The sequence below is a fragment of the Rhinoderma darwinii genome, chromosome 1, assembly GCF_050947455.1.
Source record: "Rhinoderma darwinii isolate aRhiDar2 chromosome 1, aRhiDar2.hap1, whole genome shotgun sequence".
Classification (NCBI taxonomy): Eukaryota; Metazoa; Chordata; class Amphibia; order Anura; family Rhinodermatidae; genus Rhinoderma; species Rhinoderma darwinii.
This window is the reverse complement of record NC_134687.1, coordinates 158280165-158352253: the sequence shown is the minus strand read 5'-3', so window position 1 is coordinate 158352253 and position 72089 is coordinate 158280165. Positions and strand designations below refer to the sequence as shown.

Here is a 72089-nt window from a genome sequence, read left to right as displayed (position 1 = left end):
CTGTAGATAGTGCCCCCTTAGAACCCCCTGCAGATAGTGCCCCTCATAGAGCCCCTGTAGACAGTGCCCCACATAGAGCCCCCTGTAGACATGGGTGAACCTAGCCCCTCTGCTGCCTGAGGCAAACTATAAAAAGATGCCCCCCAATCTATCAGAGTTTTCTCATTACTAGCTATACACAACAAACACGCAATATATAAAAAAAATTAAATAGGAAAACATTTGTTGTTTATTTGTAAAGTGCTGTTTGAGGTGTAGAATGTAAGATGTAAAGAATTCTACTTACTGTATTACTGTAATGACGGGGTAGGAAGACAGACAGTTGGGCGGGAGCTAGCTCCGTCTGGCCAGGCTGTGATAGCTTCTCCCACTCCTCAGCCTCCCAGCCTGAGTGGTAGGAGATCGAGTCACTCTAACAGATCTAGGCACAGATGCAGGCTGATTAACCACGGGCGTCGACAAAGAAGCTGTGTCAAGCAAATCCATTACAGTACCCCCCCCCCCTTTATGAGGGGCCACTGGACCCGTCCTAGGTCAACCTGGCTTGTTGGGGAACCGAAGATGGAACTTCCTGAGCAATAACCCGGCGTGAACGTCCCGGGCGGGTACGAAAGTCCTCTCCTCAGGCCCGTAACCTCTCCAATGGACCAGGTACTGGAGGGAGTCCTGGAGCATCCCGCTGTCCACAATCTTGGCCACCTCGAATTCTACCCCTTTAGGAGTGAGAACAGGGACCGGAGGTTTCCTCGAGGTAGCCAAGGACGGAGAGCATCTTTTCAGGAGGGAGGCACGGAACACGTTGTGTATCTGAAAAGACGGGGGTAACTCCATCCGGAAGGATACAGGGTTAAGGACCTCAATGATCTTGTACGGCCCTATATACCTGGGAGCACATTTTTTGGACGGGACTTTAAGGCGCAAATTTTTGGAGGACAGCCACACCAGATCCCCGACCACAAACAAGGGGTTAGTAGAACGTCTCTTATCTGCCTGAGCCTTTTGGATGCTCTGGGACGCCTCAAGGTTCTTCTGAACCTGGGCCCAGACTGTGCACAGTTCCCGATGAACGACATCTACCTCGGGATTGTTGGAACCACCGGGTGAAGCGGAGGAGAACCGTGGATTAAACCCAAAATTACAGAAAAAGGGGGAGAACCCGATGAGTTACTGACCCGGTTATTAAGGGAAAATTCAGCGAGGGGAATGAAGGAGACCCAATCATCTTGACAGTCAGAGATAAAACACCTTAAATATTGTTCTAGAGACTGATTAGACCTCTCAGTTTGGCCATTAGTTTCAGGATGGAAGGCCGAGGAGAAGGACAGATCAATCTCCAACTTCTTAGTTGACAGTCGTTCACTTGATGCTTGTCATCCTCACAGTAGAAGCAGAGACCACTCTTCCTGCGGAACGCTCTACGTTGTTGGGGAGACACGGAGGCCCCGAGTTGCATAGGTTCATCCGAGTTTTCCGTGGAAGAACGAAGCAACGGAACCTCTGGAGCCATCATAGGGGAGACAGAGGAAAAGGCACAAAAACGTTCGAGTCGTCGTTCATGAGACGTCGGTCAAGACGTACCGCTAAAGCCATAACCTGATCTAGAGAGTCCGAAGAGGGATAACTAACTAACAGGTCTTTCAGGGCGTTCGACAGACCCAATCTAAACAGACACCTCAGGGCAGGGTCATTCCACCGAGAAGCTACACACCACTTCCTAAAGTCAGAACAGTACTCCTCAATGGGTCTCTTACCCTGACGTAAGGTCACCAGCTGACTCTCGGCAAAGACAGTCTTGTCAGTCTCGTCATAGATGAGCCCGAGAGCGGAAAAAAATAAAACAGACGAAAGTTCAGGGGTGTCAGGAGCCAAGGAGAAGGCCCATTCCTGGGGGCCGTCCTGGAGCCGGGACATAATTATACCCACTCGCTGGTTCTCAGAACCTGAGGAGTGGGGCCTTAAACGGAAATAGAGCCTACAACTCTCCCGGAAGGAGAAAAAAGTCTTCCGGTCCCCTGAGAACCGATCAGGCAACTTGAGGTGGGGTTCTAGAGGTGAGGTGGGGGGCACTACCAGGGTAGCATCACGCTGGTTGCACCTCTGAGCCAGGTCTTGGACCTGTAGGGAGAGACCCTGCATTTGCTGAGCCAGGGCCTCAAGGGGGTCCATAGTGTGTCAGGGACCAGGGTAGAAAAGGTATTTGGGCCTGTGATTATGTAATGACGGGGTAGGAAGACAGACAGTTGAGCCCTAATCTACCCGCCACTCAGTGCCTGCCTACTTGCACGGCCCATCCTAGGCAACGGCATACAACTGGGCGACGTCCCCTCCGCTCAATAAGTGCACGACAGACCAACAGACAAGGGTACACAGAAGCTAAGGGAAAAGGGGCAGGTGCCCAAGGCAACACCGTGAGCAACAAGAGTAGTGAACGAGTCGAGTCAAACCAGGAGTGTATGAGGTACCAAACGCAGAGCAGGAGAGTAGTCAGTAAAGCCAGGGTCAATTTGAAGCAGAGGACAATAGTACAAGCAGGAGCAGCAGAGACAGGAAACAAACAGAATCACAGGCAAAGGAGGAGCAGGAAATGAGGGTATAAATAGACAGAGGGCGGGAGCTAGCTCCGTCTGGCCAGGCTGTGATAGGTTCTCCCACTCCTCAGCCTCCCAGCCTGAGTGGTAGCAGATCGAGTCACTCTAACAGATCTAGGCACAGATGCAGGCTGATTAACCACGGGCGTCGACAAAGAAGCTGTGTCAGGCAAATCCATCACAATTACTTCAGTATCATAGATCAACAACGCAGCATTATCATTGAAAATGGTTTAACGCATCTTCTACGCCCCCTTTTTCTTACCTAATTGACTTATGATTTTTAACTGCGTTCAGTGGCCCGGCGTGGACGGCATAATGCAGTGACGTCATTGTGCCGGGCAGTTGACGTCATCAGTGTGCTCCCAATCTCTTCTAGGCCTCAGGCCTAAACTAGGCTGTGGCCTACAAGAGCAAACGGAGGAGCAGGGGGTTTCTATTGTGGCAAATGTAATTTTTTTTTACATTTTATACTGCTAACTTTTTTTGGCAGGTTCCGCTGGACCGTTTGGACTACTTCGTAGATTCATTGGACTACTTCAATTATCTACTTTTAAAAAAATATATAAAAATTGTGAAAGAGGGTTGCATGGCCGGAGTTTTGATTTCAATAAAAAAAAATTCTCATGTCTGTTTTTTTTAATACTTTATTATGGCCTTAGTAATGGCTGCTGTCTGATTGACAGCGTTCAATTACTAAGGCTGGGGCTTAGCATTAGCCAGTAACAAGCCCATCACTAATCCCTATTATTACCCCGATTCCCACTGCCGCCAGGGATACCGGGAAGAGTCGAGTACGATTCAGTACCTGGCCATCTGAAACGACGGTTAGGCCGCAGGCTGGTATTATCAGGCTGGGAAGGGCCAAAAAACGTGGCCCTTCCCACCCTGGTGATGCTAGGCTGCAGCTGCTTTATTGTATCTGGCTAGTTATGAAAAATAGGGGGAACCCCACGTCATTTTTTAAAAATAAATTGAAAAAATAATTATGTGAGATCCCCTCCATTTTTCATAACCAGCCAGATACAATAAAGCAGCAGCCTAGCATCACCAGGGTGGGAAGGGCCATGGTTTTTGGCCCTTCCTAGCCTGATCGTACCAGCCTGCGGCCACCCCAGTAGCCGTCACTTGACTCTTCCCGGTACTCCTGGTGGTGGTGGTGGTGGGTAGCGGGGTAATAATAGGGGGTTAGTGCTAGCCTTTTTACTGGCTAACACTAAGCCCCTTCTTAGTAATGGACGCTCTCAATCAGCTGCCATTACTAAGGCGCTAATGAAGTATTCAAAAACAGAGACATAAAAAAAAAAAAAGTTTTATTGAAATAACTCTTCCACGCAATCCACTTTAACCATTTTATTGAAAAAAAAGCTTAAAAGTGTAGCTAAACGTTGGACAAACTTTTGATTGGTGGGGGTCCGAGCACGGAGACCCCCACCAATCGCTAGAACGAAGCAGCTGCAGCCCTCGTATGAGCGCTCAGCCGCTTCGTGTTTGTTTTGCTTTTTCCGGAAAGAAATTTAGCTGTTTACGGGCTCATAGACTTTGTATTGAGTCCGTACACCGCTACATTTATTTCCGGAAATAGCAGATCAGACACGAATCAGCTGAGCACTTCAGCTGCTTTGTTTTAGCGATCAGTGGGGGTCTCAGTGCTCGGTCCCCCACCAATGAAAACTTCTGACATGTCAGTATTCAACTTATTTTTTAATAAATATATATATATATATATATATATATATATATATATCTCCCCCTGTATAGTGCTCTACATCCCCACATATAGCTCCCCCTGTATAGTGCTCCACATCCCCACATATAGCTCCCCCTGTATAGTGCTCCACATCCCCACATATAGACCCCCCTGTATATAGTGGCCCACATCCACACATATATACCCCCTGTGCATAGTGCACCACATCCCCATATAGACCCCCCCTGTATATAGTGGCCCAGATCCCCATATAGACTCCCCTGTATATAGTGGCCCACATATAGACCCGACCCCCGCCCATGTAGATAGAGCCCCCACTATAGATAATGCCACTCACAGTTTTAGTAGAAAAAAAAAAATACAACTTTACATACGCACATGATCCCGTCCGGTTGCAATGCAGACCTGCTGTCTTCTGAGGCCAGCAGACCTGCTGTCTTGAACGCGTCGTTCAAATGCGCTGATTGGCGGTGCAGAATGACTTGCCCCATCAATCAGAGCCTTTTAAGCACGGAAGCGGCGCGATGACGTCATCGCGACGCTAGCGTTATTGAAAGGCGCTGATTGGCGGGACAAGTCATTGTGCCCCGCCAATCAGCGTCATTGTAAGGCGTTGAATGGTCGGGCATGCCCGGCCATTCAGCACTAATGCATGTATTTGTACCTGCGTGCTATAGACGCAAGCACAATTACTGCAAGACGGGGTGACTTTATCGCTAGCACCGGGGCCCCTTCCGGTGATAGCGACGCCCCCGGGCATGAGCAGGCCCGTGTTGCCCGGCCCATAAATGTTAGAGGCTCGGCGGTGCGGGCCCCGTATTAGCGTTGCTACAGTAGTAGCAGCCATAACTGCTGCTAGCGGAGCCACCGGGCATATGGGGGGGGTGTCAGCTAGCGGCACGGGCCCCCTCAAGCCACGGGCCCCATTGCAGCTGCTACGGCTGCTACCGCGGTAGTTACGCCACTGCCGCCCCCCATTTTCAGCTAGGTGGCGCCGCCTGAGGCTGTCGGCTCACGTCGCCTCATGGCAGGTGCGGCACTGCTTGTAGACAGTGCCCCCATACATAGTGCCCCCTATAGAGCATCAAGCAGATAGTGCCGCAAAGAGCCTCCTGTAGACACTGCTCCTCATAGATACCCTCTAGGTAGTGCCCCCCATAGATAGTGCCCCCTGGAGAAAGTGCCCTACATAGATCACCCTGTAAATAGTAGCCCCCATAGATCCCCTTGTAGATAGTGGCCCCCATAGATCCCTTGTAGATAGTGCCACCTGTATATAGAGCTCCCCTGTAGATAGAGTCACAGTGTTATCTGAAAAAAATAAAATAATAAATTTACAAACTCACTTGATCCCATTCCTGCGCCGTCCTCTAGACGGCCTGGTCCCTTCTGACTAAGGGTATGTTCACACGCAGTGTTTTCAGGCATATTTCAGGGCAATTACACCTCGAAAAACACCTGAAAAAACGTAAGCTGAACATTTACAAACATCTGCCCATTGAAATGGTAAAAACAGCATTTAGTTCATACGGAGCGTCTCTTTACGCTCCTGTTTTAAAAAACGGAGCGTAAAAATACGCTCCGTAAAAAGAAGTGCATGTCACTTTTTAGGGCGTTTTTTGGAGCAGATTTTCCATTGAACACTATGTAAAACGCCTCAAAAGAATCCTGAAAAGGAGCCTGAAAAGAAGCTCCATTTTCAGCTTCAAAAACGCCTGAAAATCAGAGGCTGTTTTCACTGAAAACCGCTCTGTATTTTCAGACGTTTTTTGTTAAGCGTGTGAACATACCCCAAGTCTACTGGAGCTGAACAACCCAAGCTGCACAATGTCATCATCGCACGCTTGCGTCATTGAAAGGCGCCGAATGGCAGGGCAAGGCACATCCTTACCCCACCATTCAGTGCTATTCAATGACGCAAGCAGCACGTTGACGTTATCTTTGCGCTGCCAGCGCTAGTTATTCATGTAATTGTATCTGTATCTTATAGACACAGATACAATTGTAGTGCAAGAGGGGGTGGCGCCGGTTAGTTTCAGTGCCGCCGCTGCCCCATCAACGAGGCACCGACTGAGGCGACATGCTCACCTCGCCTCATGGATGGTGCAGCCCTGCATAGGACTGCAGGTAACATCTACTACATTATACGTATTTAAAGAGTAATCAGTGTGTTTTATCTGTAGTGTTACATATGATTGCAGGTAACATCTACTGCATTATCTGCCCTGGGTCTATATGTGCCTGTGTGGGTATATATGGGTCTGTATGTGAATGTGTTTTTGTGCTTGTATATATGTCTATATATGTGCCTTTTATGTATTTGTTCCCGTTTGTGTATGTGTGTACATGTAGATGTTTGCCTTTGTCGAAATATCTTCCTATATGTATGTGCAGTATATATGTTCCAGTATGTGCGTGTCATATATATATATATATATATATATATGTATGTATATGGTTAATTCTTTGGTTCGTGGAGGGCAGGAAGCGTCCCGCAAATGGCGCCATCCAACTTTAGGCCGGCCCTGGTTCCAGGTTTGTGCGTCGCTTACCTGGGGTAGAGATTGCACCGGAATGCACTATGGGAAGAAGGCAAGCCAGCAGAGGCAGTGTGATACTCTGGGCAATGTTCTGCTGGAAAACCTTGGATGATGGCATTCATGTTGTTGTTACTTTGATACGTTCCACCAACCTAAACATTGATGCAAACCAAGAACATCCCATCATGTAAGCGTTATTGCCTAATGCCAGCAGCCTTTTTTTCCAGCAGGATAATGTGCACGGACACACTGCAAAAATTGTTCAGGAATGATTTGAGGAACATGACAAAGTTCAAGATATTGACTAAGCCTCCAAATCCCCAAGTCTCAATCAGATTGAGCATCTGTGGGATATCATGCTGGAGAAACAAGTCCGATCGATAGAGGCCCCCACCTCGCAAGTTATAGGACTTCCAGGATTTATTTGTAACATCTTGGTGCAAGATATCACAGGGCACTTTAAGAGATCTTGTGGAGTCCATGCTTTGACAGGTCAGAACTGTTTCGGTGAGGGGTACCTACACAATATTAGGCAGGTGGTTTAAATGTTATGGCTGATTGGTGTATGCGCATGAGTGGGTGTACAAAAGAACTAATGTAACTGTGCATATATATGTGCATGTAATTAATGAGGGTACATGTATGTGCATGCAAGAATGAAGTGTCCCTGCCTGTATGAACCCAGTGTGTGTATGTATGTGCCTGTATGTAATGAGAGGGCCTCTATGTATTGATTTGGCTACGTTCAAATCTGCAGTAGGAATTCTGTTTTGGCAGAATCTGCACCTCAAAAGCAGATGTGAACATAGCCTTTGTGTGCACATATGTACTCAGTATGATGTATGTAATGTCTGTGACAAAACCTACTTAGCAGAACTAAGTTACGGTTTTCTCAATTCGGTCTTCATTTTATATTTACACGGTTGTATTGTCGGCGGGTATGAGCATTATATATACACACACCTCTGAATATTGAAACTGCACCACCAAGAAGGAATAGTTTTGGAATTGTGGAAATCACGGGATCGAGACATGTTAATAATATGCAAATTATAAAAAAAAAAAAAAAAATGGAAACAAAATATTCTAAACATCTTCATTTATTTAATAATCGAGTGAGGAAGCATCACAGGCAAAAATACATGCACTTACACGCCTTGGCATGACATCAATGAGGTTATAAATAAAATGTAGGAATTCTCCAGCTCACCAGTTTGTATGTCCAGGTTCAGACAGCGCACGGATCCACGTGGCGGCACACCGTATAAATCGGAATAAGTATAAAGGATGCAAACCAGCGCTGTTATGTTTTAAAAGGAAATAGTATTCCAACTTAATTTCAGATAATAAAATCCAATACATATGGGGTTGGTTGCCTCAGCAATAAGCCTACGCGTTTCAGACAGATCACCTGTACTTAGTCGTGACACAATATGATCAGAAGGCTAGGCGATCGGTCTAAATCGCACACATATCAGCGCTGAATTGCATCCTTTCTACTTGTTCCTGTTATAAATGGTTGTCTGAGAAATGTTGTGCCACGCTGAAAGCACTTGGGCATGCAAACCATTAAGATTGGCTGCTGGCAGCTCCCTTTGCAATCCCAGATGTGCTCGATAGGAGACCAGTCCGGAGCTGCTGCAGGCCACGGGAGCACGTTGAGGCCACGCAGGCTGCTTACAGTAGCACGAGCAACATGCAGCCTGCCCTGTCCTATTAAAAAATGGTTTCTGGGACACTTTGGAGAAATGGCCATACCACTGGTTCCACGACCAAATCAATGTAACACCGAGCTGTTAGTGTACCTAAAATGAAGACTAGAGGGGCACGGCTACTGTATATTATGCCACCCCACACCATAATCCCAGGAGTAGGAACGGTTTGACGATCCCTTGTAAAAAGCCTCTTCTTGGTATTGCCCACATGGTCTCCAGAGCAATCTCCGGCTATCATTGCATCCGAGACAAAAACGGGACTCATCACTGAAGAGGATAGACCTCCATTCTAGCCTCCATTATCATCTTGCTGTGCACCATGATAGCCTTTGAGAGCTTTCGCATGTGGTCAATGGAACACTGTAGATGTAGGTCTGGCTCATATGCCCAATGTCTTCCAAACCCCTTCTGATGGTTTGTGTTGACATTGGTTGCTGCCCTAGGCTTGGGATGGGACATCCAATTTCACTTGCAGTACAGAATGGATCTACGCGCCATTCTTCCAATAGGATGATCCGTCCGTGCAGAGGTTCGCCTCCGCACACCTCTTCCTCTTATTCCTGTTAGCCATTCTCCCAGCCTCTGATACACGCAACGTTTAACAGTGCAGACATCTTGGCCTAGGTGTGTAACAATCTGCACGTGATAAACCAAGGTCTCTCAGTTCAAGGATTCTCACCCGCCGAGTTTGCAACAAGTGGTAATAACTGCCACGTTGATGAACAGGAGGCATCGCACAATCATTCCACAGAACTTGCACCGATTTTTGAGGTTTCATGTAGCTAAAAAAAAACCTTTGCTTTCAATCTTGTTCTTGTGCCCCCTCACACATGCCACAAATTGGTGCTCGGTGCTTGAAAATGTGATCATTTGCGACACCTGCTACTTCCTCGCTTTGCATAACCTTACGACGGTCCTCCTTGGTATTGCAATTTCAACACGGAGGAGTGTAACATCTATCCAGATTGTTACAAGAGCTCAGGAGGTATGTGCAATGCTAACATATGAATGAGCATAAGAAAGACCATTATATTATTTATCACATAAAAGGACAGTAATGTATTTGGTCATTTCCTCCAAAAATACATGTCCTCTTATTCTTGTGCCCTTGAGTTTGGGTCACGTACATTTAAACCTTTTCAGAACATTTAATGCCCAATGTTCCTCTTTTTAATAAAGTTTAAAAGCATTACAAGAATTTCACATCACTACGCAGAACATTTCTCTAAAAAAGCTGTTCCATATTTTTCTGAGTATGCAACTAAAATAGAATCTGAAGATGTCATCAGGATGTGATCTTTTGTGTGTTGAGAGTTACAATCTGGAGGAGGTTAATTCACTGAACTTGATGCACATGAAAAACAAATGTGCTTTAGTATATACATACCTCCCAAACGTCCCAGATTAAGCAGGACCATCCCGAATTCTGGCCAATATCCCGCTGGTATGTCCCAGTTTCAACTATGTGTCCCCACAGTACGCAGGTGAAGTTGAATCCAATGCTGAAGCAGGGAGCTGTGAGCTCCTGGCTTCAGCATTTAACTATGGCATCCTGGGGCAGAGCAGCGCCAGCTCTCTGGCTGGGTGTGCCAGTCTTGGAAAAGCCAAAGCCCTCAACGTCCATATGTGGACAGTGACATCTGGGGCTCCCACTGGAGCGGTATCCCCAGCCACAGCATGGCAGACACACTGGCTGAGCATTCTGCTCCTAGAGGGAGCCCCAATGGACCCATCAACAGGGAGAGGGGGGGGGGGTTTAGCACTATTTTAAAAGTGGGGTGTGGCACCATCTACATGGACACACTGGCACTTTATATGTGGGCACTATGGAACATTCTACCATATGAGGCCATTATATTGTATGGGAACAGCCGTTTGGGCTATATACAGTGTGGGGGTCCTACAGGGCCACCATACAGTGGGGAGGCACAATGTGAGCCTGATGCTGTGTAGGCTGAATCGGGTGTGTACCGGCATGGTCACCGGCATGGTCACCGGCATGGCTTAAAAGGCGCAAAAAAAAATTTGACACGCTATGTGCCCCGCATCGGTTATCCCTCTTTGCGATACTTGCAAGATGGGAGGTATGGTATATTAGGGAGGCATGATCCTCTTGACAATAAAACTTCAATTGCACAATCACTAGTGAGGGAGTTTCAGCACCAATTTTTAGCTTATATTAAAGGGGTTTTCCAATCCTTTTTTTTTTTTTAAATCAATGCAATGTTCCTCTATTAATATATTAGTGCACTCTGACTAGCTTTTTCTTGATAATAAATGGTTTTAGTAACATTACTCCCTATTGTTTACCTTGAGAGGTTTGTTTTGCTCAGTAAGTTCATTCCTCTTCTCTTCCTGTGTTTCTCCTCCCTGCATGCACTGCTCTAGTCCCAGCATGCAATGTGCATGCAGCAGTGCACTTGCTCCGCCTACTACACCCAGCTCTACTAACTTCTGCAATCTCAGTCTTCATTTTGGTGCTCTCATTCTATTACTGATAGCACAAGCTGAAATCACTGGATATCTGCGTTTTTAACCTCTTAACGCCGAAGGGCGGATATATCAGTCCTCTGCAGCTGCTAGTTCGCGCAGGAGGAGGGATATATCCGTCCTGTGGTGGCGCAGGTACTGCCAGTGTACCCACACGATCAGCGGCAGGAGCACGGCTGTTATACACAGCCTGGCTCCTGCTGCAACTGCCGGAATCGAAGCGCGCTCCGATTCCGGCAGTTTAACCCATTAAATGCCGCTGTCAATAGTGACAGCGGCATCTAATGTGTTTGACAGAGGGAGGGAGCTCCCTCTGTTTTATACTGACAGGCAATAATGCTTTGGTATACGAAGTATACCAAAGCATTATATATGCGATCGGCACATCGCATAGTGAAGTCCCCTGGTGGGACTAAAAAAAAAATGTCAATCCGTTAAATAAAGTTGGTGAAAAAACAAAAAAAAAATTAGTGAAAATCAAATAAAACTACTTTTTTTGCCCAAAAAGTGTTTTTTTTAAAGTAAAAGTGTCAAAACAAATCACACACACACATATAAAGTATCCCCGCGATCGTAACCACTTGAACAATAAAATTAACACATTAATTAAACCGCTGGATGAACGGCGTCCAAAAAAACAACGGCAAAATTCGCTCTTTTCTCCCATTCCCAGCATAAAAAATTAAATAAAAATTAATCTAAGTCCTATGTACCCCAAAATAGTACTAATGAAAACTACACATTGTCCCGCAAAAATCAAGCCCACGTACGGCCACATTGACGGAAAAATAAAACCGTTACGGCTCTTGGAACGCGGCGATGCAAAAACAAGTAATTTTTTTCTAAAAGGGTTTTTATTGTGCAAACGTAGGAAAAACATATAAAACCTTTACATATTTGGTATCCCCGTAACCGTGCCGAGCCATAGAATAAAGTTAACATGTTATTTACGCTGCATAGTAAACGGCGTAAATTTATAACGTGAAAATCAATGCTGGAATAGCTGCTTATTTTCAATTCTCTCCTAAAATAAAGTTAATAAAAGTTAATCGATATATTATAAGCATCTAAAAATGGTGGAATTACAAAATAAAACTCGTCCCGCAAAAAACAAGCCCTTATACGGCTATGTCGACGGAATAAAAAAAAAGTTACGACTCTTGGAATGTGACCGTGAAAAAACAAAAAATAATCCTTGGTCGTTAACGTGCAAAATGGCCCGGTCATTAAGGGGTTAAACGGTTTGAAGAGGTCTTCTGGTACCAAAACAGTGGAAACCCCCAAAAGGTGCCCCCATTTTGGAAACTAGACCCCCTTGAGGAATTCATTGTAGTTTTCTTGGGGTGCATGCGGCTTTTTGATCAGTTTTTATTCTATTTTTAGGTGGCGTGGTGACTAAAAACAGCAATTCTACTATTGTTTTCTTATTCTATTTTTGTTACAGCGTTCACCGTGCGCTATAAATGACATATTCACTTTATTCTATGGGGCGATACGATTAGGGCTCATTTACACGAGCGTGTTATACATCCGTGCAACGCGCGTCGCAGGGACCTATGTTAGTCTATGGGGCCGTGCAGCCAGGTGGGCGTGATTTTCACGCAGCGTATGTCCGCTGCGTGAAACGCACGACGTCCTATATTTGTGCGCTGTTCGCACATCACGCACCCATTGAAGTCAATGGGTGTGTGAAAACCACGCATGTCGCACGGAAGCAATTCCGTGGGACGCGCGTGATTCGCGCAACAGCACTGTAAAGGATGAATGAAAACAGAAAAGCACCATGTTCTTTTCTGTTTACAAACATCCAAACGGAGTGTCATAATGATGGCGGCTGCGCGAAAACCATGCAGCCGCGCATCATAAAGGGCTGACACACGGAGCTGTTAATTGCCTTTTGCGCACGCAAAACGCCGCGCTTTTTGCTTGCACAAAATGCACACGCTCGTGTAAACTCGGCCTTACGGTGACACCAGATGTTTATAGTTCTTTTATGTCTTATGGCGTTTGCACAATAAAATACGTTTTGTAAAATATTATTTACTTTTTGTGTTACCATATTCTAAGAGCCAGAACTTTATTATTTTTCCATCAATAAAGCCGTGCGAGGACTTATTTTTTGCGTAACGAACTGTAGTTTCGATCAGGACCATTTTTAGGTACATGCGACTTTTTGATCTATTTTTAATAAATTTTTTGGGAGGTGAAGTGACCAAACAATTGTGATTTTGGTACGGTTTATTATTATTTTCATTTACGGCATTCACCGTGCGGGATAAATAACGAAATAATTTTGTAGTTCAGGCCGTTACGGACGCGGCGATACCAATTATGTATATTTTATTTATTTATATATTTTTATTAATAAAAAAGGACTGATAAGGGAAAAAAAGGGGATTTTTTTTAACTTTTATTTTCTTATTTTTACACATCCTTTTTTTTTTACTTTATTACTTTGTCCCACAAGGGGACTTGAGGGCAGGAGGCCCTGATTTCTATTCTAATACACTGCACTACATGCGTAGTGCAGTGTATTAGAACTGTCAGCTATTCACTGACAGCAAGCATAGTGGGTCCTGACTTTGTCAGGACCCATTAGGCTTCCGTCGATGGCATAGCCGGACGCCATTGTTTGGTGTCCGGTTGCCATAGTAACCATCGCCGGCCGCTATCGTGTAGCAGGCCGGCGATGGTAACTTAACCCCTAAAAAGCCGCGATCTCTATTGAACGCGGCTTTTAAGGGGTTAGACAGCGGGGACACAGCGATCTGTCCCCGCTGTAGGAGCTGCGGCAGCTGCTGTACGAGACAGCAGCTGTCACAGCTCCTGCACCTGTCGGGAAGACGGCCGAAACGGCCGTTATTCCCGCAACTTCGTATTCCGTCGGTAATTTATAAGGGGTTATAATTTCACAGAGCATGCGCGGTGGAGTGTGTTAACCACGCATGCTCTGAGATAAAGAAGCACGTGGTACGGTTACGTCATTTGTGACGTAACCGTACAGTGTGAAAGCCGGAAACCGGAAGCAAGGCAGAAGACTAAATGGACGGGTCTGCACAGGAAGTGCAGATTTTGCTTCACTAAGGGGGCGGTGACGGAGGAGGATATACGACGCTACAGCCATCTGATGAAACGTAAGTACATTGTAAAGTTATATCATTTTCATTGTTTTATTTAAATAAATGTAATTTTTTAGTTCCGGAATACCCCTTTAAAGTCAAATAGGATTCATGCCCATGAGGTTTCATCTCCGATATATCCATTTGTTCCAGAGAAAGCAAAAATTACCTTTGACCCCCATAAGGCCAATAAAACCCAAAATAAATATTTACTCTTGTCATTTAGCAATAAAATGCTAATATCTAGTCCTTCACTAAATTGCGTTAGTGACATTGCCACTACTACAGATGGTGCTAGAACAAGATATTTATATAAAATTGTGCACAACTTTTTACATCTGAGATTTTGTGATCAGGGACCGCAGCTGGATGGAGGGAGGTGCTCGGTATATTTACATGCAGGTCTGCCAGTCCACCTCTGATGCGTGGCACATTTGCTTATTCAAATATCTTCAGATAACAGTAGAAAAGACTCAAAGTAGAGACACCATTAAGGTGTATTTTATTGAGATCGTGTACCTTAGAAACAGCCCACACCACTGATGTGGGGCCCGTGGTGAGAGGGAGTCCAAAACGGAACTCCCTCTAGTTGCAGATGCAGGCAGCCCGATTATATAATGTAGGGTACCCACACATGTAGCAAATTTGTTGTACATTTTTTGAAGTGTTTCATTGTAGATTTTCTGCCCTCAAATTTGGGAGGAAACTCAAAACAAACCGACTACATGTGCAGGGTGGCTTAGGCCCCCTGCACACGACCGTGCCTGTAACCACAGTCCGTAATTTCATGCACGGTCGGCTGCTGACAGCCACCTGCATTTGGTGGCCGTCCCCCCCATATAAAGTATGGTGAGCAGTCTGCAAAAAAAATAGGACATGTCCTAGCCTTTCTACAGCACGTACACCTTCCCGTAAATATATGGTAAGGTGTCAGTCGGCCATAGGAATGAATGGGACCATAATTACGGTCTGTGATTATAGAAGAAATCTACAGTCATGTGTATGGGGCCTTAAAAGGGAACCTGTCAGCAGGTTCGTGCTGCCCCCCGTTGTATAAGTCTGTGCGGTCCGTTAAAAAAAAAAAAGACAGCTCGTGGACCTATACAATTCAATGGGGCGATTCAGAAGTCTGATTTTTCACTCAGCGTGTTTCCATTGCGTGAAACTCACTGCATGCCCTACTCTGGTCCGTTTTTGCTGACCATGTCACCCATTGAAGTCTATGAGTGCATGAAAATCAGAGACAGCACACGGCTGTCATCCTTCAACAGTTGCTAAAGAAATGTTGAGGGAAAAAAATAAAACAATTCTAAAAAAATTAATAAATGTACACAGACATTAAAAACTGATGGCAAATTGAACTGAAATTCGTTAAATACGATTTGTTTTTTGCAGACGCAAAACGGACACGGTCGTCTGAATCAGGCCTTAGGCTGGATTCACACGAGCATGTTCGGTCCGTAAAGGACAGACGGTATTTCAGCCGCAAGTCCCGGACCGAACACACTGCAGGGAGTCTGTTTCCTAGCACCATAGTTATGTACGATGCTAGGAGTCCCTGCCTCGCTGCAGGACAACTGTCCCGTACTGTAATCAGGTGTTCAGTACGGGACAATAGTTCCACAGAGAGAGGCATGGACTCCTAGTGTCGTACATAACTATGATGCTAGGAGCCCGGCTCCCTGCAGTGTGTTCGGTCCAGGACTTGCGGCCGAAATACCTTTACGGACCGAACATGCTCGTGTGAATCCAGCCTTACTCTGAAGCACTGCAACATTTCAGAGAAACCATATTGGTAGAGCGAAGCAAAAACTTTATGTACATATTAGATCTAAAGCTACGATGTCAAAACCAAATCCCACATTTCAATTAGAAAAGAGAAGCTTATGTTTTTATTAAGGAGTTTATTTCTTATAAAGGAAAAATGCATATACCTGAACAACATCAGGCTGGGCTCGGGTTAGTGCAACACCTATCACTATGTTGATTATCTAATACTGTGAAAAGCGGCTGAAGAAAGTGAGCAGTAGGTGCAAAAAATCCACATAACAGATTTTCAGAGAGTGAAATGCATGTTATAGAACAAAAGAGCATACGATCCTTTCATATCTGCCATTTCTAGTCACCTGGGACCTTTCCTTTTCAGCTACTGGCTTCAATGCAATTTTATTGACAGGACTGTTACATATAAATATCAGAGTTTGCCTTGGCTGGAATGTATATTAGCACCGGAAATATTCTCCTGTTCTTCAAATGAGGCTCATTTCACACAGCGTCTATATTACACCCGCAGCAGCCAGACCCACACGCACGGAATCCTACTAGACTCACCGTAGAGTTTGGTGAAGTTTGGTTCAGTAGAACCATAGGGGGATTGGATGTTGCGGGCATAAAACGGACCTCAACATGCAGTTATTTTACATCTGTGTGACAATGGCCTAGCCCAGATATTATGGAACCTATGTGGGGAGTAACAATACACTTCGCAAATATATATTTATATAGTGACTGTTCTAGTGTAACATACAGGCTTTACACAGGGTTGCCTTCTTGAGAACATTACTCATCATCTCCAGCACATACAAGGAGGAGGGTATTCCTGTAGTCTCCAGATGTGTCACCCTGCAAGAAAGGCAGAATAATAAGGAGCAGATGAAATCTCCAATGAGTCACACACAACCCACAGAAAAGGAAATGTAGCTTGATTGCATTATGTTCAGTGGTGTCTACTGCAGATATTTTAGCAGAACGGACATAGAAAAGCTAGTATTGGATATTCAGTTATACAGACTAATGTATTGGTATGGCTAAAACTAAGTTGACCGCGACAAAAAGTAAACAACCCAACATTTTTCTACCCATGGAGAACTTAAAGTGTATGTTGGGGTAATAAAATATATTTCATAAAGGCCCTTCGACGTGTGGTCTGTGGGGGTCCAACCGGTACCCCACAATCAGTAGACAGAACCACCATGGCACCTTTACTGCTCTAACCAACAGTACTGCTCTCATCCTTGCGGCCATGTCTTGTACTGCAGCTCCCCCCATTGACTTGAACAGAGAGAGCGCGGTGTCGGTTACTGCAGTAAAGGGGTTACAGTGCACTTCTGTCGATCGATGGGGTACTGGGTCAGACCGTACAGATCACCCATAGGCGACCTATTCTAAATACAGTATAGGCCTGCTGTCTGTTCATATACATTGCTTGCAGATTACAATTTGAAGGAACTTTACGGATTCTTCAAATCGTAACGTTTAGGCTGGGTTCACACGACCTATTTTCAGACGTAAACGAGGCGTATTATGCCTCGTTTTACGTCTGAAAACAGGGCTACAATACGTCGGCAAACATCTGCCCATTCATTTGAATGGGTTTGCCGACGTACTGTGCAGACAACCTGTAATTTACGCGTCGTCGTTTGACAGCTGTCAAACGACGACGCGTAAATGGACTGCCTCGGCAAAGAAGTGCAGGACACGTCTTTGCCACGTAATTTGAGCTGACGTATTGTAGCCCTATTTTCAGACGTAAAACGAGGCATAATACGCCTCGTTTACGTCTGAAAATAGGTCGTGTGAACCCAGGCTTAGGATGAATTAAATGGGTCTGGTGGAATTAAGGGCATATGATGAGGGGTCTTTGATGTAAAGGTCAGGCTCAATTCTGGTCTAGTTTTGGATATTTGATAAATATATGGGGGGTATGGATTTTTTTAAATTTTTTTAACGAAAAAACTCGAAATTGCCCTAATACGACTGCCATCACGAATCATCCCAACAAAAGTTAACTCACAAATAAAAGCTTTCACATAATTTTAAAAAGCAATGTAACTCATTATTTTACCTTAATTGCCTGGAGCAGCGATTTCCCAAAATTCTTACGGTACTCCTTCCTAATGTCAAGCAAGTCAATTTCACTCCTGGAAACCATTACTCTAATCAGGGTGCAGTCATCAGTGCCCGCTCCCTGCACAGGGTGAAATGGAGGGCAAAATTTATGTGGTCACACAACCATAAAAGGAGTATTCAGGTTTTAGCAAATACATTTTATTCCTCTTTTATTTATAAAGTTATGCAAATTTCCATTACACATTCTGTATCAATTCCTCCTGGTTGTCAAGATCTCGGCTTGCTGTGATTTAATAGGAAGTGTTATGGTTTACTTCCACTGAATAAAAATCTGGCCATAGATAACTGTACTGTATCTATAAGGGTATGTTCACACGGCCTATTTTCAGCCGTTTTTCGGGCTGTAAACGCCCGAAAAATCGGAAGCAGAATGCCTCCAAACATCTGCCCATTGATTTCAATGGGAAAAACTGAGTTTTGTTCTGACGGACCGTTTTTTATGCGGCCGTTTTGAAAAACGGCCGCGTAAAAAACCGGCCGCGAAAAAGTGCAGGACACTTCTTGGGGCGTTTTTTAAGCGGTTTTTCATAGACTTGAGAAAAGCTCCAAAAACAGCCGTAAAAAACGTTGCGAAAAACGCTTCAAAAACGTCTGAAAATACGGAGCTGTTTTCAAGGTAAAACAGCTCCTGATTTTCAGACTTTTTAGTCTAGCGTGTGAACATACCCAAATAACTAGAATATATTTAAATTATATTTGCTGAAAACATTGACTATCCCTCTTTTAGAAGCATGTATGATACTTCTACATGGTTTGTAATTAGAAAATAATTTACCACTGGATAGGGACAAAAGAAAGAAAAAAAACAACCTGGACCAAGAAACATACATTTAACTTCAAACACTTTATATACCTCAATAAGTAAGTGTTTTGGGCCAGATCGCTTTTTAGGTACGTAAAGAACAACTTTCTATATACAATTTTAAAAAATAACTTTGACTTCTGTAACTATATATTTTCTGTATTATATATCAATGTCTTTTAGTGTACAATACAAAATTGACTATTACACAAAACAAAATGAAAAGTATTTTTTTTTTTATAAAAAATAAAATAAAAACAAAACACCTCTAGCGGCAATTCAACAAGGACCTGGATAATTTTGGCCTTCAAACAGCATAGTCTTCCATTTTTGCCGCACCGCATTTCAAAGACTACAAAATTAATTTTTCCCTTTTTTTTTGGGTTGTTTTTACAGTACAATATAAAAATGTTTTTTATTTATATTACAATTCAATGCCGCTTAAAATGTTTATCATTACAACCCGTAAAATAAATGTTAAAGTGCATTAATGCATTGTAGATTACCGGAGGACATCCCTGGGGACCTCTGTGACGTTATTTCTAAGATGTCAGAATCCGGGACAGACAAACGTGACAAAAAAATGCATTAGGGTTGTTTCACACGTATCATTTTTGTGAAAAACTGCGAATTGTGGGCAGATGTTAGCTCTAAGTCAATCGGCAAACAAACCACTACAAACGGTGTTTATTTAGGGGTCGTTTTATTTAGTGGTGTTTTACTCCCATAGACCTCCACAGGTTTCCCCCCCCCCCCCTCTTCAAAATAACGTCAATGTTTCTTGCCTTTTTTGTGGATATTTTGTTCTTTTTAAGAATAAATCATGTGTTGCAAAGAAATCTTTGCATGCATTACATGATCTCTGTAAAACACGATTTGCAGTAAAAAAAAAATAGCCACATAAAAAAGGCGGCTAGTAAAACCCACTATTTGAAAAACTGCCATTTTACGTAAAATAAAAAAAAAATATATATATATATATATATATATAAAATTGAAAAAACAAAACAAAATTAAATCGCAGTAAGCACCTCAACTGCAAAGTCTGAATACACTTTGCAGGTATGTTCCTACAGGCTGTAAGCACTGCAGATATTCCCCAGTAGACAATATGCAGCGGAAGTTTATTAATCTGGTGGTAAATCAGTTACAGCAAAGTACTGCGTTTTAGCTGTGGAAACGCAACGTAGCTTTGGAAAGTGTGTGAAATATAGTGTGAAGCATTGATTGTAGAAAGCTTTATTTGCAGCTGCAAATTTAATGCTGTTTAAGCTGCGAAACAGCTGTAAAAAAAAAAAAAAAAATGCAATAAAATACAGCTTGCGATTTTTTACAACGGAATTAATGCTCCCCATACTAGTTTATAGGAAAGGGGGGGGGGATAAAAAAAATTTAAAAAAAGACTCCACGCTTGGAATTGGACACATAAAATTGACATGTGGCGGATTATAAAGTGGCACCGCAGTTGAGTAATCAGTGAGGGTTTTAGTCGCAGGATGGGGATGAGGTTTGTTGAAGTCTCATCCACTTTGCAGCTACTGTAAATGCTGCGAACTTTCCACATTGCATTTAATCCATTGCGGAAAATCCGCAGCATATCCAGACCATGGGAACCTACCCTTACGGTTCCCATTTCAGCTATAAGTCAACAATTAATACTCCGTGTCAGGCTATTTGGACATGGATCATGATCACTGTTCTTCAGATACAGTCAGCAACAGTGAAATAAACGTTGAATTTTACTTACCTTCATTGCACGATACAGCGTTTCTGCAAGATATCCAGGAACACTTCGGACACTCTTCACTGGAATCAAACACAAAGCAGAACTGGTCAATTCATGTAGATAGTAGTTTGAAGTACAAGTATGTAAATGTGTCAGCTTTAAAAAGCACAAGCCAACTTATCTATCATAGACGCCCCAGAGGAAGCCGGAAGGGCGAAATCGAGGGTCGGGCGAGAGTGTTTGGCGTGCGGCCTTTGTATCATTGATGTGATCTGTCTTTTTACATTTGGAATTTTGCCCTTTTTGCAAGTATGGATTCAAGAAAGGGTGATTTGAACAGTGTCGAAGGATGTTGCACTATGTCCCATTTTTTTTCCCCCACACTGGAGTTATAGGCTGTTACCAGGATTGTCGACGATGGGAGACCAGCAACAACCTTGTGGAACTACAGGGACCATCTGCACCTACACCGGATCGTGGATTTATCCATTCACAGAGTTTGGAACGCATTCTTATGATCGAGTAGAAGCTGGATTTTCTTCTTTGTGCCGTCAGAGCGGCTAAAACTATTTGCTATGTTCTATCATAGAACTCATTTATAGGCTGTGCATTACCTTCCTATCACCTTCATTTACTTTCCTCTATCATCTGCTGTCCCCATCGTATTCAGTTATTAGTAAAACTACATATTATTTGCACTTAGCCGGACTATTTGGCTAAACAGATTGTATTGCATCTAATGAACTGTCTTCTGGTTGCTATAAAGCTGGAAGTAATCTGTATGTAAGTGGATCATACAATTACCATACCCACTTGTGTTAGGAAATTGAATTAGACGAGAACAAATTTGTAAAATGAATACACAAGAATGAACCGCAAGGACAACAAAAGTATCACCGAGGGCCGCGGCCCTTTCAGACAACTGATAGGCAAGGGTTCCGAAATCGAACCCCCACGATATTATATTAAATGACCAATCCGAAGGGTAGTCCATCAATATAAAAGTCCCAGAGAACCCCGTTAAAAGGAAGAAATTAGTTGTCAGTCTCTACCTGGCAACTAACAGGTTTTGAGCCTTTCTTCATATACATATTTGAGGATATATCAAACCTGGTACAAAGGTTTCACCTCTGCCCATTTTTCAAAGGTTCTTTTGGAAAACGGGCAACTACTCCATTTTTCCCCTTTCACTAGTTTTGATAGCTCTCCCCCACTGTATCTAACTTATTCCTCACAACCACAGACGTGTGAGCAAAGCGTCTTATGTCTCCACGATCCTCCACTGCACTATGAACCAGGGGCTGTATATAAGGTTCAGTAAGATGTCCATGTTTAGGTTGTTTATGTTTACCTAGTTCATGGAAAAGGATACCTAAGAGATATTCAGTTCCGTTGATCCTGCGTCAGAATCCATGCCAAAAAAACGTCCGAAAATCGCCCTCCATTGGACTCTCGGGGAGGTGCATTTCCTTACTTACCGCAGTGTCAGCTCCTGACCTCCCATTGAAATCAATAGGAAGCAGAAAAACCCATGGTGCTTGTTTCAGCGTTTGTTTTGCCCCCGGACCTTAGATTAACTTCAATTGCATGGGCGAAAAAAAAAACCGCAGAAAAATAAGTTCAGGCAATTCAAAATCTGCCTCAAAACCCTGTGAAGGAATTCTGAGGCAGATTTTTTCTACCTGCAAAAAAAAAAACAACACAACACCTATGTGAACAGGGCCTTATTTCGGTCTATATTCCCCATAAAGAAAATCAATAATACTTAAAAAAAAACAAAAACCTCTGGCTTTTCTGTTTCTTGGTAAGAGACAAATGCAAAAAAAAAAAAAAAAAGGTCTTAATCTTTACCTATGGCAAGGAGCAGCTTTTCAAGGTTACCAGATGTCTCCCGGTCAATGCTCTCTTCAATCTGATACCCAGAGATGGTCATGTACTTATCAAACACTGAAAAAAAGAAGATCGTTTTTATACCGCTCCTATTTTATACCACTACTGCTCAGGATACTTATGCCCTGGAGTTCAAGGTCATAGAATAGCTAGTTCAGGATGCTGGGAAATCTGTGATAGCACTAGAGCTGCAATGGGGACCACAAACTGTTGCCCTGATACAATGCGTCTATTGATTATATGGTATCAGGGCAGCATTGTGTGTTCTATGTAGTGGAGGACATACTGTTTATATAAAAGGAGGTTACCCAGCTTTCCCAAACTGCAGAATGCCAGATCTGCCCAGTTATACACTTATAAAATTCCCAACTCATGTCGTGGCATAACTAGTCAGACGTGATGCACCTTCTCATTCACTTTTCCACATTAAAAAATGTTAAATGGGGAAAACTCATACTAGAGATATTTTAATCTTTTCCATCTGTGAAACCACCAAAGCTTTCCTACTACTGGAAACGTTTCCTACATAGACTTGTAATGGGATCATTGCTGGCTTTATATACCAACTGAAGTCTGAAATGCTGCACATTGTACACAACCTCAGGGTAAACCGAGTACTCTATGGACTTTCCACTGATGGGATTTACCCGGCTGGATGCGATACACAGAAAAGTATTCTATATTTTACTGCGGTTTAAGTGGCCATGTGAATCTTTTGGAAATAGTCGTGGCCGGGAAACACTTAGAGAAATCGCCACACATTACCCGTTTTTACAACATTTTACACTGCAAGTCGAAGCGAGGTATACATTTGATATGTTTAAACAAGCAGGATTTACTGTCAAACAGGATCAAATTAAATTTTCATATCTTAGCACTACTAACCAAGCACCCCCCACGTGTGAGGACCCCTGAACGTCAGGTAAACAGGCTAGTAGGTCCTATTGTCTTCCCCTAATAAGCAGCTCCAAAAAGGTGTTTGGCAGCGGCTTATCACCATCCAAGAAGAGAGTTTGTGTGAAATCTTGTTCAGTGGAGACAGTTAAATCTGTAAAATCTACCTATGTTGTGTCACACTTATGTGAAGTATTAAAAAGAGATAGGCAAAAAAAAGCAGACACCTACATTCAAGAAAAAAAATTAAAAATAAATTGTAGGATTGGTTTTCAGTATATTTAGAGGATTGTATATGATCATTGTTACTGATGGTACACAAGTCCTGCCAGACGTCTGTGCTGCAGAAGTAGAACTTTTGCCACCACATATAACATCTTTTTCCTGCCGACCCAGCGTGGACATGCCAGCGGCACTCCCAAAAGATGGTTTACATGCAAGCAGCATGTGAAAGCTCCAGCCATTCAGAGGGCTCAGTGGTCATGTATTTCTGGCATTATGCCAAAATACGATTAGTTACCGCTGAGCCCTCTACATACAGGCAGCAGGTGATCGCTGCAGCCAATCACTGGGAGTGCCACCGGAGTGTCCACACTGGATCCCCAAAGAAAGTATAGGGGGCTACTGCTTCTTTTGTCAATACAAGTCATTTTCAACCATTAAGGGGGGGGGGGGGGAATAAAAAAAATAATAGAACCTGGTTAACCCCTCAAAAGGGGTTGTCCAGACTCAGCTGTTTTTTTTTATACTTATGACCTATCCACAGGATAGGTCATCAGTAGATGATCGGGGGGAGTCCCACACCTGGACCCCACACCAATCCTGGCTGCCTCTGGGCAGCAGAAGCTATGAAGAGTCAGTGCAGGAAGCAGATGGCTCCAACCACTGTATAGCAGCAAGTGAATAGGAGCAGAGCTGAAGTAACTCAGCACGGCCGCTATACAATGTACAGAGCCTTCTGCTTCCGGCACCAGCCCTGCATAGCTTACAGCGCCCGGAGGCAGCCAGAACGGCTCTCCCAATATCAACATTTATCACCTATCCACAGATAGGTGTCTGATTGCTGGGGGCCCTACCAATGACTAGAATGGGGGTCCTGAGCCCCCAGTTCCTCCTCACTTCACCACCTAGTAAGGAGTAGCTTCAATGAAGCTGTGGTCGAGCATGTGTCCTGCTTCTCCATTCAATGTCTATGGGGCTGACTAAAAGAGCCAAGCGGGTTGTTTTATAGCCTTTGAATGTAGCGGCACAGCACATGCTCATCCTCTGCTCCATTCTAAATTCTCCTCACTGCAGTGAGTCGGAACAGGAGCTGGTGTCCCCGCAGAGATCAGAATTTATCACAAAACCTGTGGTTAGGTTATAAAATGTCGATCTTGGGACAACCGCTCTTAGGACAGAGCAAATTTTTCTGTTTTTCATAGGAACAAAAATACAGCAATTTTGCCACTGTTTTTATGGGTTAGTAGGGTCTTAAGGCATTCACCATGCAGGATATATAAAAAATGTATAGTACGTATCGTTACATATTGTAGTTGCTATTGACCGAGGCATAGAAGGGATTAAAAGGCCAGGATTGCTAGAATATGCTATCACTTTCTGATTTTTGGGATTCCGACCTCTAGTACCCCACCAATCCCGAGAAAAAGAAAAGGCATCAACACTAGCTAAGCGCTGTGAGTCCTTCGCCATTTCTCTCTGCACAGCTGCACTACCAGCCGACTGCTGTGCAGGAAACTGCAGCACAGCAGGGTACATGGCACTAAACCAGCGCTGCGACCCCTTCATTCTCGGTTGTCCGGTAGTTGGCAATAATTCATCAAAGCGGATATCAGATTTTAATATAAGGTGTTGTCCGGGACAACAGCCTTCACAGAGCAACCGTGAATGACAAATCATTCTGAAAATGGCCGTCTGAAGTATTTATGTATGGCAATTGATTAATATTCCAATCATTCTGATGAATTAACTTTGTCACTATGTAATGTCTGATATTGTTTGTTTCATGTTCCCTCTAAATTGTAAAGTGCTGCGTAATATGTTGGCGTTATATAAAGATTATCATCAAGATCTAAGCTGCTCATTTACACACAGCCATATTTTGATGGACATGTAAAATGGTTTTCATCACATAATGCAGAACCCTGCTACAGTCTAATATTTGTAATAACCAAAAAGGGCTAGTTCTAAAGACAAATTAAAAAAAAAAATTGGCCGGCAAAATCCATTTGTCTTTGAAGAAAGTCAAAATAGAAAGGACATGATAGCACAGACCGACAAACGCAGATCTGCTACATCTCAGCAGACATTGTAATCCGGTTAGAGTAAAACAATGATTTACCTTTCCTTAAGTGGGCAATGCTGCGCGTGCCCAATAATGTAATGAACTTTTCTTCATCTGTACCCCACTTCATCTCACCAGCTTTAAATAAATCCTGGCAGAAGGGATTGAGACATCAAGTAGAAACAAGAAGTCATTAAACAAATTACTTCAGGGGGGTGACTGCAAAATTCATGTTAGTCATAGAATATACTGACCTGGGCATCCTGATCAACAAGAGCATCGTTTACTTTGGAGTCTGGGTCCCTGTTCGCCTGAAAAAGTATATACATGTTTTTGATCATATGCAATGAAATATCTGATGCTATGAAATATCGTACATTGAAAATACACTACAAAGACCGATCTATGAAAGTGAACTTACAGAACTTAAATCAAATACAGTGCACTACTTAAAAGGGGTTATCCGAGATTTTTAAATTTATGGCCTATCCTTTTGTACGAGCGCTGTGGCCCCTTCAAACAGCTGATCGGCAGAGGTGCTGTGAGTGGGACCCCCACCGATCCAATATTGATGGCCTAACCCTAGGCTAGGCCATACATTTTAAAATTCCGGATAACCCCTTCCCACGCTGCGCCACAACTGTACGTCCTGGAGAGGGCTTGCTTCCTGCATCAGGACGTACAGTTGCGGAGTAGTTCCTGACGCACACTGTCTTAACAGACAGTGTCCGGGAACCGGGAGGCCAGCTGACACTCCAGTCTTGCTGGTCAGCGGACCAGCGCCACTTATTTCGGCAATTAACCCCATAAATGCGGCGACCGATTGCGATCGCCGCATTTAAGGGGTTTGAAGCACATCGGCAGCCCCCACGAAGTGATTGTGGGGGCTGCCGATGCTTGTCATGGCAATCGGAGGCTAGACAAGGACCTCTGGGTTGCCATGTACGAAGCCTCAGAGGAGCAGCCTCCGGCTGGTCCTTCTAGGCTTACTGTCAGTGTGACTGTCACGCCACAATGACCGTAAGGGTATGTTCACAGGACCTATTTTCAGACGTAATGGAGGCGTTTTACGCCTCGAATTACGCCTGAAAAGACGGCTCCAATACGTCTGCACAGGACATCGTAAGACCCATTGCAAGCAATGGGCAGATGTTTGCAGACGAGGTGTAATTTTATGCGTCGCTGCCAAAAGACGGCACGTAAAATTATGCCCGCGTCAAAGAAGTGTAGGACACTTCTTGGGACGTTTTTGGAGCCGTTTTTCATAGACTCCAATGAAGAACAGCTCCAATTACATCCGTAAAAGACGCCGCGAAAAACGCGAGTACATGCAAAAACTTCTGAAATTACGGAGCGGTTTTGAGGCGAAAACAGCTCCTGAATTTCAGACGTATTTTGCGTGTGAACATACCCTTAGAATACATTACACTACGTATGTAGTGTAATGTACTCTAGCAGCGATCAAAGCTGCAAGTCTAAATGTCCCCTAGTGGGACAAGTAAAAAAAAAAAAAGAAAAAAAAGGTTTTAACACAAGTGTAAAAATAAAAGTTACATAATCGAAAAAAAAAAAAAAATTTTCCTACAAGCCTTTCATTATAGGAAAAAAATGAACACGTCAAAAAAAAAAGGTGCACATATCTGGTATCACCGCGTTCGTAACAACCCCAACTACAAAACTATAATGTTATTTTTCCCGCACAATGAACACCCCAAAAAAAAATTAAAAAAAAAAATACACCAGAATCTCTATATTTTGGTCGATACCCCTCCCAAAATAAATAAGTGATCAAAATGTCGTATGTACCAGAAAATAGTACAGATAAAAACTACAACCCGTCCTGCAAAAAACTAGCCCTTACAGCTTTTTTGACAAAAAAAAAAAAAAGTTATGGCTCTCAGAATATGGTGACAGAAATGTTTTATAGAAAAGTGATTTTATTGCGCAAACCCTGCAAAACAAAGAAGCCTATATACATATGGTATCGCCGTAATCGTACCGACCAGCAGAATAAAGTAAAATTGTAATTTATAGCCCAAGGTGAACGCTGCAAAAAACGTCAGAATTGCTTGTTTTTGGTCACCCGGCTTGCAAAAAAATTGAATAAAAAGTGATCACAAAAATTGCATGTACCCGAAAATGGTACCAATGAAAAGTACAGATTGTCCCGCAAGAAATAAGCCCTCACACAGCTCCGGTTGAGAAAAATAAAAAAAAAAAAATCAAGAAGTTCTGGCTCCCAGACTATGGCGATGCAAAATCTGCAGTGTGTTCAAAAATCTGATAAGATCGGTGGCAATTTATCAGTGCGACACCGGCCACATATCTATGAATTATTATATCCTCTTATTATGCCCTGATGTACTCCGCACAGATTACATATGCCCCCACAGCATAAACTGAAATACAAGTAAAACCCCACACAGAACTACTACCAAGTTAAATCTGCGCACCCTCCCTTCTGACCCCTGCAGCGTGCCCAAACAGCAGCTTGCGCCCACATATATGGCATCGCCATACCTGGGAGAACCCGCTTAATGTTTGAGGTATTTGTCTTCAGTGGCACAAACTGGGCACAACATATTATGCACTAAAATGGCATCAGTGGAAAATTGCAATATTCACTTTGAACCATCCGCTGTGCATTAACCCCTTTGCGCACTAGGACGTAATTGCATGTCATGGCGCAGGGGGTTGATGTATAGAGCCAGATCACGTGCTGAGCCCGCTCCATTCGCTGCGTGTGTCAGCTGTGTATTACAGCTGACACCCAGGACTAACGGACAGGAACAGCGATCGTGCTGTTTTAGTATATTGTTATTTTTACAGGCTTCTGTAATACATTAGTATTGCAGTATATTGTACCAGCGATCCAATGATCGCTGGTTCAAGTCCCCTAAGGGGACTAATAAAATGTGTAGAAGAAATAAAGTTTAGTAGTGAGAAAAGGGAAAAGGTTTTCATTTTTAACTTTAAATTTTTTCTGTTTTTTTTCTTCTAAAGTAATGTAAAAAAAAAAAAAACGAACACAAAATTGGTATGGCTACGTCCATAAAAAGGCCGAACTATTACAATATACCATTTGACGCGCGCGGTGAACACCATAAAAAATGAAAATTATTGAAACTGCCAAAATCGCTGTTTTTTTGTCTCCTTAGCTCTCAAAAGGAAATAAAAAAATGTAATAACTTTTTGATCACTTTATGTACCAAAAAAATGGTACATAAAAACGACAGCTCGTCCTGCAAAAAATAAGACCTCCCACCGCTCAATCAACCGAATAAAAAAAAGGTGGTGAAACAAAACAAAATTTTATTTTAACAATTCGATTTTTATTTGTAAAAGTAGTATACTATAAAAAAAATAATTTGGTATCACAGTAATTGTATTGAGCCGCAGAATAAAGTAAAGTTTTCGTTTTTACCACACAGCGAAAGCTATAAAAACAAAACCCCCCAAAAAATGGAAGCAGATTTTTTTCCCAGTATATTTTATGGTACTTTAAATGGCGTCAATAGAAACTACAGCTCCTCTCGCAAGAAATAAGCCCTCACACCACTATTGACAGAAAAAGAAAAACAACAAGTTATGGCTCTTGGAAGGCGGAGAGTGAAAAATGAAAATAAGACAGCAAAAAATGGATCAGTCCTGAAAGGGTTAATTAACCCCTTCACGCCATTTCACATACAGTTACGTCATGGGAGATGGCCTTTTCCCGCATCTCCACGTAACTGTACGTGAAGGAGATGGAGCTGGCTCAGGAGCTGAGCCAGCGACATCACCGCCGGGTGACATGAAACACCTGTGGGGTCAAAATGCTCACTACAGCCCTAGATGAATTCCTCAAGGGGTGTAGTTTCGTGACTCGAGTCACTTTTGGGGAGTTTCCACTGTACTGGAACATTAGGAGCTTTGCAAAAGTGACATGGTGTCAAGAAACCAATCCAGCAAAATATGTGCTCCAAATGCCAAATGGCGCTCCTTCTGTTCTGATCCTTGCCGTATGCCCAAACAGCAGTTTATGACCACAAATTGGGTATTGCCGTACGCCAGAGAAGTTGCTTTACAAATGTTGGGGTTCTTTTATTCTTTTATTTGTTGAGAAAATGAAAAATTAAGCTAAAGCTACGTCTTATTGGAAAAAAATGATTTTTTTTATCTTCACTGCCCAATTCTAATAAAATCTATGAAACCCCTGTGGGTTAAAAATGCTCACTACACCCCTAGATGGCTTCTTCAAGGGGTGTAGTTTCCCAAATGGAGTCACTTTTTTGGTGTTTTCACTGTTTTGGTCCCTTAGGGGCTTTGCAAATGCGACGTGGTCTCCGCAAACTATTCCTGCTAAATTTGAGCTCCAAAAGCCAAATGGCGCTCTTTCCCTTCTAAGCTCCGCCGTGTGTCCAAACAGCTGTTTATGACCACATGTGGGGTATTGTTTTACTCGGGAGAAATTGCTTTACAAAAGTAGTGGTGCATTTTCTCCTTTTAGTCCTTGTGGTAATGAGAAAAAAAATAGCTAAACCTACATTTTCTTTGAAAGAATGTAGATTTTCATTTTCACGGCCTACTTCCAATAATTTCTGCAAAAAACCTGCGGGGTCAAAATGCTCACTATACCCCTAGATAATTTCTTGAAGGGGTATAGTTTCCAAAATGGGGTCACTTTTGGGGGGTTTCCACTGTTTTGGTGCCGCAAGAGCCTTTCAGACCCGACATGGAGCCTAAAATGTTTTCTAATAAAAAGGAGGCCCCAAAATCCTTTAGGTATTCCTTTGCTTCTGAGGCCGGTGCTTCAGTCAATAAGTGCACTAGGGCACATGTGGGGTATTTCTAAAAACTACAGAATCTGAGTTGCGTTTCTCTGGTAAAACTTTGTGTTACAAAAAAAAATAGATGAAAAATGAATTTCTGAAAAAAAAAAAAATTTGATTTCACATCTTTGCCTTAATTCCTGTGAAACATCTAAAGGGTTAAGAAACTTTCTAAATGCTGTTTTGAATACTTTGAGGGGTGAAGTTTTTAAAATGGGGTGACTGAGGGTTTCTAATATATAAGGCCTTAAAATCCACTTCACAACTGAACTGGCCCCTGTAAAAATAGCCTTTTGAAATATTCTTGAAAATATGAGTAATTGCTGCTAAAGTTCTAAGCCTTGTAACGTCTTAGAAAAATAAAAGGATGTTCAAGAAACGATGCCAATCTAAAGTAGACATATGGGTTGTGATGTGAATTAGCAACTATTTTGTGTGGTATTACTATCTGTCTTACAAGCAGACACATAAATTTAGAAAAATGCAAATTTTTGCAATTTTTTGCAAAATTTTGGTGTTTTTCACAATTAAATACTATGTTACTGGCAAAATTTGCTCGATACATTAAGTCCATTGTGTCACGAGAAAACAATCTCAGAATCGCTTGGATAGGTAAAAGCATTCCGAAGTTATTACCACATAAAGGGAAACATGTCAGATTTGAAAAAAATTGGCTGTGTCCTGAAGGCCAAAACAGGCTGTGTCTTGAAGAAGTTAATTTCTAATGAAAAAAATGTATGACCACATGTGGGGTATTTCCGTACTCGGGAAAAATTGCTTTACAAAAATTGGTTGTTTTTTTCTCTTTTATCCTTGCGAAAGAGAAAATTCAACATTTTAGTGGGAAAAAAAAATAGATTTTCATTTTCGCGGCCTAATTCTAATAAATTTGGCAAAGAAAACTGTGGGGTCTAAATGCTAACTAAACCCCTAGATAAATTCCTTGAGAGGTGTAGCTTCCAAAATGGGATCACTTTTGGGGTGTTTCCACTGTTTTGGCACCACAAGACCTCTTCAAACCTGGCAAGGTGCCTAAAATCTATTCTAAAAAAAAAAAAAAAAGGCTCAAAATCCACTATCCACTAGGGGCTGCTTTGATTCGGAGGCTGGTGTTTCAGTCTATTACCACACTAGGGCCACATGTGGGATATTTCTAAAAACTGCAGAATCCGGGGAATAAATATGGAGTTGCATTTCTCTGGTAAAACCTTCTATGTTACAAAAAAAATGTATACAAAATAATTTCGGCAAAAAAAAAACAACATTTGTAAATGTCACCTCTACTTTGCTTTAATTCCTGTGAAACGCCTAAAGGGTTAAAACACTGAATGCTGATTTGAATACCTTGAGGGGTGCAGTTTTCAAAATGGTGTGATTTATGGGGATTTTCTAATATATAAGGCCCTCAAAGCCACTTCAGAACTGAACTGGTCCCTGAAAAAATGGCCTTTTGAAATTCTTTAAAATAAATCCATTATCTTCCCTCCAAACTGTATCAAGCGAATGGATACATATAAGCGAATGGAAGCGGAAATACAGATACCCCAGATAATTCACCCTCTCATAAAAAGGAGAAAATAAAGCTCTGCAATACAAGAACAACATTTTTTACAGAATCAGAACACACACAAGAACTTAATTTTCACCTGCTCAGATCTATTTAGAAAAACCTTAAAAAGACTAACCTGTACAAGAACCACCAACATTCTCTGAAAGTATCCAGCTGTATCTCCAGTGATGCTGTCCTCCAGTTCCCGTTCATACTCTACAGCGATGGAAAATATAGTATAACTAGAGAAAGCGTTGATATAAAGATGGTTCTGTAGAGCTGTCATGAGTGAATTAGCTATAGTACATAGCTGATGTGGGCACTGGGTATATTGGTGCAATTTAGAATTTATAGTTTGTCATTGTCCATTGAATCACCATATTAGGTGAATCGGAAATCCTTCTATTGTCACTATAACCTATATTAGAGTATTGTGTTTTGGAGGAGGGTAATCAGACTTTTGTACACAATTGTTTGTACCTTATCTGTATGTAGGTCATTGTACTTCGGCACAATTCCAGCTCCTTTAGACCCTCCCTTTTTCTTAATGGTTTTGCATATTCTACATACTGTGCCTTTTTTTTTTTCTTTACATGGGTTTTGTTTGATAAACTTCCACGTCTCAATGAGTTAATTTAAAAAAAAAAAAAAAAAATAATAATTTGCAGTCAAAATGTGTCTTTTGCCACGACTATGGCAAAATGGCCCGATTTTGCGGTGGCTGTGGCAGTAAAAAAAAAAAAAAAAAATATAAATATATATATATATATATATATATATATATATATTTATTTTTTTTTGAGCGCAACATAGCAGACGCCCCATCTAAAATCTGCAACGAAGTACAGTACAATGCAAGTGAATGAGGTTTACCAAGACCTTATTCTCTTGCATCTAAAAAAAAATATTCAGATTTACAGTACTAAGGAGCCATACAGGGTTGTTATGTGCATGAGCCATCGCATAAAACCTTGGAACAAGTTTGGGCAGTACCTTCTCTATATGTTTCACTGGATTAATACCAATGGGAATTTTTTGGTTAGAACCTAACCTTAAGGCCTCGTTTACACGAGCGTGATATACGTCCGTGCGACGCGCGTGTTTTTCACGCGTGTCGTACAGACCTATGTAAGTCTATGGGGGCATGCGTGAGTCCTCTGAAAAATAACTCATGACATGTCCTATACTTGTGCGCTGTTCGCACATCACGCACCCATTGAAGTTAATGGTTGCGTGAAAATCACGCAGGTCACACGGAAGCTCTTCCGTGCGAACAGCGTGATTCGCGCAACAGCTGTCAAACTCTGAATGTAAACAGAAAAGTACCACGTGCTTTTCTGTTTAAAAACATCCAAACGGAGTGTCATAATGTTGGCGGCTGCGCGAAAATCTCGCAGCCGTGCATCATACACTGATGACACACGGAGCGGTTAAGTGCCTTTTGTGCACGCAAAACGCCGCGTTTTTTGCGTGCGCAAAACGCACACGCTCGTGTAAACCAGGCCTTAATGTGAGATTTATTTCACTTTAGCAATTTAATATAGCGATACAATTGTATCCATAAAGTTCGTTCACTAGTGCTTGCGCACTTTACATTGACATATGTAATAAATTCGGATAGGACAAGGATGCGTAATGAGATTTAAATGGTTAATACCATCACACTCTAGTATTTATATTTTATTTTAGAATTTGCCTTGTTTTTATTTATTTTTTAAAAATTATTATATTTAAATATTTTAGTTCCAAGTTGGGACCGGTACCCTCCTTGTCACAAAGTGTGCGCCAGGGACTGAAGCAACATGAGCAGCTGCTCCATGTGTTCCTCTATATGAATCTCTTGTATTCCAGCTACTGCTGCTTTAGGCCCTGTTCACACAGTTTGACGAGTTTTCTGGCGCGGAAACCGCTCCGCAAAACTCGTCAAAAACCGCCCGAAAAAGCCTCCCATTGATTTCAATGGGAGGCGGACGAGTTCTTTTACCGCGAGCGGAAAAACCGCGTCGCGGTAAAAAGAAGAAGTGACATGCCACATCTTGAGGCAGTTTCTGCCTCCAAAACCCCATTTCAATCAGTTAGAAACTGGAAAAAAAACAAAAACGCCCTCGACGAGTGTTTTGACGAGTTTGTCAAACCACTGTGCAAAAAACGCCTGGAGCAGTTTTTGCAGGAGGAATTTTCCTCCTGCAAAAAACTGAATACAGCCTTAGGCCCCATGCACACGACCGTAAAAAAACCTCCGTTTATGCGGACCGCAATTGCGGTCCGCAAAAAACGGACCCATTCACTTTCATTGAACGCGCACACCTTTCCGTAGCACTACGGAAGGGTGTCCGTGCCGTGGAAATGTTCCGGGAATTATGGAACATGTCCGTTCTTTTGCATTTTGCGGGCCGTGCTCCTATACTTTGTATGGGAGCACGGCCCGAAAATGTGGCTGCCAGTCGGCGGCCGGCCGTGCCCGCAAGCGCGGACGTTGATTGCGGGCACGGTCGTGTGCATGGGGCCTTAGATATCTCTGTGCAGCTCTCTTATTAGCAGATCAGCTGCTTTATCAAGCACAGTACGTGCCAGGAGCGGATACAGCATCAGCTGCTGCGGATTCCACTATGGAGATCTCGTGTTTAGCAAAACACTAATCCTGCCTATCTGTAGTTATCTAGCCCTACGCGTTTCCTTACTCATAAATAACTCTGTGAGCCCCTGATGAATTACTGCAGAGTTAATAGATTAGACCCTCTGGTATTCCAGAGGTCTGTGTAGACAATGCATGGATTCTGTGATCATAACGTGGACATAATTGCTAGCAAAAAGAAAAATTCTAAAATAAACTATAAATACTAGAGTGTGATGGTATTAACCATTTAAATCTCATTACGCATCCTTGTCCTATCCGAATTTCTTACATATGTCAATGTAAAGTGCGCAAGCACTAGTGAACGAACTTTATGGATACAATTGTATCACTATCTTAAAATTGCTAAAAAGTGAAATAAATCTCACATTAAAGGTTAGGCTCTAACCCAAAAATTCCCATTGGTATTGAACCAGTGAAACACATATATTACTCAAGGGAAAAAACACGTATATTTATTATTGCAGTGAAAAAGTACCTTCTCTATAGACCTTTTTGATGTGATTGATTTCAGCTGGAGTTCTTGAGGCAAGAATTTCAATGAGAACATGCTCATCAGTGCCAGCACCCTGGAAAACATGAAAATTAGGCCTTATGCACGTCAATATCGCAGCTCCATCAGATGCTGTGTATCGGACAGAGTATTCCCACAAACACACTGAAAACGGGGGTACATATTCAAATTTCTAGCAATAGACACTAGCGACTTATTTTCATAGAAATAGAATAAAGTAACTGTGGTCATGCCACAATTTTACTCCCATTTGGATGGCGCCATATTAACATGCAGCCCGAGCATCAGTTCAGTTTTTTTGTAGGAAGAAAAAAATAAAAAAAAAAGTCTGCCTCAAAATTCCTTCAGGAATTTTGAGGCAGATTTTGAACTGCCAGGGTTTTAACACTTTTTATGCCTCAGCTTTTTTTGCCCACATCCGTTGCATCTAATGAAAGTATCGTGATCAAAAAACACCCAGAAACTAGTTTCACAGGTTTTTACTGCCTCCCATTGTTTTTAATGGGAGTCAGAAGCGGAAGCAACAGGAAGAGCGAACACCCCACTTTTTTTTCCCTGTCTCATTGAAATTGAGATTTCTTTTTTTATGCAGCCTCTGCTACTTTCCAAAAAAGTGTCTGACTAACAAATTTACCCAATTTACGCCAGAAACTTGACTGTCTGGAGCACGGAAGGCAGGAGATGTGCTTAATTAGGCAAATCTTACTCCAGCGTGCTTTCGATTTCAAATGCCAGTCTTAATGAATTAGCCTGTTGTGTTTAGGGCAGGTTTTAATGCGTTGTTTTTTTTTGTTTGTTTTTTTTAAACCAGAGGGCAGCGACTAATTGTTGAGTCAAAAACAAAAATTTAAATTTTACTACACCTAATAAATTTGGCGCTTTTTTACCTGCCTGTAGCAGGCATAGATTTACCCAATGGCGGATTATAATATGGGCGGTTCGGGCGGCCGCCCGAGGCTCCCATCGCCGCCCGAACCGCACACACTGCAAAACTATGCAGCGCTGCTAGCTCCCGTGCTGTCCCGCTTCCAACTGGACGCAGAGGCAGGACGCAGATTCAGTTGGGTTGAATGCTGGAGCCTCGCTCCAGCATTCACTCTGCCGTGAGCGGCTCGGTGCAGGCAGGCGTGATGTAGTGACGTAATCGCGCCTGTCTGCACGGAGTCACTCACAGCACAGTGCAGAGGAGGAGAAGCATCCCCCACCGTCGTGGGAACCGGGATAGGTAAGTAATTATGTTTTTTTATTTATTAGGTATGTACATATGGGGGCATTATACTGTGTCGCAGCTATGGGGGCATTATACTGTGTCGGGTCAGCTAAGGGGAAAATTATACTGTGTAGAGGCAGCTATGAAGGGCATTATACTGTGGGGGCAGCTATCGGTGGCAATATACTGTGGGGGCAGCTATGGGGGACATTATACTGAGCAATTACAAGAGCGGCAGGTCCAAGGTGGGAGACGCTGTGTAGCACTATATACAAGGGGGGATTGTTTTATAGCACTATATAGAAGGGAGCGCTGTGTATCACTATATCCAAGGGGGATTGCTGTGTAGCACTATATACAACACCATCAACCCCTGCCTCTCCACATCTGATGTCTGGTGAGTTCAGGGGAGGGTGAGAGCACTATAGCTGCCAATATCTTGTATTTCTGTGTCTGACAATGGTGTGGCATGGAGGCACTGTGGCTGGCATGCACACTATTGTCTCAATATAACACATGAAATGTACAGTTAAATGTAAAACTTTTTTTTTCTCCTTTTATGCTACAATTTGTTGGTGAGTTATGGTCTAGTGCGTCCTATGGTCTCAAAAATAAGGTCATTTCCCGTTGTCAGGCGGAAGTTTGTACCATTTCCACATAATAAATCTGGCATATCCTATGTCTCCATTGGAGAGCTTGCCTACATTCAACGTTTGGCTATCAATGAGAAAAGAAAAAAAAACAAAAAAAAAAAAAAACACATCTAAATGTTACCACTGAATATCATTTGTGCTTTTTTTGGCGTGTTTTTATTGGCGGTCTTCATCTCGGCGATTGTTTTTCAAATTGATTCTCCCTGCTCATTTTTCTGTTTCTAGTCTTGCGGATTTTCAGACTTAACCGATGCTAGATTACAGGGTTTTTATTCAGCTGAATAGTAAACTACTTACCTTTATAGCATGTCTAAGCTCATGTGCATCATACAGACTGGCCGGAGTCATAAGTGCAACTATCACCTTCTCAAGCTTCCCAGTAAGTTCTGACTTCAGGTCATCAACAAGATCCTGTTTTATGATGAATGAAATTTAGTTGAAATTGAGGAGGAGGCGTAATAGATTATCAAGCACAAACGCATCTGATAGACCCAGCACCACATATTTGAGTTTGGACACCTTGCATAGACAATTGCTCTGTTTACATCTGCGTTATGGCTTCAGTTTATAATGGAAGCCACCACACAGTGCTAGATCCGTCGTATAACGGATACCAGTGTCGCCCGATGGGTCCCATTGACTTATAAGGTTCCACTGAGATGTCCGTTTCTTTGCCAGGCAAAATAACTTATTCTTTAAAAATTTGGCAGACTGAGGCTAAAAATACAAAGCAAGGTTTAAAAGGGGTTGTCCACTAGCGGACAACTGATGACCTATCCACCGGGTAGGTTATCAGTATATGATCAGTGCGGATCAGACAGCCGGACCCCACAGCGATTAGCTGCTCTGGCTGCCTGCAGGCACTGAATGTTCGTTATTGCACAGTTTACAATGTACGGAGGCGGAAACAGTTGGCTCCGTACACTGCAGAGCGGCTGCGCTGCAGAACCGCAGCTCTGCTTCTATTCAGTGACCGGAGCCAACTGCTTTCAGCATGGACGTCTGGTGCACAGAGGCAGCTGATCAGTGCAGGGTACGTGTGTTGGAACCACACCGATCATATAGTTGTCGGATTGTGGAAAACCCCTTTAATCTAACGGGCTATTCACAGATGTACAAAATACACTCATATTTTAAAATACGCAGCATGCGTTACTTTCATCCATTTTGCGGATGTAAAAGGCCTATTGACGTCTATGGAGAGTGTTAAAGCCACAGATGCATCCTTATGTCATCCGCGTTTTAAAGGGGCTGTCTTATGTTATTTATTTTTCTCCCTAGAAGACAGCCTATTAGTTGTACGGAGCTGTATCTGGATGCATTACGAATGACATGACATACTAATGCAATATGATCCATAATGCGGATGTATTGTGGATCTGTATTATGCATATTTATAAATCCCTGGTGTGAAATTAGTCTTAGTAATACTGCTGTACTCCCACCAAGCAGTACACCAGTACATAATGAATGTGTGCCTTATTCCCCAAGGTGGTGACAGATTAATATAGAGCATCTACCGAGCTACGCCTGCTCTGCACATAAAAGCATTGGAAAACTTGTGCATGCAAGTCCGTGTAGGACTATGGCCACATCCACTTTTTCAGTCACAAAAATATCTCCGGTATTCAAAGAAAACTGGTATAATTATGTTGATAAAAAAATGCCCCAAAGAGTACCATGGGACAGATACTATATTAGTAAATGTGCCAATGTATTTATTTTCACATATGCTGTAAAAAGTTCCATCTTACCCTGCCAAATAAGGTCTTAAAGGAAACACCGATTTGCTGACGCTGAGCATTGCTTCTGGATGTAAGAATCTTCATAACCGTGTCTTCATCAGTACCTAAAGTACCAGAAACAATGGTAAAAGCGTATTGTAATAATGGGACTCATTAAACATGACATGCCCTTGTTACAGATGCTGCGGATGATTAGACAGGCTCCTGTCACACAGTTATAATAAAGAAGAAGATTACAGCTCAGCCTCACTTGCTCTATACTTATCTATATTATTTAGGGGAATACTGAGGTAATAACCACACTGTCCTTCCCAGCAGGCAGAGATGGTAGTGTCTAGCTGCTCATATGAAGCTGTGCTGAGGTATCATGGGATTGATAAAATAGCACAAAGGAAGATATAGCAGGGTAGAATTTAATATTTAAGATGGTGTCTGACCAGAAGCAGAGATGGTGGACTGCAGAGAAGGGAGTACAATATATGTATAAAATTCAGAACTCGAAAAGACAAAACAGTACGTCACGCAGTAAATGAAAGTTATACAACACAAACTGATATCTTTAGTGAAATCTCATGTAAAAGTTGTGCGTTCCCTCCCCCTGAAGAAACCAGTGTGGGGGGGCGGTGTTGGGCTAGGTTTAGGCTGTAGAGGACTTACGGGGCTCAGTATTCAGCACACCAGGCAGACATGTCCCTCGTGCCGGCTGCGACACACATGCCATAGGTTTCGGACTCCTGCTCTAGAGGGATAGTGGGGGGGGAGGGGACGGACTACATAGGTTTAACATTTACAGAGAGGTGGTTAAAAATACGACATTCCTCTTTATTAAAATAAATGACAACGTTGGGGCTAACTGTGAATGGGGCTAAATCTAGAGTTGTCACGATAACAGAATTTGGGCTTTGATACCGATACTTAGAGTAATATTGCGATACTCTGTACCAAAATGATACTTTGCAAACAATAAAAAAACAAAAACACAAAAATGTCCTGTTTTCTGATGTGAGGCACATGGTGTTATCAATTTTGAACCTCCATGTGTCTCACATTAACTGTAATTAACCCAATCATGTACCTCACACAATAATCAAATGTTGCCCATTATGACTGAGCGAGGTACTTGATGGGATAATTTACTATAATGATTATAAGGGACAACATTGGGTTAATCTGTGAGGGAAATTATTGTGTTAACTACTATTAAGGGTTATTCACATTGCAGTGTTTGGTTCGTAATATATGGATCGTATGTCGCCTGCATTTGCCGGACCAAACACTGTTTAAGGCTGGGTTCACACAGAGTTTGACAAGTTATTTGACGCGGAAACCGCGCCGCAAAACAGGCCGAAAATGGCAATAGGCGGTTTTCTCCTGCGAGCGGTAAAACCGGCTCGCGGGAGAAAGGGACATGCCCTATGTTCGCGCTGTTACGCCTCTGACCTCCCATTGACATCAATGGGAGGCAGAGAAAGTGTATGTCGCATATTATGCCCGCAGTGCTCAATAGCCGCGGGGAAAAACACCGCGAAAATCTCTGTTGTGCACCGGACCCGTCGCTTTGCCGGAAGCAATTTCGTAGTCGACTACGCTATTGCTTCCGGCAAGACGACTGTCTGTTGTGCACTGGACCTAATGAAAACCACGGGCACCAGGTCCGTCACCATTGAAATCAATGGTGATGGATACCTCTTGTTTCCGTCTGTGTCAGTTTGTGTCTGTTCAGGGTCCTGTTTTGACAGAAAGCTCAGACGGAACGTCAGAACGGGACCCCAACGCAGATGTGAACAAAGCCTGAGATGGCTGACCCCATAATCATATAAAAGAGAGAAAGAAAAAAAAAAAAAAAAAAAAAAAAAGGGAGAAGCGCAACAAGACATCAAATCACTGCAAATTGAAAAGCATATCATACAGTATATAAACATACCTAATCCCTTCATAGCTTTGCGGAGAGCCTCTGCATCATCATTGGCTTTGAATCCATTGAGATCCTTTATGGTTCCTCGTGTAGACTGAGAGAAAATAAAGAGACGCGAAAACACTTAAAATTCCTATTTCAACAGGATTTTTAACTTTTGTACTGGTTGTATGCATAAAAAGACTTAAATGGTGCATTCCCAGAACAGATATTTATCCCTTCTTCTGAGCTTTCCCTCCATCTTGAAGAGCCTCAATCGAGAATGAGCCCTTTCCCTCCATTCGATTACTATAGGACGGCAAGAAACAGCCCAAGCGCTGTACTTGGCTGCCTCCAACAGTCCAAAAGACTGAATGGGGCAGTATTGCACATGCTCATCTGCCGCTTCATTTAAATTTTCTGCTTACTGCAGTCTTGCTCGGGACACTCATTCTAGCGATTGGTGGGGCCCCCACTGATCAAACACTCATCCTGATATGTGATAGATGTATATTCTGGTAACACCCCTTTGGAAAAGTTAGGTAAGAAAGACGAGAGACACTAAAAAGGGATTTTACTTAAGAAAAAACATTTTTATATACAGTATTAGAAAATTCGAAATTAGTAGAGGGGGTAGGGCGATTAATATAATTTGATTTGCCGTCAAGGGCTCTGACTATTCGGTTTAATCTATTCTTAGTGGTGCCGCCGCTCAATGCTGCAGGAAGAAGCTCCGCCCCACCGCCTCGTCTACCCAGCCTGACAAGCTGCGCCCTGTTCTGTCCCTGCTTCCCCACAGAACTGCTGTTCTGAACAAAAATGATACATTACAGGGCAGCAGTTTTGTGGGAGGGGACGGGGCTGGGACGACTCCTAGTATATAGCCACACTGCCCTGCAGACACCACCCCCCCCCCCCCCCGCTGTAGATAGCACCCCCTAGTAGATCGCAGCTGCAACCCCCCTTATGAATAGCACTACAGTAGCGACCACTAGGAGCTGAGTCAACGGCCAAGGCGTCGGCAAACTCTGGCCACTCCTAGTGGGAGTCCCTGACGCCTCTGCTCATATATGGACATACATGTCAGGGAGCATAATCCCCGGCCAGAGGTTGCCGATGTGACCGCTGATCCAGCTTTTAGTGGGAGCTACAGTGGTGCCACCTACAAGGGTAGGGGGGTGCGATCTGCAAGGGGGTGTGGCACTATCTACAGGGGCACAGTGGTGTTTTCAGGGGATTGGGGCAAAAAAAAAAAAATAAAGAAATGTAATTAAAATCCACACTTAACGGCAAATGGCCATAAAAAAAAAAAAAAACTGACAGCCTGACTGGAAATGGAGGAAAATTTGGAGACACACTGATGTAAAGTGGCTGTGAAATACTGACAGTTTTTAATGCCCATTTTTTTTTTTTTCACGGTTGTGTGAATATAGCCTAGATGTCTATGGTGCCGGGAGTCCCGTTCACTTGTACAATCACGTGTGAATCCGGCCTTAACGTACTTTATTTAAAACCCCATCATGGGGCCAGTACTGCACAAGGGCCTGCTCAGATTTCAGACACTATAATGTAATCTCTCCCCAAAGTGCCCACTCAACACTATCTGCCCGGCCCTGCTGCAATTTACACTGCTCTCGCCTGCAATGTCGGCGGTGATGACTGGCAGAGAGGGAAGTTCGTGCACACAGTGCATAATTCATTATAGATTACGTTAATCCGTTCCCTGCCGGGATGAAAAATAAAAAATAAAGAAAATTAACCCCTTCACTCCACAACCATTTTTCATTTTCCTCCCCACCTTCCAAAAGCCGTTACTTTATTTTTCCGTCTATATAACCATATGAGGGTTTGTTATTGGGGACGAGTTTTAATGTTTCACGGCACTTTTTATTGTACCATATATAATGTATGGAAAACTGAAAAAGTGGAGAGCAAATAAAGAAATCTTGGAAAAAAAAAACAGCGGCAAGATGTTAACAAGCGCAGTCAGAGGTGTCTGGTAGTGGGTTATGTCCCTCACTCTATTGAAATAAACATCCATGGCCAATTAGAGAGTACATTTATTGGAAAGTTAGAAAATGCTGTTTGGGCATCCCGACACTGGGTTTGACAAAATCCATAATTAAAATGGACATTTTTCACCAAAGGAGCGGAGGCCGGGCATTAAGACTGACGGAAAACGCCACATTTTGCGACTGTCTGGCCTCCGCTTTATTCAGACTCCTCACAGCCACTGTCTTGTGGCTGGAGGAGAGGGGGGGGGGGGGAACGACGACAAGGGACCGGAATTCCCAGTGTTGGCGATCGATGGGCGCCCCAGCGGTCGGGCCCCTACCAAATCTAGCATTTTTCACATATCCAGTGGATAGGTAAAAATTGCTTAAGGCTAGAATACCCCATTTAGTAAACCAAATTTTAGGTTAGGTATATTTCTATTTGGAGAATTAAACAATTGTTCTTAATGAAGAAAAAAAAAAAAAGGCTGAAAATATGAACATAACTAAATGGGTGGGTGGCTTTTTCAGAGAATATTGGCTTTTTCTTAAGGGTGATAACAGTTTAGAAGTCAAAGGAAAACAAGAATTTAAACTACAGTAACTATTATGATACAGCTACTACTATAGTAAGGCCTTATTCAGACGAACGTGTGCATTTTGCACGCGCAAAAAAAATCATTCTGCGTGTTGCAATTGTGTTTCATCAGTATGTGCTGTGTGGCAGCGTGATTTTCATGCATATGCCATGCTTATGACACGAGGTTTTGAAGTTTAGAAAAAGAAATGGAGGTGCTTTTATTTTTTTTCCTTCATTTCTTTATCTACTGTAGCGCGAATCACGCGCGTCACACGAAAGTGCTTCTGTGTGCGATTTTCACGCACCCATTGACGTCAATGGGTGCGTGATGCTCAAAAAACGGCCAAGTATAGGACATGTCGTGTGTTTTACACAGCGGATATACGCTGCGTGAAAATCACGGACTGTCTGAACGGTTCCATTCACTAACATAGGTCCATGCGACGCGCGTGATTTTCACGCGCGTACCACGGACGTAGTACACGTTCGTGTGAATAAGGCCTAACGACGTGATATTGGCTTATAGCAATTATAACAGACAGCTTCTCCTGCCTTCGGCTCAGAAATCTTAGGTAAACATTTTACTGTCAATTGCATCACCACTTCATCCGTTTCCTCTCTGCGGAATAGAAACAAGTAACTCCAGGCCCCAAAGCAACGGTGAAGGCAGAGATTAGGAAATATTACAGAGAAAGGTAATATTAATGGGTTGAACCCAAATATGACTTCCGTTAATTGAAATGAAAAACCCCAATATCACATAATGGAGCCCATAAATATCATCTTGGTAATTAAGAACAGTAGGTTTATTGTTAAGAGCCACAGAAATCATCATTTAGAGCATGCGGTTGCTAAAAGCTCATTTTAATGTTGGCTAACAGTGTTTTTAGTCATTCAACACATTATGAACGGTTTGGCGAGACGCCCTCATGGAATCTACCGCTTCTGAATAATAATTATAATATAGATTTTACCGACTTTGGATTTGAGTTTGTTTTTTTTATCATTCTCTTCATAGCAAATGCTGAAACCTCATGCACATGGCTGTATTTGTGATCCGTATCACACGGATCCCAATTATGGTGCGCATTAAAAGTTAAGCCCATACTGGACCTTACGGTGTACTATACTACATAAGATTTGGTCCTGAGAGAATATAAAATTGTGGGATTATGTGGAATGCGATACCGCATGCCACATTGTAAAAGGTATTCTCCATACTATAAAAATAGCTTTCAGCAGAAAATAGTGCCTTACAGAGGCAACATATAGATTTCCAGGGCCATATTACAGACCTATAAGCACTCCATGTGCCACCATATGTGGTTCATACACATGGCATTGCCCTCAAAAAATGACCGGGCGTCATATAAATACTGGATCGTTTGAGGGTTTTTTCTACAGGCAGCCCACCAGTGTATTAAGCCATTTCAAACTGTATCCCACCTTCCTGGGTCAGAGCTCCAAATCCTCCGCAAAAGTGGTAAAAATTCTGGCATGGACCCTGCATGGTGGCACATGGAGTGGCTACAGCTCTATATTATAGCAGTATTCACCTCGTTCTGTATGGCACCTCCATAAGCATATTTTAGGGAACAATACCTCTAATACGGAACGTGACAGAGCATACCAAGATTTTATTCTTGTGGCTTCTCATAGAACCAATGATTTAAAGAAAAAAAATTAATCCTTGTGCTTCCGTGCATAAGGCCCAATGCGAGTGAAGAGTTAAACATGGCAAACAATCAGCTTCCGGCTCTGATGGGAGCTGGGATCTGATGCGTCGATACCCTTTTAACAGTTGATAAATCTCCATGAGAATGGTCCAGCTGGAACAATGTATTATGTTTGGTTATACAGAGTACTGCCAACGCTGGACAAAGTCAATATAAACAGGAATGAGCCATTACTAACAACTAACGCATGGTAATGGAAACAGGCGAATAGTCTTCTGTGGTTAGTAGAATACAATGATAGCAAAAGTAATAATGAGCTACACCCAGTACCAGAATTAAATGAACACTAAATCCAGATGTGTGTCCATGACCTGATCAGCCTGGTGGTCTTGTAATATGTGTGGAGTACATACCCATAACTAAAAGGGGAAAACTCAGTTTTTGTGGTAATCATAGTATTTCATGCCCCTTGTGGCAGTATGAATACGTCGTAAGTAAAGTTTTGTTGGTGCTGCTGTGCCCTTAATTCCTTCACTAGGTGACACCGGCCACTGTCTGGAAATGTATGGTGGAAGAAACGCTACGATATTCTACATAGGAGAAGAGGGTGGTCATTCTGGCCACCAAAGACATAGCGTACATAATGCATCCGGTTGCTTTTATTGACGGTTTTTGAGAAGGTAAGGCAAGGTGTTTAAATTGTGAAGATTTGAAATAGCCAGTGTCCTGGTATGTACAGCCTGAGGCATCATTTACACGAGCGTAATATACGCGCGTGCGACACGAGTGCTTTTCACGTGTGTCGTACGCACCTATATTAGTCTATGGGGCAGTGCAGACAGTGCGTGAATTTTGCGCAGCGCGAGTGCGTTGCGCAAGACTCCTGACATGTCCTATCTTTGTGCGCTGTTCGCGCATGGGTGCGTGAAAACCACGCATGCCGCACGGAAGCACTTCCGTGCGAACTGCTTGATTCGCGCAACAGCTGTCAAACTCTGAATGTAAACAGAAAAGCACCACGTGCTTTTGTTTACAAACATCCAAACGGAGCGTCACAATGATGGCTGCCGAGAGAAAATCTCGCAGCCGCGCATCATACACTGATGACACACGGAGCTGTTAAGTGCCTTTTGCGCACGCAAAACGCACACGCTCGTGTAAATCAGGCCTGAACGTCATTTTGTGGCTGCATTTGCCATACTGCAATAGGATGATAGACACATGAGCCGAGCGTGCCAAGTCGCACTTGGGGGCAGTGCTTAACAGTATAAATCATCAGTGAGCCTGTTAAGCAGTATTCAGTGTTGGAAGGAAGTTGGCGAGACCTGTGATCTGTGTAGGAAAAACAGGAGGAGAGGTGTTGCAGCATGGTGAGAGGGGGGGGGGGGGGGCGGGGGAGGTAAAAAAAACTGCTGAAGTGGTGAAGGGGGGGGGGGGGATCCGACTGTTTTAAAACTGGTAAAGAGCCCAAGTAGACTGGTGAGGACCGTACTGTCAGTGTTCATCATTGGGCCAGGGGTGGCGACAGTTTGTGATGAGCGAGCAGCAGTGGCGTGTGAGGCTACACTGTATGGATAGCTGGGCGGTAAGAGTTGCGTGATAGAAGACATGGCCCAAGACAGTTAAAGTGGTATAGTGGCAGTGGCCAGCTGGTGTGAAGGACAAAAAGGGAGTGTTTGTCCACGTGGAGGCTTATAGAGCCTATTTACAAAGCAGCCACCATCTTAACCCCTTCCCGCACTTTGGCGTAAATGCACGTCCAGGTGAGGGGTAACTTCACGCACCTGGACGTGCCGTTACGTCCGCGCTTTAACAGTTAACTGCTGCGCGGCGCTACACCGCAGCGGCGGTTAACTGTGCAGGGTGTCTGCCTTGCTCTGTGTGGCCGATCACCGGCCCATCGCCGCTCATTTTGGCAATAAACCCCTTAGATGCGGCGGTCGATTGCCGCATTTAAGAGGTCTAGGCAGCGCCCAAATGCGTTTTCAGAGGCTGGCGATACTTGTCACGTAAAAAAAATTAAAAAATAAGAAGTCAAAAAAACAAAATGCCAGAATCATAATTTTTTTTTGGGTCACCACCCCTTCCAAAATATACAATAGAAAGTGATAAAAAAAATAAAATACATAGCATGTACGCCAAAATAGTACCAATAAAAACTACAACCCGTCCCGCAAAAAAATAAAAAACATAAAAATAAAAGCCCTTACACAGCTTTGACTGAAAAAAAAAAAAATCTAATAAAATAAAAAAGTTATGGCTAATGAAAAAAAACATTTGACCACATGCTAGGTATTACCGTACTCGGGAGAAGTTGCTTTACAAATGTTGGTGTGCTTTTTCCTCCTTTATCCTTTGTGAAATTGAAAAAAAATTCAACATTTTTGTGGAAATAATGTTGATATTCATTTTCACAGTCTAATTTTAAGGCCCTGTTCAGTTTTTTTACGAGTTTTTTGATGTGGAAACCGCTCCGAAAAACTCGTCAAAAATGGGAGTTGGACGAGTTCTTTTTACCGCGAGTAAAAAAAAAAACGTGTCGCGGTAAAAAGCAGCGACATGACCCATCTTGAGGCGGTTTCCGCCACCAAAACCCCATTTCAATCAGTCAGAAAGGGTAAAAAAAAAAAAAAAAAAAAAAAAACACCTTGACGAGTTTGTCAAACCACTGTGCAAAAAACGTCTGGAGCAGTTTTTGCAGGAGGAATTTTCCTCCTGCAAAAAACTGTGTGAACACAGCCTAATAAAGTCTGCAAAAGACCTGTGGGGTCTAAATGCTCACTATACCCCTAGATAGATTCCTTAAAGAGGCTCTGTCACCAGATTTTGCAGCCCCTATCTGCTATTGCAGCAGATAGGCGCTGCAATGTAGATTACAGTAACGTTTTTATTTTTTTAAAACGAGCATTTTTGGCCAAGTTATGACCATTTTTGTATTTATGCAAATGAGGCTTGCAAAAGTACAACTGGGCGTGTTGAAAAGTAAAAGTACAACTGGGCGTGTATTATGTGCGTACATCGGGGCGTTTTTACTTCTTTTACTAGCTGGGCGTTCTGATGAGAAGTATCATCCACACGCTGTGACGTCACTTCCCCAGGTCCTGCATCGTGTCAGACGAGCGAGGACACATCGGCACCAGATGATTCTGCAGCAGCATCGGCGTTTGCAGGTAAATCGATGTAGCTACTTACCTGCAAACGCTGATGCTGCTGCAGAATCAACTGTAGCCTCTGGTGCCGATGTGGCCGACACGATGCAGGACCTGTGAGTGACGTCACAGATCTGCACTGCCAGAAGCTGGGCGTTGGATGATACTTCTCATCAGAACGCCCAGCTAGTAAAAGAAGTAAAAACGCCCCGATGTACGCACATAATACACGCCCAGTTGTACTTTTACTTTTCAACACGCCCAGTTGTACTTTTGCAAGCCTCATTTGCATAAATACAAAAATGGCCATAACTTGGCCAAAAATGCTCGTTTTTTTTTAAATAAAAACGTTACTGTAATCTACATTGCAGCGCCTATCTGCTGCAATAGCAGATAGGGGTTGCAAAATCTGGTGACAGAGCCTTTTTAAGTGGTGTAGTTTCCAAAATGGGGTCACTTTTGTGTGGTTTCCACTGTTTTGGCCTCTCAGGGGCTTTGCAAATTCGACATGGCACCGAAAACCATTTCAGCTAAATTTGAGCTCCAAAAGCCAAATGGCGCCCCTTCTCTTAAGCCCCACTGCGGGTACAAACAGCAGTTTATTACCACATATGGCATATTTACGTAAAATTGTTGTACAAATGTTGGGGTGCTTTTTCTCCTTTATTCCTTGTTAAAAGGTCTACGTTTTTTCAGGGAAAAAAAAAAAAAAGTAGATTTTCATCTTCACATACTGAGGCCTCATGCACACGTACGTATTTTTTTCTTCCCGTAAATACCGGTCCTTGGTCACACGTTTTCGACCCGTATTGCACTAGTATTTACGGACCCGTGCCCGTAAATACAGGTCCAGGGGTCACCAGTATTCCACTCGTATTTATGGGCACGTTTTCGCTGCAAAATTGCACTGCACTAATCGGCAGCCACTTCTCTCTCTCTCAGTGCAGGATAAAGAGAAGGGGCAGCCCTCTCCGTAGTAAAAGTAAAAGAAATTCATACTTACCCGGCCGTTGTCTTGGTGTTGCGTCCCTCTTTCGACATCCAGCCCGACCTCCCCGGATGACGCGGCAGTCCATGTGACCGCTGCAGCCTGTGATTGGCTGCAGCGGGTCACATGGGCTGAAAAGTCATCCCGGGAGGCCGGACTGGAGGAAGAAGCAGGGAGTTCTGGGTAACTATGAACTTTTTTTTTTTTACACGTTGATCTAGATTGTGATCGGTAATCACTGTCCAGGGTGCTGAAAGAGTTACTGCCGATCATTTAACTCTTTCAGCACCCTGGACAGCGACTATCCCCTGACGTCGCCTAGCAACGCTCTCGTAATTACGGGTGCACACACGTAGTCACCCGTAATTACGGGAGCCCCATAGACTTCTGGGACTGCCCGTGCCGTTATAACGGCATGAAATAGGACATGTTCTATATTTTTCAACGGCACGGGCACCTTCCCGTAAGCATACGGGGAGGTACGCGTGGCCAATAGAAGTCTATGGGCCCGTAATTACAGCCCGTGATTACGTTAGTGTGCATGGGGCCTAATTCAAATAAATTTATCAAAAAAAACTGGAGTTCCAAATGCTAACTATACCCCAAGATAAATTCCTTGAGGGGTGTAGTTTCCTAGATTGGGGGGGGTCTTTACTGTTTTGGCACCACAAGACCTCTTCAAACCAGACATGGTGCCAAAATATATTGTAGTTGATTCTGGTGATCCTTTGCTTCGGAGGCCGGTGTTTTAGTCCATTACCCCACTAGGGCCACATGTGGGATATTTCTAAAAACAGCAGAATCTGGGCAATATGGAGTTGCATTTCTCAGGTAAAACCTTCTGTGGTACAGTTTAAAAAAATATATATATATATATATATATATATATATATATACATACATACACACACACACACACACACGTATAAGGGTATGTTCACAAGCAGTAGAGAAATAAGTCTGAAAATACGCAGCTGTTTTCGCCTGAAACAGCTCGATTCAGAAGTTGTTACTTACGTTTTTTGCGGCGCATTTTACGGACGTTATTGGAGCGGTTTTTCAATGGAGTCAATGAAAAACGGCTCCAAAAAGTCCCAAGAAGTGACATGCACTTCTTTGACGCAGGCGTCTATTTACGCGCCGTCTTTTGACAGTGACGCGTAAAATTACAACTCGTGGTTATCGGATGCCTGCTGCCCTGCATAAATGGTACCCGTCTGTGCCCGACACATGCTGGCGCTGTGGGGCAACGGGGGGGGGAGGAGAGTCTCATATTTGGTGGAGTTGTCCCTCCTTACGGATGTTCTGGGAGGCTGTTCTCCAAATTATATTAGCTGTCACGGTCCCTAGCTCACCCGAGGTGGCCCTTCTATTAATGTTCCCTATGCCATTACCCATTTACAAACACTCTACTTGGCCGCTTGGAGGAGGTGTCTAAGTCAGTTATTCCAAGTAGGTGGCGAACGGCGGTCCCTCCACTGCTGGATGAGTGGTTCCAGGAGGTAGCCTTATTGCAGCGAATGGAGCACCTTCTGGCCCATGCTGCTGCTGCTTCTACCAGGTACAAGGACACTTGGTCTCCATGGCTTATGTTCCTTTCTTCCTCCACCTACCGGAATGCGGTGACTTGAGATACACTGCATATCCTCTCCCATGAGACTTCCTCGGGGCGGGGACTTCATACAGATGTGCGGGGGTTTGCTTGCTCCAATCATGTTTCTGCAAGGTTCTTAGCTGCTTCTTATTTACTCATGACAATCCGGACTGGAGTCCAGGCTCACCATGAACCCCCCTCCCTTGTCTCTTTGTGCTTGTTTGTTTCCCATTCTATCTTCTCCTTCCCTTCTTGTGTCTGTCTTAAGTGGTCATCGGCTTCCTGTGATTGCCCACTATTGCCATTGCATTTTAGGACGTATGGGACGCTGAACTGTGGTATTTTTATTTTCGCTCTTAAGCAATGCTCCTTTCTCATACGCTTTCTTAGACTCCTACGGTACTTTGCTTTTCTATAGGATGTGATGTTCACCCTCATGTTTCGGCTGTGCCCTCATCTGTCACGTTTCTCTATTTCTGGGGACACATTTTCCCGAATTGTGATTGTACCGGTTTGTATTAAAACCAATTAAAAAAAAAAGAAACTTTGAATTTGGGAAAAAAATAAAATTAAAATTACACCTCATGGGAACAGAACATCGTCAAACCCATTGAAAGCAATGGGCACATGTTTGTAGGCGTAATGGAGCAGTTTTTTACATTTGTAAATTTCACCTGTACTTTGCTTTAATTCCTGTGAAACGCCTAAAGGGTTAACACTTTCTGAATGCTGTTTTGAATACTTTGAGAGGTGCAAAGTATAATATATATATATATATATATATATATATATATATACCTCAAAGCCACTTCAGAACTGAACTGGTCCCTGAAAAAATATGCATTTGAAATTTTCTAGAAAATATGAGAAATTGCTGCTAAATATAAGCCTTGTAACGCCCTAGAAAAAATAAAATGTCCAAAAAAAATATGCAAACAAAAGTAGGCATATGGGAAATGTTAACTAGTAACTATTGTGTGGTATTACGATCTGTTTTACAAGCAGATACATTTAAACTACGAAAAATTCACATTTTTGCAAATTCTCTAAATCTTGGTATTTTTTTACAAATAAATATTGAATTTATCGATCACATTTTTTCACTAACATAAAGTACAATATGTCACGAGAAAACAGTCTCAGAATCGCTTGGATAGGTAAAAGCATTTCAAAAGTTAAATACCACATAAAGTGACACGTCAGATTTGAAAAACCAGGTTCGTCCTGAAGGCCAAAACAGGCTCAGCCCTGAAGGGGTTAAAAGGGCACTAGACCCAAAGTATGCAGTGATGGCCACCATCTTAAAGGGGACCTGTCAAGCCTTCTAACATAACCAGCTGGATAACTTACCAGCGGCTGCAAGCACGGAGTACAGTGCCGTTTTCTTTGTGCCCAACTCACTCAAATCATGATTTATTTATATATTAGTAATATGTTGAGCAGGTCACTATCTGATGCGCAGTTAAATATATGTGTGAGACACAGCCCTTTTACACTGGCTGATAAATCAGACGAAAGAGCGCACGTTCGAACACTTCTTGATTATTGACCGCCGTAAACAGGGCAGCAGATCAGCCGATAAACAAGAAAATGCCCATTTGTCAGCTGATCGGATCTTTTAACTGGGCAAATAAGAAAATAAAAATAAATAAAAAGGTAGTCGACTGAACATTCTCACGTGTTAACAGGCATGTGTACACGACAGCGCAAAATACGGAGCTGTTTTCAAGGGAAAACAGCCCCTGATTTTCAGACTTTTTTGAGCAACTCGCGTTTTTTTCGGCTGTTTTTAGAGCTGTTTTCCATAGTCGAGAAAACGGCTCCAAAAACATCCCAAGAACGGTCCTGCACTTCTTTTGACGAACCGTCATTTTACGTGCCGTATTTTGACAGCGATGCGTAAAATGACAGCGCGTCTGCACAGAACATCGTAAGACCCATTGCAAGCAATGGTTCGATGTTTGCCGACGTATTGGAGCCGTCTTTTCAGGTGTAAGTCGAGGCGTAAAACGCCTCCATTACGTCTGAAAAGAGGTCGTGTGCACATATCCTAAGGAAACCTTCGTGCAATCGTTTGGTTACACACCGTACCAATAAATGCTCAATGGTAATAGAGCTAAAGAGCATTGATCCACTTACTATAATGGCGATCAGCTCTTCTTACAGGCAAAAACCATTTGTTCTCTGGATTCCCAGACACTAAGGCATTATCCAATAGTAACAAGCAAATATATTACACAGATCTGGAGAATTACTGCCCAAAATAGCAACATGTTACTTTTACAGAAAACACCCACAATGGAAAATGCTTCTGACACAATGGCTTTTCCAACAAGACCTCAAACACCCAGACATGGAAATACTACGAATAAATCCGTGCCTCTTCTCAAATACAGGGAATGATACATTTTTATTTTTTGTAGAATAGATTCTAGATGGAAGATAAATAATAAAAATGCATGCTCAAAAGCAAACTACAGTATATAACTGAAAATCAAATGTGAACGTGGATTAAATGTGCTAGCACACCAAGCAAGGTAACTGAAACCACACACCCCCCCCCCCCCCCCATAACTTCTTTACTGGATGAATTTATTAATTGTATACAGATCCCAGAGTCAGAGACTAGGCCTGAACTTGGATACACAGTAACTTCTGCCATGTGGTGCACACTGAAGACTACTGTGCAACTTTTTTTTTTCTTCTCCCCAATGAAATTACAAAAAATTTCTACTGGTGCGACTATCCCAATAGTATCACATTGTGCAAAAATTTCAGGCACAACTTTTTGCCACTGACACATTCTGGTCATATTAGGTAGCAGAGCTCGTATAATAAAGGGTATACAGATCATAGAGGTAGTGCTTTGGGGCACTTGGAGAGTAGGTTCCATACCTTTGCTGATGGGTGGTGACAACTTGTGTAGGACTTCTCTCCTGAGAAACTGCATTGTTAGCAAACAAGGGGGTGACTAACTGACCCATGGAAAGGGCGGGAAGGTGAAACTAACACTAGGTTCTTCTGTCCTGGGCGGCAAAACTCGGCACTCTAAAGGGAACCCTTTTTGATCTTTGCTATGGGGTCCCTCTTATGTGGCCACTGTTGAGTAACCATGCATTCCTATCACTGCCATCATTGTGGGTGTAAATTTTAGCCCATCTTTTTTTGTTTCTTTAGCCTAGAAACGCTGCCATTTCCATTCAATTAGATTTGTCCTTTTTTCTCATATGCAGGTTTATCAAGAGATATTGGATAGCAAACAATCCATAAAATAAGTAAATATTTGCAGGGTATATTCCCACGCAGGATGCAAATTATAAACAAGCGAGATTAAATCTACTTTCATTAAGACAACACCCATACACAGATGCTTCTGTTTGTTAAAGGCAGGTACTCCACGGCAATAGATTGACACAAGCCCACTCACACTACAAAGAATTGCGATTCCACGCAAAAGCAAAGGGTAATGTTCAATCTCAAGAAAAACACTGGTAAATCGTTCACAAAAATCTGCTCATATTGCTGAGGGAACTCTGCAGTTTTACCTGTGAATCCAGTGTTAAACATTGATTACAGCAAAGTACATGCTGCGGATTTGAAAGTCGCACTGCAGAAAACTTTCACCACGACTTTGCAGGTTTTTTTTCCGCAGTGTGGACATGAGATTTTCTAAATCTCATTCACTATGCTGCCGCTGTAAATGCTGCAGAATTTCTGCAGCATTTCCTCTACGTGGGAACCCGGCCTAAGTCTATGGGGTCGCATGACAGGTTAGCGATTTCACGATTGCTCAAGGAGAAACAAAAGTGTTGGATTTGGATTTTCTGTGAATGTTGTAAATTGCATGAGATCTCTCTTCCCCTAGGGTTCTATTGAAATCGCAATCTTAAATTATATATATATTTTTTAAACTAAGGCTGTGCTCCCATGTGGCGTAAATGCTGCGGAATTTCTGCAACTTTCTATTCCGCCACAAAACTCAGAAAAAAAAAAAAAAAACCTACACTTGTCACCAGGCCTTGTCATAGCGACGTTCTTCGATCAGGCTGGCCTCCTGGGATGACGTTTAATCCCGTGTGACTGCTGCAGCCAATCTCAGGCAGGACTGCACGTCAATGGAGGGATACGTCACCATGACTACGGCCTGGGTAAGTATGAACTTTTTTTTTTTTTTTTTTTTTACAGCGCTGCTTACCGCAGCAGAAATTCCTATAGAATTTCAGATAGAATATGCTGCGGGTTAAAGGTCGGATAAGCTGTATAGTTTTACGCAGCGATTCCGACCTGTGGAAACCAATCCTATGAAATTGCATGCGGTTTTTTGCGCCAATCTCACGACATCAAAATACGAATCCACCGCAAAAATTGCAACTCCAGAAGAATTTTTTTTTTTTTAAAAAGAAATAAATATTGTACTTAACCAGAACGCTCTCCTCATTCCAGCAGTCCAGCCTTCTGGGATGAGGTTTCATCCCATGTGACCACTGTAGCCAATCACACGCTGCAGCGTCACATGGCCTGCAACGTCATCTTGGGAGGTCGGACTACTTGCAGAAAACGTGGCAAGCATGGTGGGTTTTTTTTTACCCCAGCACCGCATTCTGCAGTGGAAATCCCTGTTCGAAAAACCGCATCACAATGTGGATTTTCAGATGGAAAGTGCTGCGGGTTCCAGGTCGGATGCGCTGCGCAGTTTTTATGCAGCGTATCCGACCAGTGGGAACCCAACCTAATACCAGGCCCTGGGACCAACATCAAAAGGTCATACAGAGCTCAGGGCATCTTTTCCACCAGTGTAGCACTAGGAAATTTAGATTTTTTAAAAACCCCATTCACACAATTTGGTAAGAAACAAAAAAAAAATACCCTGAATGTTTCCATTGCACACTGTTGTCTTTTGAAACTGCAGCATGCCATTTCTGTTGAGGCGTTAGGCTAAATGCACACATTGCGAAATTTGGCGCAGAAAACATGTATCAAAACCGCAGGTAGTTCCGCTGGTAAAATTTGCACCTAATAATGCATTTTTTTGATGCGATTTTTACATTTTGATGCGGAAATAGGCACATTTTTATGCTGCAGATTTTGGTGCATGTTTTCTTTTTATTTATTTTTTAGACTAGTCAGATACAATTCGCAATCGGAAACGCAAGATGAATTGACAAGCTGCGGATTTTAAGAAACACAGCACAGGCCAATTTACATGCAGAAAAAAAAAAAAAAAAAAAAGTAGAAGAATCTCTTGAAATCTCATTCACTTTGCTGTTACGCTCCAAATTTAACGCATAAAAATACGCATCATGTGCATTTGCAGTTGTTTTGAAGACCATGAGAAATACAAACTGCAACTGAAGAACCACATGCGCAATTATCACATTTTTATGTCCAGCGTAACTTAGCCACAGGATATATTACACAACTACTGTGGAGGGGGCTGCCACCAAATTTTGACCAGGGACCGTCATAACCCTTGATATCATCTCAACACTAGAATTCTACATTCCTCATGCAAGCTTTGGGAAAGGCTTCCTTGATTCAATCCTACCATAGGCACAAAATAAATGGTCATTCCATACCAGGCTTGTATTTTTCAGGAGTCCTAAGGATCAGTATAGGTAAACCATCAATTATATATGTGCCTAGATTCCCAGCTGCTATTGGAGAAAAAAAAAAATGCTGGTTATGACCTAGATCAAGGAATACTTATTTTATTTATTTATTTTTTAAATGTGGCATAGTCAAGGAGGACCTTTGTGTTTTCCCTGCCAAATTTTGCTTATTTAAAAAAAAATAAAATAAAAAAAAAATAGCAGTCTAGGATTAAGGAAAAGGACCTGCCTTTTTTCAGAAACAGCGCTACTTTAGCTTCTGGTTGTGCCTGGTACTGCAGTTCAGCCCTATTTACTTGATTAAGGATGAGCTACAAAGCCCTATGGACGGGCACAGCTCTGGAAAAAAAAATAAAAAAAAAATCTATAAAAGATATTAAAAAAAACAACTTTGTTTTTCTTACCTTTAACATGCCCTTTAAGGAAATATCTACCCAGTTATTTTATAGACAACCATAATCCTGCTCAACTACCACAAAAACGTTCCTGTCCCGGCAATCAAAATTCAGAGAACTCCAGCTTTTAGGGTGGTTTGCATTGCCCTACCTAACACCTCAGAGAATTCAGATTTAAAAAATTAAAAAAAAACTAAAAATAAAAAAAACTCCTTAAAAACAAACAAAGAAAAACAGTTCCTGTGGTAAAGGTAAGCAGTATTTCATTATCAAATCAAACAAGTATTTGTTTCCATCTTCCATTATTTACAAGGTAATGAGGAAGGCTCTGCTGGAGTACTGTTTCTATAGAAGACAAGTACTGATGGGGTTACTGATCGCAGCAAGCTAGCCGTCATACCACCAGGAACATTGCCCTAGTTACGGAGCTCGGCCTCCTTTTAGTGGTTTTTTTATTGGGTGGGTTCTCTACGGAGAAGGAAATTTTTTCTGTAAAGAGGAAAGAGCAAACTGAACACGTCAACATGTGTAGAGCTCTCAGACGTCTTGTATGCAGGAGGAAATCATGTGGTTATGACAACACATTACAGAACTAGGAAGCTCTGTGGAAAAAAACATGAAGTTAAACAGAATTTCCATCTAACTGAACTATAAGCATAAGGCCTTATTCACACAAGTGTGTTAAACATCCGTGTGACGGCCTATATAAGTCAATGTAATAAGTAATAAAGTAAAAGGCAGCTCACCTTTGCCATTTTGTTCCTGAAGTATTTTCTGAGGCTGCAGAGAAAGACAAATCGGAAATGTTAAAGAAAATCTGCTACGGCTACCGGATTAAAGCGAGGCCATGGATTAAAGCCTACACTTGTGGAATATAACCAGCTGTGAGACAATAGTTCCAATATGCAGAGCGGCTTCTTAACAGGAAACTCCTCAGATAACGCCAGGACAGGAAGGATATAGGTTAATAAGCAGCACAGTCTTAGGCCCGAGCAGAGCCCACCCCACAGAAAACAAGAAATCCTCCAGCGTATTGTGTTCAGGAGAAACCGGAGTTACATTACAGTAATATGACTCCTACATGGAGAACCGTCAAGCTACCTTGTGTTCTAGTCAAAGGCATTGCTCGCTTACAATATCCTAAACACCTGCTAAAACTGAATCAGCGTTCACGTCATCCTCATTATCAGGACTTTTTTCTGTCTAGATATTTTACTCAAATCTGGAATATTTTCCTAGGCAAATTAAAGATTTGCATTGCAGTTCATAGGAAACTCTTGGCAGATTGTGAAGTGCTACTATTTTTGCTATTCGTATTAGTTGCTACCAAAGCTGTGACCAATGGAACACATTTCCATTGATCTGAAAGAACCATTTTGTTACCACAGACATATTGATTACCAGCGCAAGACCGAAAGATCGGTCATTGTGGCTAAATTACGGCATCGGTGCATCTATTTCCCATCAGGGCAACCACTCTATAGATGCCCCATTAGTGCATATGAACGTCAGAGGTTGGACCCTCTATGTAACAGAACGCTCTGGCGGACCCAGCGTATACTTGCATCCTTCATGGACTTGCCGGCATAGAACGATGCATGCTGCAAGGGAAATGCGGGACTTCAGACCTGAGAAGTCTTTAGCTAGTATCTCTTTGAAAAGGGATTGACTTCATGAGAAATCCCCTTTAAAGGGGTAATCCCACCACAGCAACTTATCACCTATACGCTGTACCTGGCCATCTCCAGCAGTCCCATAGAGACTGAGTGGAATGGCAGCGCATATCCAGCGGTGGGACCCCCAGCAATCAAACACTTATTGCCTATCCCATTGATAGGTGATAAATTGTTGTGGTGGGATAACCCCTTTATGCATTACTTCTAAGTTATACCGCAGTTTCATGGAAAGTAAAACAGGTGAAGCACATGGTTTCTATCAGCTTTACCCGTACTCGCAGCAAACCACCGGCAGATTTTCCCATGTGATTCTCTGCCGCACAACCGCTACATATACAAGCAGCCTTAAAGGGGCTCTCTGGTAATATATAAAAAGGTACTTTCACGCTGCTTTTGGTGCAGTGTAGCAAATCGCAGCAAAACCTAGGCAACTGCTGCCGACATTTATATGGAGTTTTTGCCACAGTTTTTTTGCACCCCAACACTTAGGGCTTATTCAGATGAACGTTAAATAAGTCCATGCAACGCGTGTGATTTTCACGCGCCTCGCACGGACCTATATTAGTCTATGGGGCCGTGCAGACAGTCCGTGATTTTTACGCAGGGCGAATCCGCTGCGTAAAACTCACGATATGTCCGTTCTTTGTGCATATTTCGCGCATCACGCATCCATTGAAGTCAATGGGTGCGTGAAAATCACGCACACAACACGGAAGCACTTCCATGGGACGCGCGTGATTCGCGCAGCAGCAGTGAAAAGTATGTTTGGAAACAGAAAAGCACCACGTGCTTTTCTGTTTACAAACGGAATGTCATAATGATGGCGGCTGCGCGAAAAGCACGCAGCCACGCACCATATGATCATGACACACGGAGCTGTTAAGGGCCTTTTGCGCACGCAAAACGCCACATTTTTGTTGCATGCGCAAGATGCACGCGCTCGTGTGAATCCAGCCCCACTGTTAAAATTCAACCCCTTTCAGGGATTTCGGAAACCACGACTGCACTAGGGGAAGAGGTGCAGTGTTCACAGATGAACCCTGGAGGAAGACCGATTTTTTTATGTCCGATATACGCATGGCAGGGCATAGTGTCAGCCCATTTGCTGAACAGTCAAATAATGTTGAAATATCTTTTTGGCTGTACATGAGCTTGATCATATTAGAAGAATGCGTCCAGTATAACATCCAGGTTATAATATTGCCTTTTGTACTATTATGTTTATTCGCGTAGGGGATAGTTCAGCAAAACAATATTGTTTTGGGGGTGCTTCTTTGCCACCTTAATTCTAGATCTTATTATGGATCGCTCTTTGGGTTTACTATATATAGTGGTTTTAATAGAAAGAAAAATTACTTTTCTATAGCTGGATGTGCGTGCGTCTTGATTTTGCCCTGCTTTGGTGTTCCTTTTGTGCACAGTGTTCATATATGATCATCAATGGATATGGGAAAGACTCACAAGAATAAATATGGCCCCTCCCTGGATTCACAGTCCCAAGATTGGAGATTAGAACCAAAATTTTAAAAGCTAGCCATACACAGCGACAATTATTCACAATCTGGAGTCTGGTAAGAAGACGTTAATAGGCCACAGTAATTACATTTATAGGTCACAATTGGCTCGAAAAACTACTAAACTGTTAGGCTGGATTCACACGAGCACATTACGTCCATAATGGACGGAACGTATTTCGGCCACAAGTCCCGGACCGAACACAGTGCAGGGAGCCGGGCTCCTAGCATCAGTTATGTACGATGCTAGGAGTCCCTGCCTCTCCGTGGAACTACTGTCCCGTACTGAAAACATGATTACAGTACGGGACAGTTGTCCCGCAGCGAGGCAGGGACTCCTAGCATCGTACATAACTATGATGCTAGGAGCCCGGCTCCCTGCACTGTGTTCGGTCCGGGACTTGTGGCCGAAATACGTTCCGTCCATTACGGACGTAATGTGCTCGTGTGAATCCAGCCTTAGGATAAGCTTGAAGTTCAACAACTATGAAAGTACAACATTGCTGTTAGTTTCAATGACATTGGCACTATGCCACTACAAAATTACACAATAGAGTGCCCCCGTCTATAGGGGCCGACAGACTTACTGCCCTCAAATCGACACAATACCTGTAGGGGATACTTACGGATGTGTATTCCAAGTCACAAGGAGGGAGATAGATGCTCCTTATCAACCAAGGCTGCAGAAAGCAAGAGAGCCGGACACAGCCCAGAGTAGAGTAGAGTAGAAGAGAAGAGAAGTGATCCCTCCCTGACACACCCAAGATCCTAGCACTGCCCTCACTTCTCAGTCATACTAACATTTCCAGCCCTTTTTAACTAGTTAAGTTACATTTGGGAGTTTTCATTTGTCTGCTTAAAAAGGCTGCTCTCTTGTACAAGACATGTCTGTAGAGTCATTTGTTTTAATGTAGCAACAGGCTACACTTTTCCCAAAGGCTAAATTCACACAGGGACGTTGAATATAGCAGAGAAACGTATCATCCAAATCACATTAAAAACACATACTACTAATTTTGCAGTGATTTTTTTTTTCTAAAGGAGTTAATAATATTCTCAGAACTGTTCCTATAGAAAAAACATTTTGAATAATCCACCATTAAAGCATTAGGTATAAAGCACGACGAAGCATCTGCTGTGTTTGTGAGGATCTCCCCCCAGGCCTCCTGCGTCTGCCCATGGCCTTCCCTGCACTGGCCCCTGCTCCCAGCCACTGCCAGAATAATCCTGCCTACTGGAGCCCCCACCGTCACTCTCATAGGTTATGTTCACTTGAATGAGGATGCCTAGTGACTGAAAATTACACTTACAACAACCCCCAATATTCACTCTAAGGTCTCATGCCCACTTCAGTTACTTTCTTCAGGGTGCTTTTATCTGATAGCACCCTGACACCTTCATTTCTAAGGGGCCATGCACACTTCTGTTGTTTTGACGGTTCCGTTCATCCGTTCCGTCAAAAGTAGAACCTGTTCTACATTTGTCCGTCGTTCAGTGACCGTGGGGCCCATTGAAGCCTATGGGTCCGTCAAAAACACGGACGGCACACGGAAGGCACCCGTGTGCCATCCGTTTTTCACTGATCCGTTACCTAGCAACGGCAGGGCGTGCCAAAGTTCCCTGCATTCAACACACAAGATGGAATTTAACGGACTGTTTAATACGGAAGACAAACAGAAGCAAAGCATGTGACAACGGAAACCACACGGATGTCACAACGGACACATGGATCCATTTTATACGGACGTGAAAACGGTGAGGAATGTGTGCATGAGGCCTTAGGCCACTTCCATACGGCAGTATTAGGTCAGTATTTTGCATCATTAACAAAATCGGCTGTAAAATACGGAGATGTTTTCAAGGGAAAACAGCATCTGATTTACAGCCGCTTTTTATGCATCAGGCGTTTTTTGTTGCATCTTTTATGGCCGTTTTTGGAGCTTTGTTTCTATTGATACAATAAAAAACAGCTCCAAATACGGCTCAAGAAGTGATATGCACTTCTTTTTTACAGGGGCGTTTTTTTACGTGCCGGGGCTCTGTAAAAAAACGCCCCATGGGAACAAAACGCAGTTTTTCCCATTGAAATCAATGGGCAGATGTTTGTAGGTGTTCAGCCTTCATATGTTCAGCCGTTTTTTGGGCCGTTTACGGCCGAAAAACTGCTGAAAATAAGCCGAGTGAACATACCCTAAGCCGTTTTTGATCTTGCGTGTGAACATACCCAGAAGTGGACATGAAAGAAAAAAATTATAGATTTCAAAACTCCTTAAGTTTTTATTCTTTGGAAAATGTAGATGAAAAAGTTTTGTTGAAATATCACTATTAGGCCTTATTCACATGAACGTGTCCGTTTTGCGCATGTAAAAAACGCAGCGTTTTTCTTGCGTTGCAGTTCCGTGTGACATCCGTGTACAGTGTGTGTCTGCGTTTTTTACATGCGTATGTCATCTGTGACGCGTTTTTTATGCCATAAAAATCAACTGAATGAGGTGTTTTTTTTCCCCTCATCATTTCTTTAGCAACTGTTGCGTGAAAAACGCATGGCACACGGATGTGCGTCCGTGTGCTGTCCGTGATTTTCACACACCCATTGACTTCAATGGGTGCGTGATGCGCAAAAAACGCACAAGTATAGGACATGTCGTGAGTTTCACACAGCGGACACACGTTCCATGAAAAACGTCTGAATGGCCCCATTGACTTGCATAGGTCCGTGTGACGTGCGTTATTTTCACGCGCGTAACATGGACGTGAAATACGCTCATGTGAATAAGGCCTTATACGAGGAATTTGAGACTGAAACAAGTGGGAGGACAAGATGGGGAATGTAGATAAGGTAGTAAGAATCCCATAAGCTCTCAAAGGCACGAAAAATGCAAAGAATCCTTTGTATACTTAGTATAAACTTCATACTGAACATACCATTAATTGTATACGATGGCGAGGAATAATACTGTATTTAGTCTTAAGGGTAGTTTCACACACAGTGCTTTGACGCGTTTTTGGTGGCCCTTCTTTCACGACCAGATGCTAGTCGAAAGTCTATAGTCAAATATAAAAAGGTCTATATACATAGCATTTTCGTTTGTGATGGTTCTCTAGTATTTTTGGAGTTAGTGCCGTTTTTCTGAAAATGCTCTAGGTATGGCTTTTTTTTTCCATAGAACCTAAAAAACAGCAGGAAAAACACATACAAAATTACACTAAATAAGAATCGCTACTAAACGCGTGTAAAAAAACACCACAAAAAAAAAAGCTTTAAACAAATTTGTTTTTGACATGAATTTTAAGGCTGAAACACTGCAGAATTTCCCCAACAGAATTCTGTGTGGAAATTCCGCAGCATTTACTGTAGTAGCAAAGTGAATTCGATTTAGCAAATCTCAGGCACACGCTGCAGAAAAAAAATCCAAAGAGTTGTGCGTAAAGTGTTCTGCGGTGCGACTTTCAATTTGGTTCTGGGCTGCGTGCTTGGCCCATAGACTTCAATAGTGAGCATAAATTCTGCAACAGATTCGTTTTTTTACAGTGTTTACGCAGTAAAAACTACTGGAAATCCGCAGGTACACATATACTTGCTATAATCAATGTTTAACACTAAATAGACAGGTAAATCCGGTGCAGAAAAAATGCAGCGTTTCTACAGCAAGATGCGCAGCAAAAACGCACTATTTGTGCGGATTGAGATTCCGCTGCAGATTTTCCATTGTGGAAATTTCGCAGTGTATCCTGGTGAGTGTGGAAACATACGTGAAGGACAGGTTCACATAGGGCGGATACCCTGCGTAAAAGTCCACAGCGTATCCGTCCTGGAAGCCGAAAAACCGCACCAAATTGTGGTGCAGTTTTTCGGGTGGAATGTCGCCTGCGGAAAACAGTGGTTTAATGAAAAACACAACTTTATACTCGCCCCATTCTTCGTTGTGATAGCGACGATTTCTGCTGTTCTCATCCATGGGATGGAGCTGCAGCCAATGCGACCGCAGAAGCAGTCACATGGGATGAAACGTCATCACGGGAGACCGGCCTAAACGGAGAACAGAAGAGTCAATATGACAACGCCGCAAATATTACTATTTGTTGTGGGTTTTACCTCCCCATTAAATTCAATGGGGAATACCCGCAACAGAAAAGCAGCGATTCCAAAGAATACAATTTATGAACAGTTTTTCATCTGAATTTTTACACAGCGTGTGGATGAGATTTGTTCAAATCGTATCCACTCTGCTTCTACTGTAATAATCTGCAGACTTTCCGCAATGAGATCCGTTGTGGAAAATGTGCAGTGTTTACGCTACGTGTGAGCATACCCTAAGGGCATGTTCAGACGTGGCATAATTTTTCCGCTGCAAATGTTGCTGCAAATTCTCGGCAATTATTCAACAAATCTGCAGCAACATTTGCATATTTGACAAGTAATTCAGACGCTGTGGAAATCACAGCAGACTTGTCGCAAATTTCAGTTTTTGCATTGCAATGGCTGAAATCTGCAGTGAAAATCCGCTGCTTCCCCACAGGCAGCCATGCATGCTGCGGAATGAAAATTCTGCACTGCAGCCTAATTTCCGCACTGTTATTTATTTTCCTCAGCGTTTGAACAAAGTTCCCTAAAAAGGTATAGAAAACAATTGAAAAAACGTCTGCTGCAGATTACTGCTGCAGGCTGTCCGCAGTGGAAATCAACAGCAATTCCGCCACGTCAGAACATGCCCCAAGAGATACCTTTATCCAACAAGACCACTCTCACGCAGAGCAGATTTGATTAGCAATTTTCAATCTGATTTTTAAACCAAAACTAGGCGTGCATCAAAAAAGAGAAAAAGTATTAGGGCAAAGCCCCACGTGGCGGAATTGCTCTGGAATTCCGCTGCAGACACTCCGCAGCGTTAATCCGCAGCGGACCCGTTTCCCCATTGCCTTCCACTTCTTTTTAGTAGGCTTCGTTTAGACGAGGCGGAAAATTCCGCTGCGGAGCATAGGCTGCGGTGCGGAATTTGGTGTCCGCAGCATACAATGGTTGTTGCGGACGTGTGGTGGACTGGTTGCGGACTCATTGCGGAAGTTCTCCATTGACTTCAATGGAGATTCTAAATTCCGCAATGAAGTCCGCAGATGTCATGTACATGTTATGTGTGCTGCGGATGCGTATTGGTTTTTTAACATGACATTTCTTCATTCTGGCTGGACCTATGTATTTCTAGATCTACAGCCAGACTGAGGAAGTCAATGTGGCTCCCGTAATTACGGGTGACTACGTGTGTGCACCCGTAATTATGGGAGCGTTGCTAGGCGACGTCAGTAAATAGTCACTGTCCAGGGTGCTGAAAGAGTTAAGCGATCGGCAGTAACTGTTTCAGCACCATGGACAGTGACTACCGATCACAATATACATCAACCTGTAAAAAAAATAGAAGTTCCTACTTACCGAGAACTCCCTGCTTCTTTCTCCAGTCCGGCGGGAGGATGACGTTTCAGTCTAAGTGACGGCTGCAGCCAATCACAGGCTGCAGCGGTCACATGGACTGCCGAGTCATCCAGGGAGGTCGGGCTGGATGCCGAAAGAGGGACGCGTCACCAAGACAACGGCCGGTAAGTATGAAATTCTTTTACTTTCACTAGGGAAAGTGCTGTCCCTTCTCTCTATCCTGCACTGATAGAGAGAAGGGAAGTACTTTCACCTCAATACGCAACGGCCAGTCCGCAGCAATTTACTGCACATTTTGGGCAGATCCGCCACAGAATCTGCAACGCAGATTCTGTGCGGCATTGATGCGGACAGTTGCGGAAGAAAACCGCCACGTGGGGCCATGCCCTTAGCAGGGCGAATACACTGCATAAAAGTACACAGCGTATCCTCCCTGGACCCCACAGGGAATTCTGTGCGAAAATACATGCAAATTGTGCATTTTGGTGAGGATCTTTAGGCTTAATATGTACGCTAAACCCAGCCTAAGGCCACTTTCACACGGCAGTATTTCGGCCATTGTATTGCATCAGTATTTGTAAACTAAAAGCAATAGTGGGTCCAAAACACGGAGGAGGTGCAAATCTTTACATTATACTTTTACTTTTTGTAGGTTCCACTCCTAGTTTTGGCTTACAAATACTGAAGCAAAATACTGCTCAAAATACTGCCGTGTGAAAGTTGTCTTCGACTCTTTTTTTATTTTTTTAAACGCATGTAAAAAAAGTCATGCGTTCAAGCGTTTTTAATAATGTTTTAAATATGAAGTGTCGGCTTTTCACGTCGGCACTTCAGAAGAATTTTTCTGCCATCGGGCGTGGATCTCCTGAAGACCAGGCTGTTGGTAACAGCCTTGGACTTCAGGGCAACGATTGGAGACCACTAGCAGTAGTCTCCGATTATATTTAACCCTTCAGATGCGGCGCTCAATAGCAAGCACCACATCTGAGTGGTTTGGGAGTGAGGGGGCCGCATCGGAGCGGTTTTCGCGGGCATCACATAATCTGCCTCTGAAGCCAAGGCTGTTAGCAACAGCCCTACACAAACCCTAGAGCTGCCTTTAGAATCTATGAAGGCAAAGACCATGATATTAACCCCCCAGGATGTCCCAGTGAGCTAGGATGCAGTGGCAAAATTGTCTGGGACTTGATGCAGCCTCTGCTGAATTAGGGTATGTGCACACGACAACGCCAATTACGTCTGAAATGACGGAGCTGTTTTCAGGAGAAAACAGCTCCTGAATTTCAGACGTTTTTGCATGTACTCATGTTTTTCGTGGCATCTTTTACGGACGTAATTGGAGCTGTTCTTCATTGGAGTCAATGAAAAACGGCTCCAATTATGTCCCAAGAAGTGTCCTGCACTTCTTTGACGCGGCCTTAATTTTACGCGCCGTCTTTTGACAGCGACGCATAAAATGACAGCTCTTCTGCACAGAACATCGTAAGACCCATTGCAAGCAATGGGCACAGGTTTGCCGACGTATTGGAGCGGTCTTTTCAGGTGTAATTCGAGGCATAAAACGCCTCCATTACGCCTGAAAAGAGGTCGTGTGCACATACCCTAAGGCCTGATTTACACGAGCGTGTGCGTTTAGCGCGCGTAAAACACACAGTGTATTGCGCGCATTGCCATTGCGTTTGGCATGCGTATACGCAGCGTTGTTGCGTTTTTAACGCTCGCGCGACCTGCATTTAAAACGCGCGTAAAAAACGCAGGAGTAGTTAATGCGAGGCCAGCCTACAAATAGGCCGGCTGGCCCAACCCCTGCTTGCTGGGTGAACAGGTTGTGCACCTTATTGCAGCCCCTGCAGAAACCCCAGTGTGTGTTTTAACAGTTGACATGTGTTTTGACTTGCAAGCCACAATTATGCCTTCTCAGTCGCTTGCACGTGTGCTGCTTGCGTGGATGATTTTGCGTCGTTTTGGCGAACGGCGACCCATGCTGCAGCACCAGACGCGTGGAAGAAGTCGCATTTGGGTTCATCCACTTGTGGCCCAACGAACCTCCAAAGGGCACTTTCATACTCTCTATGAGGACTTACGTTGTCACCCCAAAAAATTTAGAGCGTTCTGCCGCATGTCTGTGTCCACATTTGATCTTCTGCTAGCGCACATTCGCCCTGGAATCACCTACCAGAATACCAACATGAGACGCTGTATTTCCCCTGAGGAACGCCTGCTTGTGACCTTGAGGTATGTGTGCACTTGCAATTACTTCTTCAATAACGCTGTCTGTTTTACAAGTCCGCCCTAACATGTGTTGTTTATTGTTTTGGTTTTCTCTTGCCCTTAGATTTCTGGCCACAGGCAATAGTTACCATTCGTTACATTTTGAATTTCTTTTGGGAGTGACCACCATTTCCTTCATTGTGACATCTACCTGTGTTGTGCTTTGGCAGAGATTAAAGACCACGGTCATGCCTCAGCCCACGACAGAACAGTGGCTCCGAATTTCGGAGGGATTTCTTCGAGCAACTCAATTTCCTAATTGTATTGGTGCCCTAGACGACAAACACATTCGTGTGAAGAAGCCCCCACGCAGTGGCTCGCGATACTATAACTACAAACAGTTTTTTTCTATGGTATTGTTGGCCTTGGCGGACACAAATTATTGTTTCACAATTGTTGACATAGGCTCGTATGAAAGCTCTGCTGATGCCCACATATTCCGTTTATCAAGAATGGGTAAACGACTTTGGAATAATCAACTGGCGGTGCCGGAACCTTCCATCCTCCCTGGCTCCAGCGGCCCACCAATCCAATATGTCATAGTTGTGGATGAGGGGTTTGCCCTGACAAGGCAAGTAATGCGGCCTTTTGCAAGAAGGGGCTTGGATGAGCGTCGCCGCATGTTCAATCTCCGCCTAGGCCGAGCTTGAAGATGTGTGGAATGTGCCTTTGGCATTATGTCGAACAGGTGGCGGGTGTTTCTGTCTACAATGCAATTGTCCCCGCAGAATGTGACACGTGTCATACAAGCGTGTGTAGTTCTATATAACTTCTGCCGCATTCATGATGCTACATTTGATGCAGAATATATACTAACACATGCAGCCACCAGCAACACTGTCCCGGCTATTCCACTAGGGAGATCTCTCACATCCGGACTTCGAGTGCGGGAGAGTTTGGCGGCATATTTTGAGAGCCCATCAGGAGCCGCACCATGGGGGCTTGATGTCATTTAAAGGGTCGCATATTTTTTTGCTTTTTCTGTCCACAGGTCCCAAGTGGCCAGTGTTTGTTGTTTTAGGTTAGGGGCTTGTAGTGTTAGGGACTCGCAATACATGAGGACCCTTGACGTGGGTTGCGAGCTTACATCTGTTGGGGTTTGATCGTGCCATTTGCCATTCCTGAAACTGTTTGCATGAGAATGAATTATGGTAGACCAAATTTTAGGCTCCTCCAATCGTGACTGTCCTTTGTGTGGCTATTGTCACATGACAGCACGCCAACTTTCACATCTCTTACAAACAATGGCAAACCCCTAAAGATGAACTAATACCTCATTGAACGTGTGCAAGAATTTTGGGCCAAGCCCAGCAGTGTGTGGGTGTACAGTAAAATACATTTGCGGAAATCATTGTGTGGAGGGGTTTGAAAAAAAAAAACACCACGCAATTGCAACTGTCAACACCCTCGTTTTACTGTTTAGAATGCACATCAAACAAGGGGTGCAAAAGAACACAACAAAATAAAATAAACAACACACCAACATGGTGGAAAACGGATGTGGGCAGACTATAGAGCCCTTCACAAATGTGCGTTGCTCCGCTCAGCCCACAGGCACTTTTACAAGTGATGGTACTGGTGGCCCGGGGAGGAGTATGCGGGCATTTCAGCACCACTATGCTGGCCATGGAGCTGCTGAGCATGTTCCTCTCCAGCATAGTGGTGCTGATGATGGCCCTGGTAACTGGGTCCAGGGAAAGGGGGAGCCATGGGTCGATAATAAGGGTGAGGCCGTGCGCTGGGGGTGGGTGGGTGGTATGGGGCTGGGAAATTGGAAGTGGTGCTAGCCACGGCGAATCCGCGCCACTGCTCGATAGCTGTGAAGCAGTGGTGCGGATTTTGGGGGGGTGTGGTGCAATCTATTAGGGTAATGATGGCCGAGTGGAGGCGTGCCACCCTATCCTCAGGTACCCTCCGCAGCAGGGGAACAATTCCCCGGGCAAAGAAATCCTGCCCGTCCTCGTCGGCCGCTCGACGAAGGTAGTCCAGGACCCGAGAATCCACCTGGGCCCCGGCGGCTGGCTGCTGACTGCGTCGGCGTTTTGGTAGTTGTCGCGAGGGGGGGGGGTTCTCTGGCGGAGAACGTGGGGCCGACTCTACTGGGGCCGGGTCCTGGGGTGTTGGCTCTGGGGTAAGGGGCACCAGTCGACTGCCGGGAGGTTGCGGCCCAGACTCTGGCAGGTCACTCTCCTCCTCGGTGTCGTTCAAATTGTCCGTGGTTCTGTAATTGAAAAACATAATGAGAAACCAATAGTGATCATTGCCCAAAAAAGCTGTATGGCGACCATGACATGTGCAAACAAACATTTTACGCATGCAATAGCACATTTACTTACGAACGCATCTCCATGATGTCCTTGAGGAACATCAGGTTCTTCGTGTACATATAGGGCCGCTTTTGGGAAGCCCCATCCCCACTTCGGCCTCTGTTGCCCATCTCACGGCGGAACTGGTCCCTGCAGCTCCGCCAGCATCTTTTTATATCCAGGACTGTAGGATGAAAAACAAATACATGGTCACACATCCTCCCAGGCGTCCTCCTTGGCCGTGCGGTCGTGGTAGGACTCCGCGCGGGTGTCCCATATTTCGCCCTTCTCCTGCACCAGGCTGATAAGCCTCTCCACATCCAGCCCACGCGGCATGCCTAGAGTTGTCTGGGTGGAGTTTTCAGTCTGGCCCACTCGCAGAGGAAACTCAAGCACTTCCTGGTTTGTGCTTGTTTGGACCAGCTTAATAAAGTCATTTTCATGGACATAACAAGTGATGCGTGAAAAACGCGCATCCAACGCAGGAGCTTCCGTGTGTAATGCGTGTTTTTCACGCACCCATTGACTTCAATGGGTGCGTGATGCGTGAAAAACGCACGAATATAGGACATGTCGTGAGTTTTACGCAACGCACTCGCGCTGCGCAAAATTCACGCACTGTCTGCACTGCCCCATAGACTAATATAGGTGCGTACGACACGCGTGAAAAGCACGCGCGTCGCACGCACGTATATTACGCTCGTGTAAATTATGCCTAAGGGTTATCAGTTATACACTGATAACTTCTATACCAGTTTCCCCTTATACAAGCACATGCATGCCGCTGACACGGGCTTGCAGAACAATCCGCAAAAACAGAAGGGGCTTGCCACAGGAGCTGGTGAGAAAATGCCTGAGAAGGGGGGAATCAAGTGGTCTTTGCAGTGGAAACCTTCTTGCAATAAAATGTAATGATCGCAAGGATGTGTTCATTCAGAGTGACAGTGAGGGAACGTGGTGCCAACTCTGATAAAGAGAAGCCGGCCTGCATCACAGACTATAATAAATTCATGGGGGCAGTGTATTTGTCTGACCAGGCTTTACAGCCATACCTGGTACAAAGAAAATCCCACGCCTGGTATAAAAAGGAGGCCATTCACCTTATTCAGATGGCAACATTCAACAGCTTTGTGCTGTACAAAAAATCAAATGGGCAAAATACTTTTTTAAAAATTTAAAACTTTTATTTGAGTCCCCTGACCCCAGACACAGCCATGAGGTAGAAGATGTCCGACGGCTTGTGGAACGTCACTTTGTATACCCTGTGCCGGCTACTGAAAAAAAAACAATACCCCCAAAAGCGATGTAGAGTGTGCAGCAAAAATGGCATATGAAGGGAAACGCGATTTTATTGCCCTACATGTCCCTCTAATCCTGGTCTCTGTAACTATTCATGCTTTGAAATTTCTCATACAGTCCCACATTATTAACTCATTTACTTTCACACCGTTTTTATAGGGAGAACCAAAAGGGAGGGTTCCTTATTGGATAATGTTTCACTGTAAAAATGCAGCAATACTGTATTTTCGGGAAAAAAATATTTTTTTATTTCTTTCCGCCTATTAAAAATACTCACTATACCCCTAGATGAATATTAGCAGGACATTTATACTTGTCAAAATGACCTGCAGTACCACGGCAGAAGCCAAAATGGACTCCTTCTATGATATGCCCTATAACGGGTCCATATAATAGATTAGACACACATATTTCGTATTGCCGTACACGGGAGAAATAGCAGAATGTGGTAAGGTGTCACTTTTAACCAGTATGTCATATGGTGTTTAGAAATGGCTTAAGAAAAGTGACACTTTTGTAAAAAAAAATGCAATTTACATTTTTTGGGCCCAAGTTTGGACAAATTCTGTAAAAAGTGTGAAGGGTTAAAACAGAAATTGAACGGCTAGAAATAGACTTTAGAGTGTCTAGTTTGTAGAACACAATGTTTTTTTTACAATTATTTCTTGGACTTCAAGTCCATTACCCATACATTTATACCATGGTGTAAAAAACTAAATTAAGACATTTTAGTGCGCAATTGAATAAAGGGGCACTTGTGTTTTATACTATATTTCTGGTCAAAAAAAATAAACTACACCTCCAAGTCAGGGACTACTAGCGTCGTACATAACTATGATGCTAGGAGCCCGGCTCCCTGCAGTGTGTTCGGTCCGACTTGCGGCCAAAATACGTTCCGTCCTTTACGGACCAAACATGCTCGTGTGAATCC

At 43.2% G+C, this 72089-nt stretch overlaps 1 protein-coding gene across 4 annotated transcripts; it reads right to left on the bottom strand.

Annotated features, from left to right (window-relative positions):
* Positions 1–16047: 16047 nt before the first annotated feature.
* ANXA5 (annexin A5) lies at positions 16048–60809 on the bottom strand. Of its 4 annotated transcripts, none has more exons than XM_075860499.1 (13): positions 60481–60809; positions 57411–57444; positions 40710–40794; positions 38795–38889; positions 37338–37451; positions 35142–35232; positions 32165–32244; positions 25923–25979; positions 25726–25819; positions 22452–22547; positions 20622–20680; positions 18008–18130; positions 16048–16785 (listed from the first exon to the last, which is right to left on the bottom strand). In XM_075860499.1, exons 2-13 carry the CDS (start codon positions 57417–57419, stop codon positions 16723–16725), a joined length of 966 nt encoding a protein of 321 aa, XP_075716614.1. In that variant the 5' UTR covers positions 57420–57444; positions 60481–60809; the 3' UTR covers positions 16048–16722. The 4 variants fall into 4 exon arrangements, with proteins under 4 accessions (XP_075716614.1, XP_075716617.1, XP_075716616.1 ...); XM_075860502.1 differs by lacking the exon at positions 60481–60809 and adding an exon at positions 57766–57784; XM_075860501.1 differs by lacking the exon at positions 60481–60809 and adding an exon at positions 57528–57746.
* Positions 60810–72089: the final 11280 nt, after the last annotated feature.

Coding starts and splice junctions, on each gene's coding strand:
- ANXA5 (XM_075860499.1), bottom strand. Junction 38,890..40,709: donor CAAAGCTATGAAGGGATTAG/GTATGTTTATAT, acceptor CTGGTACTTTAG/GTACTGATGAAGACACGGTT. Junction 35,233..37,337: donor AGCTTAGACATGCTATAAAG/GTAAGTAGTTTA, acceptor CATGTTTTCCAG/GGTGCTGGCACTGATGAGCA.